This window comes from Capra hircus, chromosome 27 (genome assembly GCF_001704415.2).
Source record: "Capra hircus breed San Clemente chromosome 27, ASM170441v1, whole genome shotgun sequence".
Taxonomy (NCBI): domain Eukaryota; kingdom Metazoa; phylum Chordata; class Mammalia; order Artiodactyla; family Bovidae; genus Capra; species Capra hircus.
In genome coordinates, this window is record NC_030834.1 from 26,318,767 (window position 1) to 26,390,855 (window position 72,089).

Here is a 72,089-nt window from a genome sequence, read left to right on the forward strand (position 1 = left end):
TTTAGAATCCTACACAGAATTTTAAAATATGATGAAAACTGATACGGACACGGAAAGAAATTCATGCTGCTAAAGGAACAACAAAAATGAGCATAGGACATAGACATAGCAGTTTATGTGAGGGGTTACCTCCTGGGAGAGAAGCAGAATTGGAAAGAGTGAAATAAAGAGATTTTTGTTTTTTTTGTTTCACTGAAGAAATATTTTTACCAAAAGGAATAAATTACTATATTGTTTGTATATTTAGAAAACTAGTAAGATACGTAACCCAATGGCTTCTTGTATAGAAGCCATCAAGTAGTTCAGTGGTGTAACTGAAAAATAGGTCTGACAGAAACTTAATGTAGTATCTGCACACAGAAAACTCTGTTTATTTTACTATATCTGGGTTCAGTTCAGTTCAGTCGCTCAGTCGTATCTGTTTGCGACCCCATGAATCACAGCACGCTAGGCCTCCCTGTCCATCACCAACTTCCAGAGTTCACTCAAATTCACGTCCATCGAGTCAGTGATGCCATCCAGCCATCTCATCCTCTGTCGTCCCCTTCTCCTCCTGCCCCCAATCCCTCCCAGCATCAGGGTCTTTTCCAATGAGTCAACTCTTCACATGAGGTGGCCAAAGTATTGGAGTTTCAGCTTTAGCATCATTCCTTCCAATGAACACCCGGGACTGATCTTTAGAATGGACTGGTTGGATCTCCTTGCAGTCCAAGAGACTCTCAAGAGTCTTCTCCAACACCCCAGTTCAAAAGCATCAATTCTTCGGCGTTCAGCTTTCTTCACAGTCCAACTCTCACATCCATACATGACCACAGGAAAAACCATAGCCTTGACTAGACGGACCTTTGTTGGCAAAGTAACGTCTCTGCTTTTTAATATGCTGTCTAGGTTGGTCATAACTTTCCTTCCAAGGAGTAAGTGTCAATTTCATGGCTGCAATCACCATCTGCAGTGATTTTGGAGCCCTCCAAAATAAAGTCTGACACTTGTTTCCACTGTTTGCCCATCTATTTGCCATGAAGTGATGGGACCAGATGCTATGATCTTCGTTTTCTGAATGTTGAGATTTAAGCCAACTTTTTCACTCTCCTCTTTCACTTTCATCAAGAGGCTTTTTAGTTCCTCTTCACTTTCTGCCATAAGGGTGGTGTCATCTGCATATCTGAGGTTATTGATATTTCTCCCGGCAATCTTGATTCCTTCCTTTGTGTTGTTGGAAGAGGGTGTTTTCTGTGACCAGTGCGTTCTCTTGGCAAAACTCTTATTACTTATTAACCTTTGCCCTGCTTCATTCCGCACTCCAAGGCCAAATTTTCCTTTTACTCCAGGTGTTTCTTGACTTCCTACTTTGGCATTCCAGTCCTCTATAATGAAAAGGACATCTTTTGGGGGTGCTAGTTCTAAAAGGTCTTGTAGGTCTTCATAGAACCGTTCAACTTGAGCTTCTTCAGCGTTACTGGTTGGGACGTAGGCTTGGATTACCGTGATATTGAATGGGTTGCCTTGGAAATGAACAGAGATCATTCTGTCGTTTTTGAGATTGCATCCAAGTACTGCATTTCAGACTCTTTTGTTGACCATTATGGCTACTCTATTTCTTCTAAGAGATTCCTTCCCACGGTAGTAGATATAATGGTCATCTGAGTTACATTCACCCATTCCAGTCCATTTTAGTTCTCTGATTCTTAGAATGTCAATGTTCACTCTCCCCATCTCCTGTTCGACCACTTTCAATTTGCCTTGATTCATGGACCTGACATTCCAGGTTCCTATGCAGTATTGTTCTTTACAGCATCGGACCTTGCTTCTATCACCAGTCACATCCACAAGTGGGTATTGTTTTTGCTTTGGCTCCATCCCTTCATTCTTTCTGGAGTTATTTCTCCACTGATATCCAGTAGCATATTGGGCACCTACTGACCCGGGGAGTTCCTCTTTCAGTATCCTATCATTTTGCCTTTTCATACTGTTCATGGGGTTCTCAAGGCAGGAATACTGACGTGGTTTGCCATTCCCTTCTCCAGTGGACCAAATTCTCTTATTTTATTAATTTTGTCTTATTTTATTAAGGTTATATCTGGGTTATATAACCTTACTAATAAAATTTTAAAATTACTATTAAATCTTGTGGCCATATCTAAAGCAGAACATGAAAAGAGAAAACATTCTCCCTAAATAAATTTGTTGTTAATGTCAGGATAAAAAATTGCACCTAGTTTTTTAAGCTGAACTCTTAAAGTATTAACTCTTTAAAATCTGTTGTTCACAGTGCTACAAATTTTAAATGTGTTTAAGAGGGAAAAAGTAACTATAAATTAATGGAACTGTCAAAAATAAAATTATAAAAAATAGTTTAGTCAAATGTACACTTCTGTTTTCTGACTACCTTAGGAAAGCTGCAGTTGGTTTTAAATTTTATTTCATTGTATTTTACACAGAATAATACAACAAAGGATAATTTCTTTGGTTAAAATTATTATAAATCACCTGAAAATTTATTAGCGCTTCTGTTTTTAATGGCAAATTTATCACTAAGTAGCTGAGTTTTAAAAAAAAAAAGCACTTCAATTCAACTGTTGAAATCTAGGATCTAGCTGGATAGTCTATCAATTCTATTATTTAAAAAAAGAAAAGGAAATAGCTATAATCTCTTCTAAATAACCACCTACAATTAAAAAAATCCTGGCATATTGAGAGCTTTAAGGAGATGGTAGAAATATATTCCATATCAGACTGCTTTGGCCATGGCAGATTTTCTACATGGGAATGATTTGAAAAATAGAAATTTTTACTGGTTTCCAAGATGACAGTCTTGTTCAGTACTTACTGATTTGTTATAGATTCCCTTATTCTTTTGGTTATAAAACAGCCAAACCTCATTCCTTGGTCTGTGGTTGCCCTAAAAATGTGGCAAATATCAAAGATCTTCCATCGGGCCTTGATTTCTTCCTATTTTAAATACAGGGAAAGTAAGTGGCAGAGCGAAGACTAGAACCTGAGTCTCATAATGCCCAGGGGCACCCCTTCCCCTACATGACATCATCACTCACTGGCAATCAGAGTTATTGCCAACTCTCATAGGCAGTAGTTTCAATACTGAAACTATTACATATATAAGAAGAAGTCAGTATCCTTAAAGGCAAACAGCAGTGAAAATTTTACTCATTCCATGTAGCAACTGTAAATTAACAGGAAAAAATATATAATCTATTTTCTGTAGTTCAGACAATAAACTTAATTTTGTACTGATAATGTCAGGGCAAGGCAGTGACTAAGTGTTAGTTACACAATGAAATACTTATTCTCAGTAACTGAAATGAAGAGTGTTACTTACTCCATTTGGTGATATGGTCTGCTGTAGCTTGAGTACATGAAAAACAGAAACTGTTATAAGCATCAAGGTCATTGATCCTGCAAGTAATGAGGTTGCACTTAACCCACAAACACCTGGGCATACATGGTCTTGGACTTGACTTGTTAGAATTCCTCTCTCTCATCATTAATACTTTGAAATAATGCTGTCAACCCCATTTCATATCTTATCTATATGTGGGACCTGGAATTATTTAGCCCAGTGGGCTACTGTAGGGCGTAACTTGAATTAACTATGTTTTCCTGAGATTGATATAGTGTTGATATTGAACTTAGGAGTTACATGTTTTCAAAACATATTTACCGCCTGTGGGTAAGATATATATGTTATCCAGGTGTTATCTGTGTATAACTATTTGCAACTGACAGGCTGTTTGGAGGCATCTGAGCTACTGCCATAATTGCTTTTAACAATGCACGTTAAGTTGCTTCTTGCACATTGAGTGTCATCATTATTTTGAACTATTTATTAAGAAAATGTTTGATTAGATTCATCCACTTATGTGTGTGAATAAAGAAAACTACAACAGTTCTGACATCTCCAGCAGCACCTGGATATCAACTGCTCCCTAACTGCTTGCTAATGTGAGATGCAGTTTAAGTGTGGATTCATAAAGCTAGAAGAAACCTTGGGGGAAAACTGGGTTTAAACCCTCACCTGACAGGGCAGGCCAGAGGGGGCAGAAAGGCTTGGTGGCTTGCCCCAGGCCGCACCACTGGGTGATCCAGAGCCAGAGCCAGGCCTCCGGGTTTCCATCCAGAGCTCTGTGATGCTGCTTTCCCCTTTTCTCAGGTCGTGGCACACAGAGAAAATGACATTGTCTTAAGACACGCTGAGGTAAACTGCAGGGGACATGGGACTTCATGAAAAATTCATGAGTTTCTATTTAAAAAATTATGAAATGTGTAAATTACAGAGGATCTTTAAAAATCAAATCCTGTTTTTAACACACAACCTCCTGTAATTCTCCTTGCTTCATCACTGCAGTGTGGTGGAAGCACCTCCTGTATCGGGGGAAGCTGCCTTTGGACACCTACACGCTAAGTTGATAACCACTGAATTACACTGAGTCATGTAAGACTGTGATCACTTAGTCATAAGTTCAGTAACCCACTTACATAACCCTATAATGTTAAATATACTCAGCTTGGATTTCTCCATAGCTGCCACCCTCAAACCGACACGTACATAATACACTGAATCAGTGTACATGACTGCTGACTGATACTTCTTCCAGGGACTACTGAATGTCATGAAGACAGCTGATATTATACAGAAATGAAGTGGCTACAGTCTTGCCCAGCTGGCATACATTTCAAAGTTGATTATGAAAATATGAAAGGTTAACAAGTTCTATTAGCACTTATAGATAGATTGATTTCTGTAAAACATTTTTAGGAATTTACATTTAAAAATATACATACTGAGCACAAGGACAAACTAAAAAAATGTATTCAGTGATACTTACGAAGAGTTCAGTAACTGTTCATCTCCTATTTTCCATTTGTCTTTGACCTGCTTATTTACTGTTGATTCATAGGACCTGGGACTGTTTTTGAAATTTAATAACTTTCTGGGGTTAGCTGGAGGCTAATTATGAGAAAGGAAACACCTCAATTCTGAGTATAAAAGGCTGCCTTGCATACTGGTTACTTCAAGAACCCCAAAAGGTACTACTTGTGCATGCTAACTAAGTCTCTTCGGTTGTGTCTGACTCTTTGTGACCCTCTGGACCATAACCTGCCAGGCTCCTCTGTCCATGGGATTCTCCAGGCAGGAATACTGGAATGGGTTGCCATGCCCTCCTTCAGGGGACCTCCCCAACCCAGTGATTGAGCCCACATCTCAATGTCTCCTGCATTGGCAGGTGGGTTCTTTACTAGTGCCACCTTCTATTCAGAATCAAGGTGATGTCCATGAAGAGGAACGTACAGCTGAATGCCTGTCTCATGCCCATCCCATCAAAGCTAGTGAAATACACAGCTGTCACAGCAGAGACAATGGTATATTGACTTTAATAGTAGTTAGAGCCAAGAGGAAAAGACAAAAACATACCACAAATACGTAGATAAAAGTGAAAAACTAAGTAATAGGGGCTGTTTAACTGACTCACATAGAGGTACAGGGTTCAGTGCTCCTGAGAATCTTGGCTTTATTCCATGGAGGGTCCCACCACAGTTTTAGTTGCTTATCCCCGCCCCCAAATGTCAGACCAAAATGAATCACAGTAAACTCTGGATGACTGCTGTACTTCACTGAAAGAAGTTATCTGTTACATAGCAATCACCTACATTATGACAAAAACAGCCTGTGAACTATAAACATACTCAGCAGGACAAGCTCACACCTCAAAGAGAAACTGCCCTGAGTCTCTGGAAGGAGATCGGACGCCACTCCACTCAGCCCCACGTGAGCTCCCATCCCGATGTCATAGAGGGTGCATCCTATAGGCCAGGTGTGTGCTCACCATCCTATGCAGGGGTCTGGGCAGTCCCGCAGGTACGTCTCAAATTGACCTTTGGTAACATCTATCAAGACTGTGTATACCGTCAGCTGAAAGAAAAGTCAACTTTTACTTTAAGCATGTTTTCAGTTCTAAGATGACCCTACTTGTATTAGCATTTTTTATGGAACTGGTTATGAAATTTTTTAACATTAAATTTGTTGTTGCCCAATTGCTGAGTTGTGTCCGAAATGTTTGTGACCCCATGGACTGCAGCACGCCAGGCTTCCCATAGTAGATTGTGTGCGCGTGTGTGTGTGTGTGTGTGTGTGTGTGTGTGTGTGTGTAAAGACACAAAACAAAAGGTCCACATAATAAGTCAATAATAATGAAAACAACTGACTTCAGTAGAACCATTACCATGTCTTAAACAGGTGTGGCAGAGAATGTTCAGTTCTTTATAAGGTCTTAATTCTGTGCTGTATACTGCTTCACAAACAATGCTTTAAGGCTCATTTAATGCTCCTCAATGCATACTTTGCAAAGACCAGTGGTGTACTGTGGAGAATAAAGAGCGTAGCTTTGGCTTTCCTTATCCTGGAAGCATTTCTCAAGCAGTGAGGGAAACTATACAGACTTGCAGGTTAGAAGGTACACACCCAACTCACACAAGAATCTGTAAGTAACCCAACTGTGAACTCAAGCAAAGATGGCGTGGGCAAGATGAGACGTTGGGGTCAGTGGGCAGAGGGAAAGCTTCCCTTAGGAGCCAGGTTCTCACGGAGGCACACTGATCTTAGGGTTCAGCAAAAGAAGGCAAGGAACAAATGGGAAAAATTAGAGGAATCAGAAACATGCAAGAGGGGGGCTATTAGCAACTGGATGATCAGAAGACTTTTGCATATTTTAGCTAAAGAGTAGGGGAAAGGCTATAATAACGTTTAAGAAAAAAATCTAACCCACTAAGAAAGCTGTCTGAACACAGACTTCAGACTTCCTTTTGTCTAGCATTAGGTGTTGCAGCATACAGCATTCAACTCCTCATGGACGGAGAAGTCACTAATAACATGCTAAATTCAATCCAAATGCCATGTAAGTAAAGCTGGAAATAGTTCTCTGACCAAACTGAAGATCAAGCTGCAGTGACCAACTTCTTTGTCACACCCCAAGAGTTACAGTTTTGGTCACACAAAAACATTTTAAAAAGTAGCCTTAAACTGAACATGACTTGGAATTCTAGCTCTGACTGATCCAAGACAAAGGGGAAAGATAAAACATGGGATCAAATTCTTTTCCTAAAATCAAAAGAATATATATACACACACACACATATGTACATATATTAAAAAAAAGATACCTTGTTGAGGACAGGTTTTGTTGACAAGACATCATATATGGTTGCAAATGAGATATTCTAAAACACAAAAATAGTTACTTTTAGTACATTAAATGCAGATGTTGGCAGCTTTATCCACACAAATGGGTCATTAGACCAAGATATTCTTCAATCAGCCTCCCCTAACCCCCATAAAAGAATTTCCCTCGGGTCACTGTTCAGGTGATGATTCTAATATAGCATGCTTGCTTGCTTTCTCTCCCTCCCCTCTTGAATTCCTCACATTCAACTCCACAGAGTGGTGTCCACCATTAACAAGGGAAAAGTACGGCGAAATTTTGCTCTTTATGTTAAAAACTCAGTGGAAACTGTCCAGAGACAATGACTGTTAGGAGGTTTATAAATTTTTTAAAGGCCAATGAAAAATGTTAGAATGGAGATAATCTTTAGTAGTCATCGTTTCTCTCTCTATATGACACTGGGAATGTACCTCTTGGGTTGTCCGGTTCAGACACATCTTGGCAGGTGTTCTGCGATCATCAAGGAAGAAGGGATTTTTCCATCGGTCATAATTTGTTTGTACCACATACCATCTACCCTGCTTGGGGTCGAGTCTAGATACAAAGAGAGAGATTTCTCTTAGGCTTCACACCTTAAACCCACGCATGTGTCTGTCTCTGCCTTAGTTTCTGTTTTGCTTGAGCAAATGTACTTACTCATATACATCCAGAGACTGTTTTCTGTCTCGTGTAATCACACAACCCTCCCCAGACTGGTTGCCTCCCACGATAAAGTATGCTGGGGCCAATATCTTGGTGTTGGTCAATATATTCTTGGCTTCTTCATAACTATAAAGAAACATTTAGAACAAAGGAAACACTTTTAGTTAACCTGAAATGGAAACTTTTAGCTGTGGAAACTAAGGGAAGACATCTGAGGAACATGTTTTTCTAAAAAGAATAGTGAACAATGGCTCAGGGAGAAACAGTCCCTTGTTCCTCACAGTGAAGCTCCTCACAGTGAAACAGTGAGATCTAGTCCCTCGCTCCTCAGAGTGAAACAGATCTGAAATGTTCCCTCAAACGTGAAGGACAAAGGAAATGATCATCATCTACCCTTACAGTCTATATACCTTTCACTCAACAACAGAACTAGGGAAAATAATATAAATTATTTTATTACTTGAAAATCAGAGCTATCAAAAATGGAAATGGATTTTCAATGTATGGGTGGGGGATTGTTTGCATACCAAGAAAACTTCACAGATGCCCTTCACAGATACACCATCCCTAGCACATTTTAAATAAGTAATTTTCTTGCTGTAAACACACACACACACAAACATGCAGACTTCCATGTTAGTGTCAAAGGTTCACCTAAGAAATTCTGAAATAGTTTCTCAATGGAAGATACAGCTCAGTAGTATTTTAATATTAGTAATTTAAAAGAAACTACTTTAAAAGGTTCATGTACCATGATGCAAAGATGGTTTCAATATCCACAAACTAATCAATTTCATACACCCATTAAACAATGAAGGATAGATGAATGGATGAAGAAGTTGTGGTACATATATACAATGGAATATTATTCAGCCATAAAAAAGAATGAATTTGAGTCAGTTATAGTGAAGTGGATGAACCTAGAACCTGTTATACAGAGTGAAGTAGGTCAGAAAGAGAAAAACAAATACTGTATAGTAACACATATATGTGGAATCTAGAAAGATGGCACTGATGAACCCATCTGCAGGGAGGGAAGGGAGACACAGACACCGAGAATGAACCTGTGGACACAGTGAGGGAATGAGAAGGTGGGACAGATGCAGAACAGCATCAACATGTACACACTACCACCTGTAAAGTAGAAGCTGGTGAGAAGCTGCGGTATAACAGCAAGCCCAGTGTGGTGCTCTCTGATGACTTAGGTTGGGGGAGAAGAGGGAGGTTCAAGAGGGAGATGATAAATGTATAATTAAGGCTGAACTACATTGTCATATGGCAGAAAACAACACACTATAAAGCAATTCCAATTAAAGAATAAAAAAAATGAAAGATAAAATATGATCTTAACAAATGCATTTGACAAAATTCAACATCTCAAAAAAGTGTGTGCAGAGGGAACACACCTTAACATAATTAAAGGCCATATAAGAGAAGCCCACCGTTAACATACTCAATAGTGAAAAGTTAAAAAAGTTTTTCTTCTAAGATTAGGAACAAGACAAACTTGTCCACTCTCACCAATTTTATTCAATACAGTATTGGCAGTATTAGCCAGAATAATAAGGCAAGAAAAAGAAATAAAAGGTATCCAAATCAGAAAGGAAGAAGTGAAATTGTCACTATTTGCAGATGACATAATACTAAAATAAAGACTCCATGAAAAAAAAATTTAGGAATAATAAATTCAGTAAAGTTTCAGGACATGAAATCAGTATACAACTATCAGTTGTGGTTCCATACACTAGTAACATCAGAAAGAGAAATTAAGAAAATAGTCCCATTTACAATCACATCCAAAAGAATAAAATACATGGGAATAAATTTAACCAAAGGTGAAAGACCTGTACACTGAAAACTATAAGACACTGATGAAAGAAGAAGACACAAATAAACAAAGATATTCCATGGTCATGGATTGGAAGAATCAATGTTAAAATGTCCATACTACCCCAAAGAAATCTACACAGATTCACTGCAACCTCTATTAAATTCTAAAGGCATTTTTCACAGAAATAGAACAAACAATCCTAAAATCTGTACGGAATAACAAAGGCCATGAATAGCCAAAGCAATCTTGAAAAAGAAGAACATCTGTATTTCAAACCGTATTACAAAGCTACAGTAATCAAAACCATGCTGCTGGCATAAAAACACGTTGATCAGTGAAAGAGAATAAACAGCCCATAATTTATGAAAAAGGAACCAAGAATACACACTGGGGAAGAACAATCTCTTCAAAGGATGGTGTTTGGGAAACTGGACAGCTACATGCAAAAGGATGAAACCAAACCACTACCTCACACCATACATAAAAATCAAAACGCATTAGAGATTTAAACCTAAGACCTGAAATCGTAAAACGCTTAAAGAAAAACAGGTAATACGCTCCTTGGCACGACTTGGCCATAAGTTTTAGATCTGACACTGAGACAAAGGTAACAAAGACAAAAATAAACAAATAGGACAATGTCAAACTAAAAAACTTCTAAACAACAAATAAAACCTTCAACAAAATGAAAAGTCACCCTACTGAACTGGATAAAATATCTGTAAATCATAGATCTGATAAGGATTTAACATCCAAAATATATATAGAACTGATACAACTCAATAGCAAAATACAGACAATCTGATTAAATAGTGGACAGAGGGTCTGAACAGACATTTTTCCAAAGATGAGATACAGGTGGCTAACAGGTACATGAGAAGGTGGGAAATGCAAACCAGAGCAAGGATAAGGACCATCTCATACCTGTCAGACTGGCTATTATCCAAAAGACAAGAGATACGTATTGGCCAAGATGTGGAGAAAAGAGAACCCTGGGGCATTTGGTGGAATGTAAATTGGTGCGGTCACTACAGAACCACCAGTATGAAGGTTCCTCGAAAAACTAAAATTACCACACGACCCAGCAATCCCACTTCTAAGTAATGATCTGAGGACATGAAAACACTAACTCAAAAAGATATTCGCACCCCCACATTAACTGCAGCATCATTTACAATAGGCCAAGTTATGGAAACAACCTAAGGAAGGATGAATGGATAAAGAAAATGCAGTATATATACAATAGAATATTATTTAACCATAAAAAAGCATGAAATCTTGCCATTTGTGACAACATGGAGGGGCCTTGAGAGCATTTTGCTAAATTAAATTATTAAGACAAATACCATGTGATCACACTTAGAATCCACAAACAAAAAATAAAAAAATTCACAGGTACAGAGAACAAACTGGTGGCCGACAGAGGTGGGGGCAGGGTGGTGAGAGGTGGGGAAAATGGGTGAAGGGGGTCGAAAGGTACAAAATTCCAGTTATAAAATTAGTCTTGTGGATGTCATGTACAGCATAGTGACTATGGTTAATAATACTATACTGAATATTTGAAAGTTTCATAGAAAAGAAATCTTAAAATTTCTCATCACAAGGAAAAAAATCGTAACTGTGTGGTGACAGATGTTAACTAGACTTATTGTGATCATTATGCCACATATACAAATACCGAAACATTTTGTAGTACGCTTCTTATACTAATATGTCAATTATACCTCAAGGAAAAATTTAAAAAATAAAAAATCTGATAATAAAGCAACCAAATAGATTACCTTGTGCTATTTTCTAGAACTGATCTAAGGATAAACCCTATCCACTGGGCATCTTTCTTTCCCAAAATCCATTCCATGACACCTGGAAGAGATAAAACACACACAGTGTCACAGGACCTAGAAGAGATTAAACTATTAATCAGAAAGCACAGCCTAGCCTTCTTAAAACAGCTATGAAATTCTCGTTTCATTTAAGAGCTCTCTACTTACCCATAAAACCACCATCTATACTGAAGCGGTCATTGAGCGTAACACTAAACAGTCCCTGGAAAGAAAGCAAAGCAGTGAGGTCAGAAACCTCCACCAGCCTGTTTAAAGCCCTCTCACTGTGCTCTTTTGTATACTGTTATATCAGGGCCTAGATTGGGGACTTTGGGGTGTGGGGGGAGAGGAAACAAAATCAAGGCATGATACTACTTGTAGAAGTTCAAAGCGTTTTTCACATCCAGTGTGTGCGATAAGTAGATGGATGTTATTGGCCACACTTTTCCAACAAGGAAATTCAAGTGCAAGGACTTAATGACTAACGTGCCTGAGGGCCAGAGCCATGGCCAGATTCCAGGGTTTACACTCACAGCCCTAGAGACACACCATGGGCTTTATCTCCAGAAAAGGCTCAGAAATCTTCACTTCCTCCTACTCTTCTCTACCTTATGAGCTAAAGGTAACAAGAAGTACGATGGGACGAACTGGGGCTTCATATTCTTTTCAGGTTTTCATTTCCTTAGACTCCATCATTCACACAGAAGTGAAGTCGCTCAGTCGTGTCCGACTCTTTGGAACCCGTGGACTGTAGCCTACCAGGTTCCACCATCCATGGGGTTTTCCAGGCAAGGATACTGGAGTGGGTTGCCACTTCCTTCTCCAGGAGATCTTCCTGACCCAGGGACTGAACCCGGGTCTCCCACATGGTAGGCATTGTAGGCAGACGCTTTACCGTCTGAGCCACCTGAGAAGATCAGCATTCATACAGAGCTACCTGTAAAATCTGGTAACAACAGATTCCTTACTGGTTTGAATCCTGTTAACATGCCCACGTAGCCAGCAAAGGTTGTTGCCTTGAAGACAGTTTTATTGTTCCTTTGGAAGTCCAAATTCACTGTTAAAGGTTTTAGTTCCTCAGTTATGACCCAAGTATCATTATTTATATTCCACCTACAAAAGACAAATTTCAGTGACATTTAATAGCAGTGACAATAAGGATGAGTATGATGACGATGGTCAGCCATTACACTGTGCTGTGTGCTGTGCTTTGTCGCGTACTCGTATCCAACTCTTTGCGACCCCATGGACTGTAGCCCGCCAGGCTCCTCTGTCCAGGAGAATTCTCCAGGCAAGAATACTGGAGTGGGTTGCCATGCCCTCTTCCAGTGGATCTTCCCAATCCAGGGATTGAACCCAGGTCTCTCACACTGCAGGTGAATTCTTTACTATCTGAGCCACCAGGGAAGCCTGGTCAGATATTATAACAGGTGCCTTATTGACCTAATCCCCAATGATCAATATTCACAAGGATTTTCCAATATAGGTAAGTTTTATCTTCCATTTTCCATCAAAGAAGTTAAGTAACTCCCCCAACATGACACAGCCTATAAACAGCAAATCCCAGATAATATTTAGGTCTCCAATTACAAAGCACTGTCATATTTTTTTTTCAGGAAGGTAAAGAGGATGCATGAAATAGAATGCTATTCTTTTACTCTCAGCTGAATAGGAGCATGCTTAATCTGGTCTCAAAACTAAAGAATCTAGGGTCTTCCTTTCTGGTCATAGCCTGGGAACGACTTGGTACTTAACTTTTTCATCAATGTAATACTACCTACTCTTAGGGATTGAGACATATCACATTTTTTTTTTTTTTTACTTACCCAAGAAATAGTCCAAAATCCATGTTTCGCCCATGTAGTAGATGACCTAAATTGAAAGCAAGCAGAAGCGACATGTAACAGCAATTATGACGGGACGATTGATTCTAAACGAAAGCTGGACACTTAATTTTGGTTAAGTGATATTCCTAACTATTCAATTCAACAGTATGAATTAAGTAGCACCTAACATCACAAGCCTTAACAAGATGAAAAGGCTGTCCCTGTCATACTGGCCAGATTCCCCCTCAGTAACTGAGAGCCCAGGGCTCCAGGTAAGATTAGAAGATGGGGAAAAGATCAGTGGCCATGTTTTCTGGTTCACCGTGACACTGTCCTCCTCAGACGAAGCTATCTCAGTCTCACCTAATGTGACTTACCAACACGCTTCCCTTCAGGGATTGTCACCTACAGATATACCCAGAGTATAGGTCAAAAAATAACAGTGAATCGGGGTACATCACCCTGGGCCTTGTAATCTACGGACTTGTCAGGAAAAATGTGGAAAAGTGAAGCTGGTCTACACAGGGTTCCTTGGCTGGAAAATGATGGGAGAAACTCTGTTCTGCCCCTGTGAGCACTTAGATCAAATCACAAATACGGGTATAAGTAGCCTATGAGGGAAAGTAAGAATGTTTTCAGTCCTGAAACAATTTGTGCGAGAGGTCTGCATGCCAAACTTAAACTTTAATAGCCATCACAGTGATTTTAAAATAAGAACAGTTTTCAATTCACTTTCCAAAACTTAATCAAGGTCTATAATACCCTATGCAACATTCACATATATGCATAGCAAGTCTGTATTTTACAAGTTCTGATTTCATTTATTTCAAGATTTTTCTTCTATTTTGTGCTCTGCACCACCCACCCTGCCCCAGCGCACATTCATTTACCTTCTTTGTCTTCTGTTATTATTGAAGTACACACGGTAAAAAGTTCATAGAAAATATTGAATAAAATAATCTCTCCTATGAGAAAAAAAAAGGAAAATTTCTGGTCAATATGCAGAACCGTGACATTGTCAGGAAAATTCTTTTCTAAGAAAAAGTGTAACTATCGTCATCATTGAGTTTTTGCTTGGGCAAATGTTAAGTGTCTGCAGATAATCTGAGCCTGCATGGCTGGTGGGGTAGGGGTCTCTCCCTCTGTCAAAGGTACTTTTCACTGAGGAAAAGACAGCCTTTTTAGTAAACAGTATTGTCAACTGGAAAGAACTTGAACTTTGATCCCTAACCCATACCATATGCAAGTTAATTCAAGATACACCATGGGCCTGTATGTAAAAAGTAAACAAAAGTCACAGAGAAGAAAACACACAAGAATTATGTTTTGGGGGTAGGCAAAGATCACTTATGTTAGTCGCTCAGTCATGTCTGACTCTTTGTGACCCAATGGACTAGAGCCCGCCAAACTCCTCTGTCTATGGAATTCTCCAGGCAAAAATACTGGAGTGGGTAGCTTATCCCTTCTCCAGGGGATCTTCCCAACCCAGGGATCAAACTCAGGTCTCCTACATTGCAGGTAGATTCTTTACCAGCTGAGCCATAGTTTCAGTTGGTAAAGAATCTGCCTGCAATGCATGAGACCTGGGTTTGATCCCTGGGTTGGGAAGATCCCCTGGAGAAGGGAAAGGCTACCCACTCCAGTATTCTTGCCTAGAGAATTTCATGGACTGTATAGTCCATGGGATCTCAAAGAGTCGGAAACAACTAAGCGACTTTCACTTTCTTTACCAACTGAGCTATCAGGGAAGCCCCAATTAAACCATAAGAGTGAATATAACACACTCAACAAAATGCCCAAATAAAAGAGAGTGACACTATCACATGGAGAATCAGCAAGTGGAAAAAAGGCTTTATCAATACTACGCTGTCAATGGTTACAATCACTCTGAAAAACTGGTTGGCAGAAACTCCGAGACTAAATACTCAGCTAACCTATAACCCAGGTCATATCCCAGAGAAATGAGTGTACATGCCCATCAAAAAACATGAACAAGAATGTTCATAACTCAAATGTGGAAATGACAAATATCCTAGTCATACAATAGCCTACTACCTATAATGGTATGTGCAAAAAACCAGACAACAGTTCATATCGTTTGGCTCTATTTGTACAACGTTTAAGAGGCAAAACTAACCTAAGGTGAAGTCTAAATAGTGGTTACCAAGAGGTTCAGAATCGTGCAGAATGGAGCAGGCTGGATTGCTGTATTATCTTGTTCTGAGTTGTGATTAAATGCATATATGCATGGGGAGTCCCAGGTGGTGCAGTGGTAAAGAATCTACCTGCCAATGCAGGAGATATGGTTTGATCTCTGGGTTAGGAAGCTCCCCTGGAATAGGAAATGGCAACCCATTCCAGTATTCTTACCTGGAAAATGCCAGGGACAGAGGAGCCTGGCAGGCTACAGTTGGACATGACTGAGACACACACACTCCTAGATTTTAAAAATTCTATTGATCTGTATTCCTAAGATCTATGTACTTCACTGTATGCATTACCATACTCCAATAAAAAATTGGGGGTACTTTATTAAATTTCGTAAAACTGCAGTGAACTTTACCTAAAGGGACTTCAGTAACAGCTGCAATCCCCTTCATTTCCTCCTCGAAGGGGCCAGGGAAGTTGCCAAGCAGACCAGGCTGAAAAACAAACACATTAACAATCATTCAACCTGAACTGTGGCTTTGAGATTTGCTTCTTTTACATATTCTCTGTACTAGCCATTGTTGCCACAATAGGTGATCAAAGCTTATTTTTTTTGCCTAAGGGGTTAAAGCCCCTGTGTTTTTAAAAATTGATTAATTTATTTTTGGCTTTGCTGGGTCTTCCTTGCTGCACTTGGGCTTTTCTCTAGTGGCAAGCAGGGCTACTCTCTAGGTGCGGTGCGAGGGTTTCTCCTTGCAGTGGCTTCTCTTGTTGTGCAGCATGGACTCCAGGTGCGAGGGCTAGAGTAGTAGATGGAGCAGGAGGTGGAGCAGCAGCTGGAGTAGTTGCAGCCTGCAGGCTTAGTTGCCCCATGGCATATTCATCCACAAACCATGTCTTTTATAAATACGTTAAAGAGCAACTAACTGCCGAAATTTACCATGCTATTCTATGTCCTGTAATATTACCAAGGGCCAGAATTTTAAGTCCCTCTGAGGTTTTAACAGTAGTCTGAAATAAAAGCAAAGTTGTCCAAGTTCCTTAGAAGAGGCTGTCAAATTATGCCTTTAAATAAGTATAGAGCCTTGGCTGAAACATGTGTATATTTGGCCGTGTGTGTCTTTAACAATTATTGTAGGAAATAATATTTCTTACCAACTTTTGATCCACTAACTGTATAATTCTTCCACTTGGCACAAATGCATTTGTTATATTCTTCACGGAATTTATTATAACTTTCAGCTGAAAAATAAATTTAAAAATTGATTAGAGACATAAGGAAGTGTTGACATTTAACATTAATCTTGATATAGAAAAGTATTTGAAGACCATTTCAGAAAAGGGTTGTAATTAATGTATATCCATGTTTACTAAATGATTAGCCCTGTTTTGTAAATCATAGTAATCATAACTGTCATTATGTCACACTGATCTGTATACCTAAGACCTGTGCACTTTACTGTATGTATACCATACCCCAATAAAAATGTTCTGAAAGCCTATAATCTGTATTTTAATCAAGAATCACACAATGAATTATAGAAGGTTTTATTTCGACTATGTGTGCAATGAATATATATATTAATAAAAAAACTGCTTTTTAACTGTTAAAGATTAATTTTGGTGTAACAAAAAAGATATAGATTTTTTACTTATCTATATGTAGCTAAATAAAAGAGTACTACTTAAAAACATATGTAAACAAGATATATCTTTAACATGACACACGATTTACTTTAGATGATAATATATGATATGAGATAAAGGCAGAGGCTAGTAAAAATCAAGAAGCTACAGAGAAATGACATCCTCTTTTCTCTACCATTTATTATAAATGGCAGAGAACCATGGAAAGCAGATTCTTAAAATACGTGGTACACAGTATCATGATGTGTTCTTTTAAATACAGTTATATTCAATCAAGTCAGAGATAAAAGAATAAGAATAAGAATCACACCCTACCGCTGGTGCTTTGACCACCATCAATTCATGCCATCTTTTGTACGGTGGTAAATCGAGATTTATGGTGTACCATGGAACCGGACCCCTGTAACTGCAATGAGAGGTGTATCATCTTGAAATGTTTAAAAGCAGTTTCTTGATGATGGTTAGATAGTTACATCATTATAGGTATATTAGAGGCATATTCTTAGTAACAGAGAAATTGGTACTCAAACCAAAATTTGCAAAAAAGCTCATTTTCCACTCAGCACTTCTGTCCTGGATCATTTATACAATGCCATTTTAGAAATCCTAAAATGGAATTACAGCATTATAGGAAGGTTAACGCATAATGGTGATAGATAAAATAATCAATTTTGGCTCAATAGTTGTATGTAACCTAAGTATCACTGCTAGAAAATAAATGCCTTTTTTTCCCATCCTAAATCTCTACGAAGATTTTGTCTAGGCTCTGGGCACTTCTCCAATTGGTTTCCCAGTCTCAGAATTCCCTCTTAGACAGTCTGAACACTGTTGTCAAATCATTGACTCTAGAGCTGGCTTCAGTAAGGTCACTTTTAAGCCCCTAGAATGGCAATATAGTATATGAGCTTCCCAACACTGACTTCAAGAACCTTCACTATTGACTCAGCCATGCTACTCTTCCTACTATGCTGCTGCTAAGTCGCTTCTGTCATGTCCGACTCTGTGCTATCCCACAGACGGCAGCCCACCAGGCTCCCCTGTCCCTGGGATTCTCCAGGCAAGAACACTGGAGTAGGTTGCCATTTCCTTTTCCAATGCGTGAAAGTGAAAAGTGAAAGTGAAGTTGCTTAGTTGTGTCCAACTCTTAGCGACCCCAGGGACTACAGCCTACCAGGCCCCTCCGTCCATGGGATTTTCCAGGCTTCCTACTACACATCCTCTCTTCTCCATTTGTTTGTTTGTTTTTTTTTTTTTGCTATGCTGTGCGGCATATGGGATCTTAATTCCCCAACAAGGGATCAAACCCAGATCCCTGGCATGAAAGCACAGAGTCTTACCACTGGACCACCAGGGAAGCCCCCACATTCTCTCTCCTCATTCCTCTTAGTAAGTCCAAGCCATGTCACTGTTCAATCATATCCAATGCCCGAAGTCCTACTCTTCAATTTACACATAGCCATTTCCACTGTGAGGATAGTAGCAACATCCACTACTGATCAGTGGGGCCAGGGCTGAAATCCTGATGGATGAACTCTGCCACTATTCTCTGTCGCCACAGAAACATGATCTTCTGGTACTTGCTACTGAACTGAAAGAGCCTCTTAAGGGTGTGCCGTTCAGTGACTGATAAGCTTAAAGCTGCCTAAAAATAGCCAGCATTTGCTCCATTACTGCCCTGCTCCAGAGAAGCAAAAGGGGCACTCTGGTGGGCGCTACAATGTTACCAGGCTCTGCAATACACAGACATAAATCCAGACTGATTTCTACAGTGGGGGTGGGTTAAGAGGGGATGTGTTAGTTCTGACAAGTCACAGTATTGGGTCCTATTTATACTTCTGTAGCCACGAATGAGAATAATTCTTTGGTTAAAGCTGTATGTATTCTGTCTTCCTTTCTCTGCAGCAGGCTACTTTCAGTGTAAGGGGATAGCAGGGAGAAAACGGTGACCATTCCTGACAGCTCTTCCTTCTTTTTCACATTCTGTACCCTCTGGGGTGGTGAGCCATTCTTAGACCTTTCCCTATTTAGCCACATAGGATTTGAGAAGGCCAAAACCCTAAACTAAAAACATTAATGTTCAACACACTAAAACGTGATATTGGCCCTTCCTATGTTTTCCAATCCTGTTTTGGCCTCAATAGTTTTGATTATCATGGGCAGGGTTTATTTTTTTGAATGTTTCACGTGAGATCCTGCACTCTTTTGTTTCAGCATGATGGGGTGGTTTATATTCAGGCATCACAGAAAATCACAGGTGACCTCTGCATCTGTCAGCATGATAAAAATACTTAGGGGTAGATACAAGAATTTAGTGGAGAATGCTAATCCTTTTTTTCTCCCCCTGATTTTGATGGGCTCAAAATGGGACATTTTATCATGGGGTATTTTCACATTTGTTCAAAGTCTTAGCCAAATGCACACCACACAAACCTGAGGGAAACAAAATCATCTCAGGATAGAAGACATGACTTAAGGTTTTATTCAATGTCGTTACTTCTATGAGATCATACTTAACATGGAGAGAAATCTCCAGGAAGGTCAGAGTGAATCCTGCTCGTCTGACGTTTACTCACGTGGGCCCTGAAGGAGGATAAGTTGATTTTCTGCAGTCTTCAGTCCACTAAAAAAACAAAGACAAAAGTTTCAGAAAAACAGAGTAGGCAATCTGCAAAGACAGCTGGTGAAGACAAAATCAAGTATGATTTGTCATTTTAGACCATTTCAATGCCTCTTAAAAGTCTTTTTCTCCCATGAAAATTTCAAAATCTCAAACTTAAGTGCATTTTCAGTCTCTTCAATTTACTAATTTGGCTTTTCGACTGCAAATACAATGAGTTAAGAGGAAATACAAGAATATAGATTCAGACTTCCTTGGTGGTCCAGTATTTAAGACTCTGTGCTTCCAATGCCAGGGGTGTGGGTTCAGTCCCCAGTCGGGGAACTAAGATCCCACATAAATGGATGTAGAGCTGAGTCACTCTGCTACATCTGAAACTAACACAGCATTGTAAATCAACCATATTTCAGTTTTTAAAAAATTTAAAAAAAATGTAGATGGAGGGAGTTCCCTGGTGGCCTAGTGGTTAGGATTTTGGGCTTTAAGTGCTATGGTCCAGGTTCAATCCCTGGTGGGGGAACTGAGATCCCAAACGCCCCGTGGTGCAGCCAAAGGAAGAAGAAACTGTAGAAAAACGTTTATGACAACTAGGTTGATTTTTCACTTGCCAGGATCTGATATACTTATGAGGTAACTCTACTGCAAGAAATCTGCATCCTAAACCAGACTTTCAGGGCACAGGGCCGGGCCCCTTCATACTCTGGCCCTTCATCACCCCAGCCTCCATGTACAGCCACATGTAACCACACGCTGTGCTCTCTCACCGTTCATGCCTGTGCAAGCACCCGCCTTGCCTTCTGCCTATGAGGCCCGCTCTCCACCTTGTATGCTTTTGGCTCCAACTTCTAAGATCCAGCTCAGATGTCTTTTTGGTGATGTCTTCATCTACTTGCCCTGGGAGAACAGCCACCCTCTCCTCTCTACTCCCACAGCACACCCTCTCCTCTCTACTCCCACAGCACTCCTACACATCTCCCCTGCTACCCTTCTGATGTGCACTCTAATTCTCTGTGCGTCTCTTCATAACCAGACTGTGTTCTTGAGGCGTGTGCAGAGCCCCCACGGAGGCCACCACTGAGGTAATGAAGGAACAAGACTGTTTTTAGGGAACATGGTTTAGTCTTAGCAGCAAAACAGAAACGGTTCTCAGTATAAATTGCTTTTTAAAAATCTACACTGATTTATCATTCTTTTATTGCTAGTCTCAAAATGCCAAGATGCATTCATCTTCTTTTTGCTGGAGACCCAATATTGCAAGAAAAAAAAAATTGTTTTAAAGAAGCATAAATTCACAGTAAAAGGAAGGTGAAGTAGGAAAGGAAACTACTAGCACTGTAGTTTGACCTTAGAAAATATATCTGCAGCAAATTTGTCTGGGAATGGAGATCTTACATCTTGTTTTAACTTTTGATCGCCCGGGAAGTGTATAAGGTAGTCTGACGTTACTGGATATTCAAACATTAATTGTCAAAATACCACAGCACGTTTCTCATATAAGTACCGTTTTGTTTATCATTTTCGGTTGAACTCATGAAAAAACAGCATTAAGTGTAAACTTAAATTTTCAAAGGCTATCATTAGAACTTAAGTTCCATTTCGCATGATTGAAATATAAAATATTAGATATTAAACAGCATCGATTTGACAGTTCAGAATCAAACTAGCACAAGCTAATTTTCAAAGCCAATCAGTGTTCAATAAGACTGACTGAGGGTGGTTCTTCTTATTCAGAAAAATTGCAGTCTCAGTCCTGAGTTCAGAAGTTGTAGTAAAACTGCACTGCTGCCATCAGGGGCAGGGACAGTCAGGATACACAGCATCTATTATAAAATTCACACAAGTGAAAAATCTGTGAGAGCAAAAGAAGTTCATGGTTGAATAACAGCAACATGATAGATTTAAGTATGTTCCACAAAGTACCTGCCAATCAACAATAAAATTAATAACCACAAGCTTTAAACATCTGGCATTTTCAGAAATTTTGTACATTTGTCCAACCAAGCTTTTTTTCTGCTCCACCACTATTAATTGTTACATATCACAGCAGATTCCACTTCAGGTTTTAGGAACTACTAAATTCTCAGGTTCTCTGAAAACACCCTTGGCCTGCTGTTGCTTTATGCAGACTATTCATAAAGACTAATTCTTTAGTCTCAAACTTGGCATTGGATGCTCTAATAAATACTGATAAGTGATCAGTGTCAAGAGTCAAGAAGATAACTGGGAATCATTTGCGTTGTTCTCTAGTTGATCTTGGAGAAGGCAATGGCACTCCTCTCCAGTACTCTTGTCTGGGAAATCCCATGGATGGGGGAGCCTGGTAGGCTGCAGTCCATGGGGTCGTGAACATTTGGACACGGCTGAGCGACTTCACTTTCACTTTTCACTTTCATGCACTGGAGAAGGAAATGGCAACCCACTCCAGTGTTCTTGCCTGGAGAATCCCAGGGACGGGGAAGCCTGTGGGCTGCCGTCTCTGGGGTCGCACAGAGTCGGACACGACTGACGCGACTTAGCAGTAGCAGCTAGTTGATCTTGACGCTGCTGCTGAAGCCCCAGGCAGCAGCAGTCTTTGGCTGAAGGCTAAAAGAGTGTGAAACAAATTTTCTCAGGACGAATTTCTTGTAAAAACAGCTTTCCCTGCTTTGCTTATAAATAAGCTACCTGGAGATTTACTTTGAGTGTAGCCTCATTTTACTTTTTAAAATTTGTCAGTAAATTCTACGGTGATGAGATACTCTACCTGTTGTTTTCTGATCACTTTTTCCCCTAGGAACTGGGAGCACTGTGATGTCTGCGTGGTCTTGCAATGCCAACATACACTGTATTCTTTGGATACAACTCTAGCGTCACTGTGTAATAAACACAATGTTCTGCCAGCTAATTATCAAGAAAATCCCTACTCTGCTTGGCCTCAAGAGCACATCTGAAGTCCATTTTCCTTTTTATGATGTGATAGGCTTAGCCTCGTAGTTTTCTTAAGGATTAAAATAACGTGATGCATCAATTCATATGACACTTAAATGCAGCTGAGTTGTAACTGCATAAGCGCAATTCGAAACACAGGGAACAGCACTGAAAGCCAGAAGCCCAGCACACTCAGGCTCTTCAGGAACAAGCCAGCTGCTCCTGTGCTGAAGCAGCCACAGCCAAAACGCAAACAAGTGCACCTGTGGGCCTATACAGCTCAGTGTATGGACCCTGACGTGCGAGCTGCATGTAATTTTGACACGTCATGAAATATTAATCTTCTTTTGATTCCCTCACAACATTTTTTCCATTTGTACCCTCTTAAATTTTATTGTTTTTTAACTTGTTTTATATTGGAGTATAGCTGATGAACAACATTGTGATAGTTTCAGGTGGACAGCAAAGGGACTCATCCATACACATACACGTATCCATTCCCCCCTAGAGCTTCCCTGGTGGCTCAGATGGTGTAAAAACCTGCCGGCAATGTAGGAGACCTGGCTTCAATCCCTGAGTCAGGAAGATCCCCTGGAGAAAGGAACAGTTACCCACTCCAGTATTCTTGCCTGGAGAATCCCATGGACAGAGGAGCCTGGCGGACTACAGTCCACGGGATTGCAAAGAGTCAGACACAACTGAGTGACTAACACTTGGACTTTCACCCTCCCCCTAGCTTCTGAAGGACATAAAAACTATCCCCAGTTTGCAGACCTTACAAAAACAGGTGCCAGACCAGCACTCAGGGTACTGACATCCAAACAAGCTGCTCTTGCTAGATGATTTCTTCAGTTTCTGTCAAGGCAAACCCTCCAAGGTGGTATGAAAGTGTTAGTGACTCAGTTACGTCTGACTCTTTGCAATCCCATGGACTGTAGCTCTACAGGCTCCTCTGTCCATGGAATTCTCCAGACATGAGTACTGGAGTGGGTTGCCAGCCCTTCTCCAGGGGATCTTCCAGACCCAAGGATCAAACCTGGGTCTCCCCCATTGCAGGCTGATGCTTCACAGTCTGAGCCACCAGGGAAGGTGGCATGCATGTGTGAAAGAGAGATAGAAGGTGGAGAGACACTGTGCGGGTTTAGTGTTTTGCTCAGCTGCAGTGCCATATGCAAGCCTGGATGCAGAGGTTGGGATGGGGGTTGTCGTCTGTTTACTGGCCCCTCAACTGAACTCTCCTTTCATCTTCATTATTCTTATTCTCTAGAATAAATGCTACTCCAAGCCAGGAACCTCTCTGGGATCTCCTTTGTCCACTTTTTTCATCAGTCAAAACTCCTGCAAGGGTTTTCCTTGGTATATATATATAGAATGGAATACTTACTCAGCCATGAGAATAAACTAGTGGTTTCCAGTGGGGAGAGAAGGCGGGAGGGCAATATAGGGGTAGGAGATTAAGAGTTACAAACTATTAGGCATAAAATAAGCCACGATGATGTACTATACAATATGAGGCAAATAATATTTTATAATAACTATAAATGGAGTATAACCTTTCAAAATTGTAAGTCACGATATTACACACCTATAACTTAAATAATATTGTACATCAACTATACTTCAATAAAATTGTAACTACAGAAATAAAAAGGATAGGAAAATAAAGGTGAGAAACTTTCTCCCAGAATAGAGAGAAAAAATTATATAGAAAACACAGGAGGGGAAAAAAAAAAAAGAGAGATTTAGAGCATCAATGCATGGAGTCCAACATCTGATTAACCGGATTTCCAGAAAGAGAGCAGAGATAATAAAGAGGGGAAAGTAACGACAGAGATAATGTAAGAAACATTTCTACAGCTGAAAGGAGATGAGTCCCCAAAATGAGCAGGCCTACTGATTATTTGAAATAATGACTGAATACAAGCGCCTTCAGTGAGACACATCACTGAGTATTTCAAAAGGTAAAGGATATTGGGACTTCCTTGGTGGTCCAATGGTTAAGAATCTACCTTGCAATGCTGAGGACATGGGTTCCATCCCTGGTTGGGGAACTAAGACCCCACAGGCCACAACTACTGAGCCTGCAAGCTACAACTAAAGAGCCTGTGCACAGCACAGAAGTGTTTGCTTCTGAGACAGAAATTCTAATTCGAAAAGATACACGCACCTTAAGGTTGACAGCAGCACATTTACAACAGGCAAGACGTGGAAGCAACCTAAGTGTCCATTAACAGGAAAATGGGTAAAGAAGATAAGATATGGAATATTACTCAGCTATAAAAAAGAATGAACTTACTTCCATCTGCAGCAACACTGATGGACCCAGAAATAATCATACTACGTGAAGTAAGTCAGAAAGACAAAGACGAATATCATGGTATCACTTATATGTAAAACATAAAAAACAATACAAATGAATCTACTTACAAAACAGAAACAGACTCATAAACATAGAAAACAAATTACAGTTACAAAAGGAAAAAGGGAGGGGGTGTAGGGAAGGATAAGTTAGGAGTACAGGATTAACAGACACAAGCCGCTATATATAAAATAGATAAGCAAGAAGGATTTATTATATAATATAGAGAATTATATTCAATATCTTATAATAACCTATAATGGAAAATAACCTAAAAAAAATATGTATAACTGAATCACTTTGCTGTACACCTAAAAACACAATACTGTAAATCAATTACACTCCAAAAAAACAGAAAACACAACAACACAACAAAAAGAGTTTGCTTCCAGAGAAGAGGGATGGGGCAGAAGGAAAGAGCCAGAGATGGCTGCTTTTCATCATAAAGCTCTCTGTATTATTCAATTTTTTTAAACTATGTACACTCTGATACACATTTTAAAATATCAAATTAAAAACCTGCATAATTTCAGCTATATTATGTGGAGGATTTTCAGAGACTGATTCCCTGACATGATTTTAAGTATTTTTAACTGTCATTATCTAAAATTATTTTAAAACAGTGACGACTGCAATGGAGGGCAGGGTACTCTAAATCCTTGTTTAGAGAAATGTTAAGTGTCCTTGAAAATGGACACTGTAAAGCAGCACTCTACTTTAAGAACTCAAACTACAAATTTTCCACATATATCACTTAAAAAGAAGGGCAGGTATTAACTTTAGAAATGCAACTCTTAGCTCATCCTAACTTACTCATAAGATTCTTCTAAATATCAGACCTTCAGGTGAGTAAAAAATGTGATCTGATTCACAGAAATCAAATTTATGGCCCTTTTACTACATTTCAAGTTTTCAGGAACTTTAGGGTCATGTGCTTGGATGTAAGACCCAGCTCGGTCAGGGACTAACAGTCCCAGCGGCAGCCCCAGCCCAGGCTTCCCTGCTTACTCTCCTAGCTTCCCACAGAGCTAAGAATAAAGCCTCAATTTATTTCCTAATAGGGAACAATCTGTATTTCCTTCAGGGCTTTTTCAACTCAGTGAGTAAATGAAATGTAAGGAGGCTCATCTTTCCTAGTAATTATATCTGCATGACCTGGGTTCCAAAGCCAATAAACGAGAAGGCAATGGTTCTCTGTCAAATATTATGAAAGAGTTCAACCTACTCCAGGGGTAAGAGAGTAAGTAACCCAGTCATCACACATGCAGGAGGCTGATAAGCCACTGTACCATGATAACCCTGGTAGCGATAAACAGACACTGAAATATACAGACATGAAATCTGCACGGAATTTGGCTGTTAAGAGTAAGGGTAAATGTGATTGTAATTTTTAAAGGTAACAGCCACCAGATCAGGGTATTTCAGGTGGACATCAAGTGCTGTCACCAAAGTCATTTTTAAATTTTTAATTAATTTTTTTTATTGAAGTACAGTTGATTTTACATTATTATATTAGTTTCAGGTATACAGCATAATGATTCAAATTTTTATTGATTATATTCCATTTAAAGTTATTATAAAATATTCACTTTATTCCTTGAAGTGCACACTATGTCCTTGTAGCTTATTCAATTTACACATAGTAGTTTGTATCTTTTAATCTCCTACCTCCAATTTGCCCACCTCTTTCTTTCTCTCTACTGGCAAACACTAGTTTGCTCTCTGTATCTGTGAGCCTGTTTTTGTTTTGCTATATTCATTTATTTGTTTTTTAGATTCTTCATATAAACAATAACCTATGGTATTTCTCTCTCTGACTTATTTCACTAAGCATAATGCCCATGAACAGCAGTCATTTTAAACAAAAAAAAATTAGATTTGGGGTAGAATGAAGACAGTTACATTCTCACTGTCAAGGGAAACTTCTACAAAGAAAGACAGCTTCAAAATCTATGTGTAGACTTGAAATAAAATTACAGTGAGCCCATTTGTTATTTACAGATTCTTACTATCTCCAAATTTAACTATATAAGATTTTAATAACAGATAACTTTAATAAGGTAGGCAAAAACTTAAATGACAGGTAACGAATGTAACTAGATGATAGGGAGTGTTATTAGGTAGTCTGCGTGGTATACTGTGTTACTTTGTCAAAGGGTTAAAAAACACAACTAATTTAAAACCTCAGTCTCTCTCTGTGTGCTCTCTCTCTCTCATTTTTGCTTCCTAAAGCCAAAGAAAGTGGTGAAAATGTCTGTAAAATGTTTTGTAAATACTTCCTGGGTCAGCAAATTCTCTTATTATTCTGGTTATTTGATAAGAACTTAAGACTTTTTGAAATTCCTCAGTTGTAATGTCCTCCCCACTCACTTAAAAAAAAAAAACCTAACTATAGAGCTACTTACATAACTATATTTAGGAAAATCACATATAAACTGAAAATTCTTCCATTAGTAACCCGATTGCCCCATGCCTAAAAGAAATGACACCTTGTCCAGCTCCCTAAAATACGAGCCCTTCCAGATGAGAACCTCAATGAAACGAGTGCTTCTAAGATTGTACTAAAGAATCCAGAAAGCCCTCAAGTGCTTGTCTTATTCACATAATCAGAAAAAGGCAATGAAAGAAATTATATAGCGCACACCAGAGTTCTTACCTTAGGAAAAGAAGCTGAACAATTCCAGCAAGGCAATTTCAATTCAATTCTTTAATTCACCAACAACTAGTTTCTAAATAAGAACTGTGTCTTAAGATGTTCTCTATGTATGACAGTGCAGACACATTCAACACATTCTTGAACAAGAAAAGGCCTGTTTCTTGCATAAATAACAAACTCAAATGAGCATGCAAAAATTTTCACTTGTTTTCTGACCTTTGATGGGATGGTACCTTATTAAACTGTGGATATTTAGAATGGGAACAAACTCTTCCTAAGGGCAGAGACCTCCAGCGTCTGGAACACAATCTGGCACAGAGCAGGTGAGTAGTGTCTGTAGACTAAGCAAACAGATGGCACCTGTGTATGTTTTCCTTTAAAGTACTGGGGTAAAGCTGAATGCAGTACAATAAAGCTGGCCAGACCAGAGAGGGTTTATGTGATTTGTGGAGACTCTGCGAATCAATGCTAAGAGCTGATTCAGTGGCTAACATTCACAATATGTGTTACTCACTTCAGAAGATGATGCATAAAAGCAAGCTCGATTCAGCAATTCACTATGGAGCCAGAGTGGATAGTTTTCACACAGTTTTAGGAATCTGCTTAGATTTATTACTGAGAACCCATCTGCCAACACAGGAGACATGAGACAAGGGGTTCAATCCCTGGGTCGGGAAGATCCCCTGGAGGAGGGCATGGCAACCCACACTCCAGTATCCCTGCCTGGGGAATCCCATGGAGAGGAACCTGGCGGGCTACAGTCCATGGGGCCGCAGAGTTGGACCCACTGAGGTGACTTAGCACACAGGCACAGTCTGATTCCTTTCCTTCTGATTCCTCCATAGGCTACCACAATCTATTTTCGGCTCCCAACACTGCTCCGGCCAAGGTGATCAACGACTTCTCAGCGCCCAAGCACAACAGACGTTAGACATCCTCCTGGCCTTCAACACAGGTGGTCTGTCCTGCTCTCTCCCCGAGCTCCCCTAACACTTGCGCTTCAGTTCTGGCCACTGCTCTCACCCTGCCTGTTCTTCTCTGCCTGACATATACATGTCCCTGGGCCTCTTTTCTTCTCTCCTATCTACTCAATGTTCACCTGCTTCAGTGGGTTTCAAATAATATGCCTACGACTCCCAATACCTCTCCTGAGCTCCAGTCCCAAATGCCTGCTGGGAAGTTCAGTATCATCTGAAATTTGATGTAACCAGGGTGAAAATGATCTTCATTCTTCCCTTCCCCTGTTCCCACCTAATGATGCCATCATTCACCCAGCTGAGCACCAGAAAGGTGCCTGGCCCTCACCCCATCTGACTCTTCCTTCTGCTCATTCTACCTCCGAATCTTCTCTGGAACCATCCACTTCTTTCTTTTTCCACTGGCACAACCCTCCTGCAAGTCACTCAGTTTTCTCCCTTAGTCTCCTCATAGCTACCTTACTTACGCCCTTCCAATCCAAACTGATCTTTCGAAAGTGAGAAATTTATCACATCTTGTTTAAAACCAGTCAACAGCTTCCTGTGCTTTTTAGGATAAATTGCAAAATCCTTAGTAAGGTCTACAAAGCACTGATGATGTCATCTCCATCTCCCCCTCTAGACTTTTCTTGCACCATTTCTGTCACCAGTATCTTTTAAACTATGTTATAAAATTTTTTATTGAGATAATATTGGTCCATAAAATTATGTAAGTTACCAGTGTATAACATTATATATCTACTTCTGAATCTTGCTGTTGTTGAGTCATTAAGTCGTCTCTGACTCTTTGTGACCTTGTGGACTGTAGCCCATCAGGCTCCTCTGTCCATGGAATTTCCCAGGCAAGAATCCTGGAGTGGGTTGCCATTTCCTTTTCTAGGAGATCTTCCTGACCCAGGGATCGAACCCACGTCTCTGGCACTGGCAGGCAGATTCTTTACCACTGAGCCACCAGGGAAGCCCCTACTTCTGTATATATCACAAAACTTTGTTTCCACCCATCACCATTGGGTTGATCCTCTTTATCCAGTTCTCCTTCCCTCTGCCCTTTTTCCCCTCTGGTAACCACTACTCTGTTCTCTGCATCTACATGCTTTTGTTTGGTTTGTTCATTTATTTTGTTTTTATATTCCATATGTGAATTAATCATATGGTGTCTGTCCTCTGATTTATTTCATTCAGCATAATACCTTCAAGATTTATACACATTATCATGTGTGGCAAGATTTCATCTTTTTATGGCTAAGTAGTATTCTACTGCATGTGTGTGTGCGTGCACAAGTGTGTGTGCGTGTGTGTGTGTGTGTGTGAGAGAGAGAGAGAGAGGGCGAGAGATTTTTATCCATTCATCCATTAATGGGCACTTAGGTTGTTCCTGTATCTTGGCTATTGTAAATAATGCTTCAACGAACATGGGAATGCAGATATCTTTTTGAATTTGTGTTTTCATTTTCTTTGGATAAATACCCATAGATGGGATAGCTTGTCTCCATCATCTTTTTTTTAACTTTTTTGCGACTGTCTTCCTTTTTTTCTTTATTTTTAATTGAAGGATAATTGCAATATTCTGGTTTCTGCCATATATCAACATGGATCAGCCATAGGCATACATACGCCTCCTCCTTCTTGAGCCTCCCTCCCATCTTCCACCCCGTCCCACCCCTCTGGGTTGTCACAGAGCCCAGGTTTGAGTTCCCTGGGTCATACAGCAAATTCTCACCGGCTGTTTCATGTATGTTAGTGTGTATGTTTCCATGCTACTCTCTGCATTCGGCCCACCCTCTCCTTTCCACTCACACCTGCCATGTCTGTAAGTCTGTGCTCTACGTCAGCATCTCCACTGCTGCCCTGCAAATAGGCTCATAGTACCGTCTTTCCAGATTCCTTATACATGTATTAACATATGATACATGTTTTTCTCTGACTTCCTTCACTCTGTATAGTAGGTTCTAGGTTAACCCACCTCATTAGCACTAACTCAAGTCTGTTTCTTTTTATGGCTGAGTAGTATTTCATTGTATATATGCGTTGCAGCTTCTTTATCCATTCATCTGTCAATGGACATCTAGGTTGCTTCCATGTCCTAGCTATTGTAAATAGTGCTGCAATGAACACTGGGGTACATGCGTCTTTTTCTATTATGGTTTTCTCAGGCAATAAGCCTGGTACTGGGATTGTTGCATCATATGGTAGTTTTATTTCTAGTTTTTAAAGGAATCTCCATCCTGTCTTCCATGGTGGCTGTATCAATTTCCATTCCCACCAACAGTGTAAGATAGTTCCCTCTTCTCCACACCCTCTCCAGCATTAATCATTTGCAGAACTTTTTCTGATGGCAATTCTGACTGTTGTGAAGTGATATTTCACTGTAGTTTTGATTTGTATTTCTCTAATAATGAGTGAATTTTGATTTGCATTTCTCTAATAATGGTTTTTCTAGTAGTCATGTACGGATGTGAAAGTTGGACCACAATTAATTAGTGATGCTGAGCATCTTTTCATGTGTTTATTAGACATCTGTATGTCTTCTTTGGAGACATGTCTCCACCTTTTGCCCACCTTTGGATTGGGTTGTTTGTTTTTCTGTTATTGAGATGCATAAGCTGCTTGTATATTATGGAAGTTAATCCTCAGTTGTTTCATTTGCTACTATTTTCTCCATTCTGAGGGTTGTCTTTTCACCTTGTTTATAGTTTCCTTTGCTGTGCAAAAGCTTTTAAGTTTAATTAGGTCCCACTTCTTTATTTTTGTTTTTATTTCCATTATTCTAGGAAGTGGGTCATAGACGATCTCGCTGTGATTTATGTCATACGGTGTTTTGCTTATGTTTTCCTCTACTGTTATCTCTTAATAGAATCAAAGAATAACTCAAGAAGACCTTAAAATACACCATACTCTGAAAAGCCTCAAAAAACAGAACAAAATCCACAGATGTTCCAAATCCAATGATTTCTGTTTTGGCTTCTAGTTCCCACTATCATATTTATCAAAAGCAGTTCTGAGATATGTTTTGTAACTCTGTGGCAACAGTTTATCATAGAGTGATTCAAAATGAAAACCTGCTTATTCCTGTCAAAAGACGAGTCACTGAACTTTTGCGAAGTTCCCCAAATCCTCTCAGCCAGTGGCTCCCAGATTTTCCAGATCAGTTAAGAAACTGAGAGGGGCCCAGCACAGAGGAGTCCCAATTTTTTCTCGAAAGTGAAAATATTAAAACAAACCAAAAAAATTCACACACATAAAAGAAAGAACATTTTAACAACAAAAACTGAACACCTGCAATCAGAATAAAAGCTAACATTCTAAGTTAATAATTTTATGGCCTATTTTTTCTCATTTCATTAAAGATTTGTGAAAGCAGTTTCCCAAATTGACACCAGAGGCTGGATTGGACTTTGATAACCCCTGTTTGGTGGTAGTGGTTTGAGATAAAAAATTACTAAGTTCATGGAGCATGTGTGCATGCTCAAACATGTCTGACTCTTCGTAACACTCCACCGACTGTAGCCCGCCAGGCTCCTCTGTCCATGGATTTTCCAGGCAAGAATACTGGAGTGGGTTACCATTTCCTTCTCCAGGGGATCTTCCCGACCCAGGGATCAAACCCACATCTCCTGCATTGGCAGGTGAATTCTTCACTAGTGAGCCACCTGGGAAGCCCAGATTCATGGAGGGGCTACTTATTTTCTTGTTCTAAAAATACCTTTTAAAGTAATTTTGCTTAAGTACTGAGAAAGAAAATAAAAAGCATTCTCTGACATTTGAAACTGTTCTGAGGTTCACACCTAGACCTCTCAGTATTAGCACTTGCTGATCTGACACTCAAAAGCCAGGCCATTTTTGTTCTCCTGTTAGACATAATCGACCTCACAATACCTACCTCAACGAAGGTTAATCTGAGGCATGATAAAATCATACAAAGAAAGCCCACTTCGTGACTCTGTCTAAGCTCAGACAAAAAAGACAAGGGTACCTTGCAACTCACAAAACACGAAAGACCCTCTTCTATTGCTAAACAAATGATGTCCTTCACTCAATCATAGTGTTGCCTCACTTTCTAAAAGCATCTGATCTAGAGCAAATCCCTGATTCCTTAGACCTGACCCTGAAACACACTAAATTCAAATTATAAAACAGGTTTCTCCTAACGCCCTTTTTCTGAGAGACCCCAGAGTTGCCCATGGTGAGCATTTTCATTCACCGTGGAATAATAAAACCAAGGTTTTTCAACTATAGGCGTGTTTCCGGGGGTCTTTGGCTGAAAGCATTGACAGTATCAAAGTATAAAATTCTTCAAAAATTCTCATAATCCCCACCATTTTACAGCAAATTAATCCCCTACCTACATTAAAGCAGACTAATTTTATTTTTCCTTATATCCTTCTAACCCATGCCCACTGTGTATTTTTCTTACTTAAATCACTGTGCATACCTTTTTGTTTCCTGCTTTTACTTGCTTTACCTTGTGTCACTTTTGAATGGCTGAATACTACGTCACTATGATTTTATTCTTAAAGCACTTCTCCGTAGAGAAATAAAAGAATAAAGGAGGCGAATGCACACCTTCCTTGCAATATCAATATCCTACTTGAGCCGTCAAGAGCAGCCTTTTCTAGTCAGTCTTAAGTCACATGCACCCAAGTTCCTATTTATCTGATCTGTCGCAAAGAAAAATGCAGTCTTACGGTGTTTTGAGAAAAGAACTATGCAAAAGCACCAGACTGGGTGTCCAGAGGCTTGAGCTGTCACGCACCCGAAAACAACAGAGTGACCTCTGGCTAGTCACTGACTCACTCGGCAACTACTTCCTCCCTTGCTAAGAATGAAACTGGTCCCACATTTGCTCTTGCAATTATCAAGTCTGTGTTCCTGCTACTTCCCTGAAGGGGAAAGAGCCACAAGTCTGGTGGTCACTTGACTCGGGTTGGCCTGGACTACTCCCATCGCCCTAACCGGGGTTGCCTCGTCCTTTCCGAGGGCCCTTCAGATCCTCAGTTACTACCTCTCCTGCAGCACCTCGTCACAAGGCAGAGAAAGCCGAAGTCCTCAAGCAGATCGTAACTTAATTATGTACACAGATCAGCTGGAACTCTTCCTCCAGTAGTTCCGTAGGCGCGTGGAAAAAGTGCACTCAGTCAAATGTGAGGATGTGCAAACACAACCGCCAGTCTGTAGAGATGACGATTTCCCCTTAAAGTTTCTTTGTTCCAGCTTGTACCGAACCGACCAGGGGTGAGGCTCGCCAGCCTCACCTGCACCCACGCCTCTGCTCAGAGAAACACGGATGCCTGTAAAGATGCTGCCAGGGGTCGATCAAGCCCCGCCTGCCCCGCACCTGTGCGTCCCCCCTCCCCCGACGCTCCGGCGCGCCCCTCTCCGTCTCCTCGGCTCCAGCTCACCCACCGGCGGCACCTGCTGCGCCACCAAGCAGGTGACGATCCCGCTCAGCAAGATGAAGGTTAGACGACTCCAGCCTAGCATCCTTCCAGCCACCATCGCGCTGCAAAGGACTCCTGAGGAGGCCCCTCGAGGCACCACCTGAGCGCCGAGCAGGCCACGCCCCCGCTGCCACGTGACCTGCGAGCCGGACCGCGCCACTCGAGGTGTGGGCGGGGGGAGATGGGCACCGGGGTGAGGGCAGCAAGGAGAGGACCTGGCTTTTCAGTGACGCGGCGGGACTAGGGAGTCTTCCGAGATGAAGAACAAACCCCCAGGATGGAGGGTGAGCGCTCGAGTTAGGACCGTGGTGTTCGTCGCACCCCCCGCCCCGCGGGCAGTGGTTGCGCCCAGCCCAAGCTCCAGCCCTAAGCCCCGCCCGGGCGGGTGCGGCTGTGGAACTCTCCTCCGCTCGCTGTCCCTCACAGAGGGCCGCGCCCTCCTCAGAGCCTGCGGGTGGGGACCACCTCCTCTCTTCCCGCCGGTGCAGCGGCGCACTGTTCCCGTATGGCCCAGGGCGAGGTCTGCACTCGGGCCGCTCAGTACCAAATGTCCATGAGATGGGCACGAGTCACGAGAGTCTCAAAACGCGGCGTAGCCGGCGACAGCGACCGGTCTTTGCCTTCTGAGGAGAGCAGGGCCCGAAGTGAGTGAGGTTATTGGTCCTGACCGTGGGGTCACCCGACGGCTGTCAGGGGCCAGGAGCGGGGCATAGTGAACTCTCACGGATGCTCCAGGCTGTGAATTTACCCACTTAGGCTTTCGCCTCCGAGCTGACAAACCACAGAATTTAGGCTTCAGTTTACTCGCACTGAGACAGCAGGTGGAATGCCCACGTAGGACCGAAAACCTTCCTTCCGTGAAGTGAAGCACCTGTGTACCTTCACCTGCTGCAGTGAGAGGACGCAGGTTGGCACAGCCCAGGTGGACCTGGGAGGATGGTAGCGGGCAGTCTGTTTTAGCCTGCACCTAGAAAACAGCTTTACAGATGTATTTGCTTGGCATGCGTGCGGTGTTTGGACACTGTTGTCCTAGTCGGATAAAGTGTTAAGTGTTAGTCGCTCAGCCGTGTCCAACTCTTTGCGACCCGGTGGACTGTAGTCTGCGAGGCTCCTCTGTCCGTGGGATTTTCCAGGCAAAAATACTGGAGTGGGTTGTCATGCCCTCCAGGGGATCTTCTCGACCCAGGAAGGGAACCCAGGTCTCCCCCATTGCGGGCAGATTCTTTACCATCTTAGCCATATAAGTTCAATAGGAAATCCTGAGCTCTTGGTTCCACTTTCTGACTGAACCTTTTTGACTTCCAACTGGCATTTTTTTTTAATGCTTCAGCAAAATCAGAATACTGTCACTAAAATCTTCATGTATATATTTTTTCTTACGTAAGTTTGAAATTGCAGTTTTACTCATTTGTATTACTTTGTTAGAAAAATCAATGGTTTTGTTGGAGATTGAGAAATGAGAATTTGATATATGGGAACATTTATTCCAGTTTTTCCTTTTCTTTTTTTTTTTGGTGGTAGATGACAGGATCCCTCTCTCTGATGAGGGAAGTTTGACTTTTGAAACATATCACATGATTAAAATAGTTCCTGATTCAACAGTGAGCAAGAAGATCATCAGTTCAGTTCAGTTCAGTTCAGTCGCTCAGTCGTGTCCGACTCTTTGCGACCCCATGAATCGCAGCTCGCCAGGCCTCCCTGTCCATCACCAACTCCCGGAGTTCACTCAGACTCACGTCCGTGGAGTCCCTGATACCATCCAGCCATCTCATCCTCTGTCGTCCCCTTCTCCTCCTGCCCCCAATCCCTCCCAGCATCAAAGTCTTTTCCAATGAGTCAACTCTTTGCAACAGGTGGCCAAAGTATTGGAGTTTCAGCTTCAGCATCATTCCTTCCAAAGAACACCCAGGACTGATCTCCTTTAGAATGGACTGGTTGGATCTCCTTGCAGTCCAAGGGACTCTCAAGAGTCTTCTCCAACACCCCAGTTCAAAAGCATCAATTCTTCGGCACTCAGCTTTTTTCACAGTCCAGCCTTCACATCCATACATGACCACTGGAAAAACCATAGCCTTGACTAGATGGACCTTTGTTGGCAAAGTAATGTCTCTGCTTTTGAATATGCTATCTAGGTTGCTCATAACTTTTCTTCCAAGGAGTAAGCGTCTTTTAATTTCATGGCTGCAGTCACCATCTGTGGTGATTTTGGAGCCCCCCAAAAATAAAGTCTGACAGTGTTCCTGCTGTTTGCCCATGTATTTCCCATGAAGTGATGGGACCAGATGCCATGATCTTCGTTTTCTGAATGTTGAGCTTTAAGCCAACTTTTTCGCTCTCTTTCACTTTCTTCAAGAGGCTTTTTAGTTCCTCTTCACTTTCTGCCCTAAGGGTGGTGTCATCTGCATATCTGAGATTATTGATATTTCTCCCGGCAATCTTGATTCCAGCTTGTGTTTCTTCCAGCCCAGCATTTCTCATGATGTACTCTGCATATAAGTTAAATAACCAGGGTGACAGTATACAGCCTTGACATACTTCTTTTCCTATTTGGAACCAGTCTTGTGTTCCATGTCTAGTTCTAACAGTGATAGAAGCAAGGTCTGATGCTGTAAAGAGCAATATTGCATAGGAACCTGGAATGTTAGGTCCATGAATCAAGGCAAATTGGAAGTGGTCAAACAGGAGATGGCAAGAGTGAATGTCAGCATTCTAGGAAAGAAGATCATAGAAATGTTCATTAATGCAAACAATATTTACTGTCCACCTGCAGTGTGCCAATCATTTCTCCAGACACGGGATAAGCTGAGAACAAAAAAGACATAAGGCTCCTCCCTCATAAGGCTTACATTCTAGATGAGAAATGGACAATAAACATCAAACCCAAGGAAATGTACATAGGATGTTGTTTTTGTTCAGTTGCCAAATCATGTCCGACTCTTTGTGACCCTATGGATTATAGCCCATCTGGCTCCTCTGTCCATGGAATTCTCCAGGCAAGAATATTGGAGTGGGTTGCCATTTCCTTCTTCAGGGGATCTACCTGACCCAGGGATTGAACCCACCTCTCCTGCATTGGCAGGTGGATTTTTTTTTACCACTGAGTCACCTGGGAAGTCCCTACATAGGATGTTAGAGGGTAATAAACATTACAGAGAAAAAGCAGAGTGGTGGGGATGGAGTGGGTTGAGAGTAGGAAGAGTCACAATTTAAGTAGAATGGACAGGACAGGGGCTTCCCAGGTGGTGCTAGTGGTAAAGAATCCACCTGCCAATGCAGGAGACCTTAAGAGACACAGGTTTGATCCCTGGGTTAGGAAGCTCTCTAGGAGTAGGAAATGGCAACTGACTACAGTATTCAGACCTGGAAAATTCCCTGGACATAGGAGCCTGGTGGTCTACAGTCCATAGGGTTGCACAGAGTCTGACAGGACTGAAGTGAGTTAGCATACAGGGACAAGAAAAGCATTATTGAGAAAATGATATTTGAGCAGAGATTTGAAGGAGGTGAGGAGTTAGTTTTGAGATACAAAGGGAACATTTCATGCAAAGATGGGCTCGATAAAGGACAGAAATGGTATGGACCTAACAGAAGCAGAAGATATTAAAAAGAGGTGGCAAGAATACACAGAAGAACTGTACAAAAAAGACCTTCACGACCCAGATAATCATGATGATGTGATCACTCATCTAGAGCCAGACATCCTGGAATGTGAAGTCAAGTGGGCCTTAGAAAGCATCACTATGAACAAAGCTAGTGGAGGTGATGGAATTCCAGTTGAGCTATTTCAAATCCTGAAAGATGATGCTGTGAAAGTGCTGCACTCAGTATGCCAACAAATTGGGAAAAGTCAGCAGTGGCCACAGGACTGGAAAAGGTCAGTTTTCATTCCAATCCCAAAGAAAGGCAACGCTAAAGAATGCTCAAACTCCCGCACAATTGCACTCATCTCACATGCTAGTAAAGTAATGCTCAAAATTCTCCAAGCCAGGCTTCAGCAATACGTGAACCGTGAACTCCCTGATGTTCAAGCTGGTTTTAGAAAAGGCAGAGGAACCAGAGATCAAATTGCCAACATCCGCTGGATCATCAAAAAAGCAAGAGAGTTCCAGAAAAACATCTACTTCTGCTTTATTGATTATGCCAAAGCCTTTGACTGTGTGGATCACAATCAACTGTGGAAAATTCTGAAAGAGATGGGAATACCAGAGCACCTGACCTGCCTCTTGAGAAATCTGTATGCAGGTCAGGAAGCAACAGTTAGAACTGGACCTGGAACAACAGACTGGTTCCAAATAGGAAAAGGTGTATGTCAAGGTTGTATATTGTCACCCTGCTTATTTAACTTATATGCAGAGTACATCATGAGAAATGCTGGACTGGAAGAAACACAAGCTGGAATCAAGATTGCCGGGAGAAATATCAATAATCTCAGATATGCAGATGACACCACCCTTAGGGCAGAAAGTGAAGAGGAGCTAAAAAGCCTCTTGATGAAAGGGAAAGAGGAGAGTGAAAAAGTTGGCTTAAAGCTCAACATTCAGAAAACGAAGATCATAGCATCTGGTCCCATCACTTCATGGGCAATAGACGGGGAAACAGTGGAAATAGTGTCAGACTTTATTTTTTTGGGCTCCAAAATCATCGCAGATGGTGACTGCAGCCATGAAATTAAAAGATGCTTACTCCTTGGAAGAAAAGTTATGAGCAACCTAGATAGCATATTCAAAAGCAGAGACATTACTTTGCCAACAAAGGTCCGTCTAGTCAAGGCTATGGTTTTTCCAGTGGTCGTGTATGGATGTGAGAGTTGAACTATAAAGAAAGCTGAGCGCCGAAGAATTGATGCTTTTGAACTGTGGTGTTGGAGAAGACTCTTGAGAGTCCCTTGGACTGCAAGGAGATCCAACCAGTCCATTCTGAAGGAGATCAACCCTGGGATTTCTTTGGAGGGAATGATGCTGAAGCTGAAACTCCAGTACTTTGGCCACCTCATGCGAAGAGTTGACTCATTGGAAAAGACTCTGATGCTGGGAGGGATTGGGCCAGTAGGAGAAGGGGACGACCGATGATGGGATGGCTGGATGGCATCACGGACTCGATGGACATGAGTCTGAGTGAACTCCAGGAGATGGTGATGGACAGGGAGGCCTGGCGTGCTGTGATTCATGAGGTCACAAAGAGTCAGACACGACTGAGCGACTGAACTGAGGGAAGAGTATTTCAGGCAGAGGGAGCAGCCGGAGCAAAGGGTTAACAGAATGTGCCTGGTATGTTTGGCTATAGCAAGGAAGTCAGTGTGGGTGGAGCAGAAGGAAGAGGGGTTAAAAAAGTGGGTGAAGTCTGAGAGGTCTGTGGGGTAGGGCAGATTATATAGGTCATAAGGAGCTATTATGAAGACCTGGGCTTCACTCTGTGCAAATGTGTAAATAGGTTGATTTATCTTGGACCTTAGAATAAGTCTATAAAAAAAGAGAAAAAAAGTAGAGGAGTCCCATCTTTATATAAGTGGCTATTTGATTTGAAATCATCTTTTTTTGCATTTTACGCAAAAATTCAGGTTTTATTTTTACTTATTCTTGGTGGGAGCTGATGTCAGGAACTCAAAGGCAAGCAGTAGTAACTTTTTTTTCTACCTTCTAGCCGAATAATAATACACATAATGTGGCATTTTCAGTAGGCAAGACTTTTTACATTTCACATTAGAATACATTACTCTTTTCTTGAATAAAATGACCCAGTTACTAAGGAAACCATCTTTGGAGGAAGTGCTTAACAATCGTATTTTATTTAAATCAGGGGCTTACCTTATAGCTCAGTTGGTAAAGAATCTGCCTGTATTGCAGGAGACCTGGGTTCGATTCCTGGGTCAGGAAGATCCTCTGGAGAAGGAAATGGCAACCCACAGGTGTATTCTCACCTGGAGAATCCCATGGACAGAGGAGCCTGGCAGCCTATAGTCCATGGGGTCGCAAGAGTCAGACACAACTTGTTGACTAAACCACTATTTAAATAAATCCTCCAGTAGGAAATAGAGAATTCATTGCCTTTACTTAGAAGAAGGCTGTGTAAGTAGTTACATGTCACGTTTATTTGTGCCGCTCACTGCTCACTGCATTTCCTTATTGGAAACATTTTATTTCCACATCACAGTTTGCAAAAAGACTTTCAGGTTTCAAAATTCTGTATCTCCTTTGGCTTACTTCTCTCTTGATTCCACTGAGGCTTTATTAATGGTTCGCTTCATATCATCTCCATCTTTGTAAATTTTCTTTAGAATGTTCATTCATTCCTCACTGGGATCTGTTTCAGTGTCATAGGAAGTCTAATCTTTCTCTTTGCGTTTTTTTCAACCTGAGTCAGGTAGTTCCACTGTGTGTTTTCTGCTTTCTTTATGTAGATAAGAATTGTATCTGTCTTGACCTTTTTTGAACTGCCTTCCACAGAGATGGGTTTCAAGAGATTGTTCATAATCATGGAGTAACTCTTCCCATTTAAATTCTTTACCAAAAGATCAAATGACCTCTCTGTGAAATGTACCTGCACGTTCTCAGTGGGCACTTAATGAACTCCAGTGAAGTTAATGTAGATTTTCATACACTTGTCTGACTGATTCCATCCGTAATTACTGAATTTCATTGTATATGTTGTTTTAATAAGAGCAACCACAGCAGCTAGCTTTTCGTTTTCTAAAAGTTTTGCTTACTTCTGTGATTTCTGCTGCATCTTGTTTTTTAGTTCTGTCTCAATCTTGGGTTTTTCAGCTGTGAGGGGATCAGATACTCCTTTTCTGGTGGCTTTTTCCAGCAGCACTTTCAGCTCTTCTAGATCTTTCTGTAGCTCTTCCTAATTGAAGCCATGGTTGGGCTGTGGCAGGCAAGACCCCGGCTGCAGTGGCACAGGGACAAGAACAGGAAATGCCACCCTGAACATGCTCACCCCGAGCACAGACTGCACTGGCCTTGATCATTCATCTTTTTAAAATTTTTTTTATCAAATAAAAGATTCTTTAAATTCTGTGGTGCTTTATAATTTTCAAAAATTACACATACATTGTTTCATATAATTGCATTATTGCCCCTCCCCTTTCACCTCTCCCCAACTGGTAAGCACTAGTTTGTTTTCAATATCTTTGAGTCTACTTCTTTTTTGTTTGTTAACTAGTTTGTTTTATTTTTCAGATTCCACAATATGAGTGATAGTGTACAGTATTTTGTATTTCTCTATATTATTTCACTAAGAATCATGCTTTCCAAGTCCATCCATTTTACTACAAATGGCAAAATTTCCTTCTTTTATATGGCTGAGTAGTAGTCCATTGTATATATTTATATACCACGACTTCTTTATCTATTCATCCTGATAGAAGGAAATGGCAATCCACTCCAGTACTATTGCCTGGAAAATCCCATGGACAGAGGAGCCTGGTAGGCATCAGTCCATGGGGTCGCCAAGAGTCGGACATGACTGAGTGACTTCACTTCACTTCTTTATCTATTCATCCTGATAGACACTTAGGTTTCTTCCATACCTTGGTAAATGATGATGCTATAAAGATGGGAGTGCATGTATCTTTTCCATTTCTGTTTTTTGGATATATAGCCAGAAGTGGAATTTCTAGGTCATATCAGTTCAGTTCAGTCACTCATTTGTGTCTGAATCTTTGCGATCCCATGGACTGTAGCATGCCAGGCCTCCCTGTCCATCGCCAATTCCTGGAGTTTACTCAGACTCATGTCCATTGAGTTGGTGATGCCACCCAACCATTTCATCCTCTGTCATCCCCTTCTCCTGCCTTCAGTCTTTCCCAGCATCAGGGTCTTTTCAAATGAGTCAGTTCTTCCCATCAGGTGGCCAAAGTATTGGAGTTTCAGCTTCAACATCAGTCCTTCCAATGAATATTGAGGACTAATTTCCTTTAGGATGGACTGGTTGGATCTCCTTGCAGTTCAAGGGACTCTCAAGAGTCTTCTCCAACACCACAGTTCAAAAGCATCGATTCTTAGCCACACAGCTTTCTTTATAGTCCAGCTCTCACATCCATCCATGACCACTGGAAAAACCATAGCTTTGATTAGACGGACCTTTGTTGGCAAAATAATGTCTGCTTTTTAATATGCTGTCTAGGTTGGTTGCAGCTTTTTTTCCAAGGAGCAAGCGTCTTTTAATTTCATGGCTACAGTCACCATCTGCAGTGATTTTGGAGCCTGAGAAAATAAAGTCTGTCACTGTTTCTCCATCTATCTGCCATGAAGTGATGGAACCAGATGCCATGATCTTAGTTTTCGGAATGTTGACTATTAAACCAACTTTTTCCCTCTTGTCTTTCACTTTCATCAAGAGGCTCTTTAAAACTAGGTCATATAGTAATGACCTAAAAATAGAACTACTCTAGTTTTAGTTTTTGGAGAAACTGCCATATTGTTTGCCACAGTGGCTTCAACAATTTACATCCCCATGAACAGTGTACGAGGGTTTCCTTTTCTCCACATCCTTCAAGATCATTTGTCTTAAATACTACCGAGAGCACTTTAAACATGTTACCAGGGACTTCCCTGGAGGTCCAGTAGTTAAGAATCTGCCCTGTAATGTGGGGAACTAAGATCCCACATGCCATGAAGCAACTAAGACTGTGTGACAATGAAAGATCTCACATGATGCGACTAAGACCCAGCACAGCCAAATAAATAAATCCTTAAAAAACACATCACCAAGCACATTTCTTTTTTCCTTTCAAGAGGATGTTAACTGCTCATTAGACGGTCTGGCAAAATCAGAATCTTTATGCAGAAAATTTATGTCAATTGGCATAAATTGGCATAATATTCTTAGACACGATTTTCATATAACTTTGTGTTAAACTCTCAATGCTCTATTATATACCTTTGCTTCTGTTTTCAGACAAAATTTAAATCAAGTTCCCTAAAATTATGCCGTTATATGCATTTTTAAAATTATACCTACATCTTTTTTCTTAGCCTACTCGATTTTTCAGTACTAGATACAGAAGGAAGACGAAGGCAAATTGTGCAGCCATATGAAACTTCACTGTGCTTTATGGCACACTGACATATTCATAGAAATGGTATTTAAGTGTACCAATGATTATGTTGGAAAGGGTGGTTCAAATACTATCTACACAGCAAGCATCAAGAATAAGACTTGGATAACCTGTTTAGTATGAAGAGTCAGCATCAGTAATCGAATTGTTTATCAGAATAGCTGAAGTTCTTGGCAAGCTGCGGACTTTTTCTAATCTCCTACCTAACATTCCTGGGTTCCTGAGGTGGAGACTTGATTTAAAATCATTGCAGCTTAACCACCCAATCCTGAATGAAATCTATCACACATATTATGCAGAACAGGTATGACTTGATTTAATAAAGCTGAATATTCAAAGGTTTGCACTAAAAAAGCAAGAAATATGGAAATAATGTTCCATTAAAAAAAAAGCAGAAACATTTTCCAGAAGTATTTACCAATGAGTTGCTTAATTAATTTTAAAAAAGACAGTATATCTAAAATGTAATCTGAGTTTCAAAGCTTTGATTTTTGTTCATATTTTCAGGAAGAAATCTAAAGAAAGATGAAACAGATGGAAATGAGAAGTTGTGCAAAACTGTTACATGATTCCTTCCCTCCAGCAGTTTTCTTTATCACACTAAATAAGATTACATGCTTTATATGTTTTGCTTTTATATAGAAAACGTCAAATTATTACCTTTGACTCAAAGGTATAATGATATTTTATTCTATTACAAAACTATAAGTGCTCCCATTTAATCTAATTGTCCCCACATATAATGTCAAAGTCAAATAGTTATCTTAATTATCTCTCACTTTGCACTTACCTTTCTGTTTCTCTGTGAAATGTTTTTGGTGTCTTGTTGAGCCCCTGACACCACAGGCATGTGAGAATCTGAAGAGTCACTTTACAAAAAAGTCCTTCTGTCTCTGCTTTCTTTGATAAGGCATATGGTTCTGACCTGAGAATTATTTTTATAATTTTTAGTTATATATTTGGCTGTGTTGCGTCTTAGATGTGGCACGTGGGATCCTCTAGTTGCAACTTGCATGCTCCAGACCCCACTGGCTCAGTATTTGTGGCTCGTGGGTGTAGTTGCCCCGAGGCATGCAGGATCTTTGCTCCCAGACCAGGGATCCAACCTGCATCCCCTGCACTGGAAGGTGGATTCTTACACCGGGAAAGTCCTTCTGACCTGAAAATTGTCAATTCCGTTCAAATCACTAATCCTTAAATACATCTTTTGTTGTTGTTCTGACTTCGTATTCCTGCATAGTTCCATTTTACATCAGTTCAGTTCAGTTCAGTCGCTCAGTTGTGTCTGACTCTTTGCCACCCCATGGACTGCAGCACGCCAGGCCTCCCTGTCCATCACCAACTCCCGAGTTCACTCAAACTCATGTCCGTTGAGTCAGTGATGCCATCCAGCCATCTCATCCTCTGTTGTACCCTTCTCCTCCTGTCTTCAATCTTTCCCAGCATCAGGGATTTTTCAAATGAGTCAGTTCTTCGCATCAGGTGGCCAAAGTAAACCATTCTAATTTCCTATTCAATGCTTCCAACCAGTTGTTTCTCAAATTTGTGGTAAATTCATTAATCTCTCAATAAACACTAAGCACTTACTCTACATGCTGGGTGACTAGCAAAAAAATAATTCCTGCCCTGTCTTATGGGAGAGGAATTTAGTCTTATGGGAGAGAAAAAATGAAGATGGAAGGGAAAAGTTAAACAAAGTGACTGTCTTATAAAACAACAATAGATTTTGCTTATTCCATGCTCAACTCTCTGGTTGAATATTGTGGCTGTTTCACCAACCTCAGTTCCACTCCTCCATTATGCAGCAGCCGTGTGGCTTGGATGAGCCATAGCCTCATCCTTGGTCCCATCTCGAGGTAGTCCCTTGTTGGCCTGATATTTTAAGGTTATCGTAGTCCTCTTGCCCCCGTGCTTGGTTTTGGCCTGAGTCACTCGGACTCCTGAATTCAATAGGCCATGGTTTGAATCTCAGAGCTTTTGCTCTATGATTGAGGCAATTGTCTTTTTTCTTCTAACAGGAAAGAGTAAGCTGTTAGTCTCCACTGTTAGTGGCATTCATGCTCTAAACTTGAAGTGAGCCGTTTACGGATGAATAGATACTGTGGACATCAGAGGAGAGATGGAAAGAAACTGGGTCATTATGGCATTGTTAAGCAACTAGATCAACCAACCACAGAGCCTGTCCAACAACTGGACTCTTTGTTACTATGAGCCACTAACTCTTGTTTATCATTTAAGCCAGTTCAGGTTGGTTTGCTTGCAAGTTGAGTTGTACCTGATAGCACCTTAACTGCTATACATAGAAATAGGTTTGTCTACCTTCTCAAGAGCAGAGGAGAATTTATGAAGCTATATATTTACAAAACTATAACACTTAGGTTTCAAGGTCTCCACTTGCTCAGGCATCTTCCAAACTTTCTACCTAATTTTACACTTGTAATTTTGGATATGTTTCCTTAAAGCGGACCATCCAAACTGTATAAGCTTTAGGCCTTACAAAACCATTAGATGTTTTAGAAGAGAAAATTTTCACCTTTCTCCCCCGTCCCTTTAACATGTTTCCCTAGAGGAAGGGTAACTTATCTAACTGGTAGATAGCTGGATGGGTCACTGCATGTGTGTGGCCTGGCTTCTCTAGCTCTCTCATTCAGATCTGTCTGCCCATAGTGGTCAGCCCTACTGACAGGAGCAGACGGGAAAGTAGTTGCTGCCTTTGACTATGTCTTCCAAAATTGGCACCTATCCAACAAATTTTTAAAAGTATAGTGTTGACACAATGGCTGTGAAGACTCTGAAGAAAGCATCATGAAAGCCTGGCTCTGGGAGACACTAAGAGAAAGTAATTTAAAAATGGAGGCTTTTGTACATACTTGCATCTTCCACCTCCCAACCTAGCCTACCCTGCCATTGGTTTACTCCCTGTCATGTTAGAAATTGTGCCCCTGGGAAGCAGTTTGCATTTGTCAAATGACTGAGTGCATAAATTCATTCCAGAGGAGGAGGTGGTGCCCCATCTTGGCCTCAGGTCCCAGCAGTTTTCTCTTTTCCAGCTTAATTAGTAGTAAAGCTGATGTTGATTCTCACCTGATGCCTGTGTGTATTTCTCAATCATTTCCCAACCAGGAAAGGTGAAAAGGATGATTCCTACCCTGAAATGACAACATAAGTCAGCAGTAGCAATTATAGTAACATATGTATAAGAAGTACTAACTGACCTACTAAAAGTACAGAGCAGATCAGTATGAGTCATTAAAGCTATTCATGCATGCAGGGCAGAAATAGAGGCATAGATGTAGAGAATGGACTTGTGCACAGAGGTGGGGGGAAGGAGAGGGTGGGATGAATTGAGAGAGTAGTATCGAAATATATCCATTACCATGTGTAAAATAGATACCTAGAGGGAAGCTGCTGTATAACACAGGGAGCTCAGCCCAGTGCTCTGTGATGACCTAGAGGGATGGGATGGGGGTTGGGGGTGGGAGAGAGGCTCAAGGGGGAAGCGGATATATGTATATTTATGGCTGATTCACGTTGTTGTATGGCAGAAACCAACACAACATTGTAAAGGAATTATCCTCCAATTAAAAGAAAAAGATACACATGCAGTAAAATAGGAATTTCTAATCAAAGGTAGTTCACAACTGAAAAAGAAAATACTGCTAACGTAAATAGCTACCATCTTATGAGGTCAACCACAATTCACGTATGTATTCTACCATGTATATTATATATATTCAGTTATATTGGATTGAATCATGAAATTGCAGAATTGGCAATTTTATATGGGCTTCCCTGGTGGCTCAGTTGATAAAGAATCTGCCTGCAGTGTTTGTAGGTTAATGAGTAGTTGACTGTCAACACTTTTATATGGTCAGCCTCTTATTACTGACACCCCAAATACTCACAATTATTTGACTTGACTTGGAAGCTGGGGCCATCACTCAAGATCATCTGTAGACCCTGATGGCTCCTGCTTTTCCTCACCCTTTGAAGATTTTCCACATCTGGCTCACTATCACTCTTTCAAACATGATTCCTGTCAATATTCTTACTGATTGCAATGTCCACAGAAACAATTTTTCCAATATCCTGGTTTTTCATGGTTTTTTTGACCTCTTCTCTTTTTTCACCTCAAACGCCCAGTTCCATTGTCATGTCTTCATCATTGGAGCACTTCACTTTGTTTCTGGAATACCAGTCATTTTTGGTTCTTATATTCCTCACTGGACAAGTGTATTCAGTGTCCTCTGTTGGTTTCTGTTTCTCAACTGACCTCTATCTGTGGGGTGCCCCAGAACCTGGTCTGCAGATTTCTTTTTTTCTTTACCTATGCTCTCGCTTCCCTGCTGAGTATCTTTTCAGTGATTTCCCATTATTCCTACAGTCAAGTCCAGAATGCTCAACCGTTGCTCAGAAGACTCTGCTTAGAAACCAGATTGCTTCTGATTTTCTCTCTGGAAGGCATTATTGCTTATCACACCCCCTCAATCATTCCCTTTAAAGCAGTTCCTCCACAATGCCCCACTTTTTTTGCCTCAGTGTTCCTACTCACTGGCTTCCTATACATGGGATGTTCTTTCTCATGCTTGTCCTTGCATATGTAACTCCTGAGAGTTCAGCTTAACTTATGTCCTCTTTAGAGAAGCCTTCTCTGACTTACAACTGTATAAACCAAGTTTGGTCCCTGTTATTCAGTTCTCAGCTATCCTATACTTCTCCTTGTCAGTTGTTTGTACATATAATTATTCAGTTATTTATTATTTGTTTGAAGTTTGCCTTCTTTAATCTATAAGTCCTCTCAAGACAGGGGTCATGTCTATGTTGTAATTATTGTATCTGCAATAGCTGGTGCAATGCCTGACATAATGATGGTGTATAATAAATGTATGATGATTAAGTGACTGATTATTTACAGAGCTCAGGATCCCAACTTCTGTAAGTAATGAAACTTTGTGGGGAGCACACTTCAAATTCTAACTGGAGTTCTACAAGCCTGTCCTTTTCTCCTGTTCCCTCAACCAGACTTCTTTCACTCTTTCTGTCTGTGGTATTCGTGGTCTCCAACCTTCTTGTAGAAAGTCTGCAGTTGGTGATGGGCATTGGAAGAAGTGTGAATTCTTGAAGCAAGACTGGATCAAGGACCTGGGGAGATACACCTCGGGTATTGGGCTTTTTCCTCAGAATATCTCTGAAATAAGCTTGCTTTCTGTTCTCCAGACTCTAAAATAAAATTTTAGAGATCATCTCATTGTCATTGTTCTATTAAACATACAAGACACACAACCAACCACAATTCTATACTTCATTTTATTAGGATCACATAGGAAAAGATGGGATCTATTCCTGGATGTTAATATTGCACCTGTATCTCAAATCTGAAGGAGTGGTATCTGTGAATTGTAGGATATGCATCTATTCAGTCAAAGTGATTAAAACATATAAAGAGACGTGGATTCAATCCCTGGGTAGGGAATGTTCCCTGGAGGAGGAAATGGCAACCTACTCAGTATTCTTGCCTGGAAAATTCCATAGACAGAAAAGCCTGGCGGGCTACACCATCAGTGGAGTTGCAGAGAGTTGGACGTGACTGAGTACACATGGACGCACACACAAGAAACAAAACGCTACTGAAATCTAATAAACAGAGAGGGCTTGGAATTGAGAAGGTATATTTCAAAATGTTTAAAAATGAGAAGTGTTCTTGTTAAAAGAATGAGTGGTAATGCTCCTGAAGGGTCATTCAATGTTAGAGATAAGGATTTCCAGTCTAGGAAGAAGGTAGCGAAAGCACAATGCTTAACCTCACTGGCCTGTAGTTAATTTAAGGTGGAGCAAAAGATCAGCTGAGTTTTAAGGCAGCTTTAACTTGGTTAAGCTAAGCTTTAACTGCTTTAAGGGAGTTCATTGAATGGTCAGGATACTATCAGTACTGAAGTTGATGAAACGGAGGATGGGAGGCTCCGTGAAGAGAAATACTGAGAGCTAGGTTCCTGGAGGGTTGAGAATGCCAATGAAGAGCAGTATGGTACTGCAGAGGTAATGGGTATGGATGGTGTGTGCTTCAAGGCCTGAGCTGATGGGTGGGGATAATGAGAATCTTCAAAACTGGTACTTGGGCTGTGGTGCAGGATTCTCTGACTCTGGGTGCACAGGCATGCGAGCTGAATTCAGCTTGAGAAGAGTCAGGAGGGGCATTTTCATGGGAGAGTCAAGAGGAAATTTGTCTATTAGAAATTTTTATTTACACCTCTGCTAAATGCTTAGGTCTTTGTCCGTTTTTCTGTATTATGGAAAGAGCACACCAGTGAGGAATGAAAAAGGCAGTAAAAGGAACATGGAAAAAGAAAAATTGGTAACCATAGGTTGGCAGGTGGGAGAGGCTGAAGAGTCTGTGATGGACATATAGAAGGTCTCCCGGAGAGCAGTTTTGGGCTAAAAATGAAAAACACAGGGGCATACAAGAAGCTTTCTGTAGGAACTGGGGAATAAATTATTTTCCCAAACAATAGAAAGAAGTGATACACATGCATAATTCCTGCTGCTTTGCTTTAAAGATGACCTATACTAGGAAATGGCAGCTTTCTCCAGTATTCTTGCCTGGGAAATTCCATGGACAGAGGAGCCTGGTGGGCTACAGTCCATGGGGTCATAAAGAGTCAGACACGACTGAAGCAACTGAGCATGCGCATGTACAACTTAAATTTCCAGGTGGTGCAGTTAGTTAGGGAACTAAGGTTAGAAACCATGACTTGATTCCTTACCTTGGAGTCTACTTTTCTCTAAGTTTCCACCTTTTTAAAGGAGTAAAGAGACATGCTTTATTTCCTGTATTCTCTCCCTTACAATTCCACTTAGTATCTGAGGACCAGGATTAAGAAATAGCATGATGGAAGAATAAACACTGGTTAGTAGTGCTACACTCTTTTTATCTCTGCAGCACTCAGGACAGGATTGCAAAACCTCATCAGATTTGCAGAACACTGTGAGGACGCCTACAGGTTTTAATTTACAAGTCCTCACTGTACACTCTGAAAAGAAAATCTAGGGATTTTTTTTTTTATGCAATACAAAGGCAGGGTTGAAACATGAGTTCAAATGGAAAGAATGCTTATTGTTTTTCCATCATGGAAAATAAGCCTCTGTAATGGATTAAGAGAAGTAGCCCAGTGGCAAAATATTAAACAGAAATAGATCAAATAGTGCCAGAGATTTTCCTAGGGGTGAGGTATTAATACATAGGAAATGTCATAAGATAAAACTTGCCTTAACACCATTTTCCTTAATGAAATATGCATAAAAACCACCTGTATCAGATGTTAATATTAGGGGATGTGTAGTGAAGATTATAAAGGAAATCGGTATTATTTTGGGAACTTTTCTGTAAATCTAAAATTATTCAGAGATTTTCTCCACCTCTCTCTCCGGTGTGAGGACACAGCAAGAAGATGACCAGCAAACCATGAAGAGACTCTCACCAGGAACTGAATCAGCCAGTACCTTGTTCTCGGACTTACCAGTCTCTGGAATTGTGATAAATAAATGTCTCTTGTTGAAGTAAAAAAATAAAATCAAAACAAAATAAAAACCAAAACAACATCCACACTAATAGGTGGATGAGGAAAAAGAGAAAGTAAAGGCATGAAATTATTCTTTTTCTCATTTTCTTACTAATCTTTTAATTAAATGAAATGGATTTCAAGATGAGTGAGTCTGAAAAAATTATCACAGAGGTTACCTGCATTATACCCCTTAGGCTAATATTGATAATAATAATGCCATAGACAAACAATAACTTGAAAAGTCATTTTGATGTTTTTCACCTGTTACGAAAGCTATCATGCCATAATTTAGTTAATAAAATATGTTAAGCTAGCATATATTTTAATAATTCTTCTGTGTCATAAGAATTTGGAGCAATTGAGTAAATATAATTCCTGCAAAAAAGAGTTGAAGCTATACACTAGAGTTGACCCAGGAACTCCACAGCATTTGGGTGGGTATTGGGCCATCTGGTACGCTGAGTCCATTTTAGGACTTCAGTCCTATTTTAAGATATTTGAATATTTTAACTATTCTTTCTGTAAGATGTTGAGTTTTGTATCTGTATCTAGGAAAGTCCAGGCAGGTCCTTAATTTGGGGAAGAGTGGGCAGAGAGTAAGAGTTTGAGTAAGTCATGGTGGAGCAGCTGGATTAGACTAACTCTCTCACACGACAGAAATTAAACTTTGGATAAGAGTAACCAAAAGTATGTAGAAACTCGAGAGGAGTTAATTCTAGTAAGAAGGAAATCACATTCTTAATATTTTTTCAACTTAGGGCAGGCCCCGGGCAGTGCCACTAAGAGTCAATACTCAAACAGAAACCTTGCTAAAACTTAAATCTTACTTGAGGAATCTGAGGACAGAGTTCAGAGCAATAGTCTACACACAAGGCGAAAATCCTGAGAAAAGGGGAAAGTTACAGAGGGTAGCCACACAGCCCAAATCTCCCACTAATCTCAGAACTCCACATCCTTGAGGCAGACTTCAAGCAGCCCAGCTAAAACTGAAAGAATGGAAGGGAGATTTCAGTTGTGGCCCACTGTGGGGAGACAGAATTTGGAGCTTGAGATCAACCAAATTAAACAATGTCAACAATCAACTACTAAATAATATCAACAAAAATTCTTCAGAGGGACAAAACAGAATCCACAGTTTCTACAATGTATTATTCACAACATCCAGGATACAGTCTAATTAAATCAGATATATGAAGAGCATAAAAAGGAAAGGCAAGCAGTGGTGACTGACCCAGATATTGGAATTAGTAGACAAGGATTTTTAAGGGAGCTATTATAACTCTGCCTAAAAACAAAAACACCAAAAAAGACTTTTAATGAATGGAGAGGAAATTTCAGCAGAGAAAAAGAAATTTTAACAACAAAGCAAAAACCACAGGAGGATTGGTTTCTAGAAGTGAAGAATAGTGTCTGAGACGAAAGAGTGATGGGTTTAACAGCAGCTTGGAGATGATAAAAGAGTGAGTCTGTGAACATGAAGATAGAAAAATCTTCAAGATGATCTAATGTGAAAATGTGAGCAGTCAAAATCGGGTGTGGGGAGCTTTTTATTTGTACTTTTATTGTATATAGCATAACTTTTCGTAAGTTTACTAGACTAGTAAGTCAGGGGAATGTTTCATCAGAATGCATCTTTAAAATTTCTATTTGTTTTTGTCTGCACTGGGTCTTCGTTGCTGCGTGCTTTCCTCTAGTTGCAGCAAGCAGGGGCTATTCTAGTTGCTGTGCACTGGCTTCTCATTGTGGTGGCTTCTCTTGTCACAGAGAGCAGGCTCTAGGGCGCGTGGACTCAGCAGTTGCGGCTCCCAGGCTCTAGAGCACAGGCTCAACAGTTGTAGTGCAGTTGCTCTGCCGCATGTGGGATCTTCCTAGGTCAGAGACTTAACCCATGTCTCCTGCATTGGCAGGTGGATTCTTTACCACTGAGCTACCAGGGAAGCCCAGAATGTATCTTGATTTTGACAGTGCTTTAAACAAAATTTCTCCTGATAAGCTTATGTACACGATGGAAAAATGTGGACCACATGGCTCTCTGTACATTCACTCTTGATCTCTGCCACTCTCCGAGACTGACTTCAGTGCTATAATGGGGGTTGTATAAAATGCAATGCTCAAAACCGGGAAGGAACACTCACCTGTTACCTGCGATTTTTTACTTGTTATCCTCCTTCACTAGTATATAAACTCCGTGAAGGCAGGAAATGCCTCTCTGTATCCTCCTAGTTGCTGAGACCTGAAATTAGTCCTGTTCTCTTGAACAGGGGCAGACACTGGGTTAACGTGAAGATGAGCATGGTGACAAGAAATCCAGGGATGTATTACATTCAGACATTCCGGTTAACAGGATGTTTGCTCCAGGGAAATCAGTCAGCTGGCAGCGGGGCCCTGGTGCCAAGCTGGTCTTGGAAAGAAGACTTAAGTCTCTTGTGTGCTTAGTTGCTCAGTCATGCCCAACTCTTTGCGACCCCACGGACTGAAGCCTGATAGGCTCCTCTGTCCATGGGGATTCTCCACGCAAGAACACTGGAGTGGGTTGCCATGCCCTCCTCCAGGGCATTTTCCCAACCCAGGGATCGAACCTAGATCTTCCCACATTGCAGGTGGATTCTTTACCAGCTGAGCCACCAGGGAATCTCAGTCTCTTGAGGGTAGTGTTTCTCCAAGTGTGGTTCAGAGGCCTGCTTCAGAATTACCTGGAGTGCTTGTTAAAAATTGGGGGACTAATCTTAGATTTGTTAAGCCATCATCTCTAAGGATGGGTCTTGGAGAACTACAGGTATCCTAGACAATTCTTATGTATATACATTTATTTTTAGGGGTTGAGGAGCTGACAAAAGCAAGGAATGGACTAAGTCCAAGGGCAAGTTTCACAATCTTGGCACCACTGGCAATTTGACTGGATAATTCTTTGTTAAATTAATTGGGGGGGGGGTGCTGTCCTGTGCATTGGAGGATGTTTAGCAGTATCCCTAATTTCTAATCCTCTAAATCTCAGATTATCCCCTCCTCTCCCAGTTGTGACAACCAAAAATGTTTCCAGACATTCCAAAATGTCCCCTGTGGGCAAAATTGGCCCTGCTTGAGAACCACTCCTTTGGGGGATCAGAAGGAGAAGGCAACATTGGAGAATGTTCAGCTGTTGGAACTAGGATGCCACGTTAGGGTGAGAGCTACAATAAGAGTTCCTCTACAAGGCTAGTCGTGTTGGTGGCTTAGCAACCTTTTTATAGAGGGGCCATACGAGTCTAGAGTTGGTGACAGATGGAATATAGAGGCTGAGAACTAGACAGGGTGTCACATCAGGTCTTGGTCATGGCTGAGCACTGGAATCAACATGGAATTGTAAAAACGTAAAAATGCATCAGCCAGCCTTAGCTCTACTGAAGCAGAATTTCCAGGTACTTGGTACACAAACTGGATTCAGGAACAGTCACAGGGTTAGATGACATCCTGAGTACTGTGTTCAGGAACTCAGAAGGAGACAGTTCAGTTCAGTCGCTCAATCGTGTCTGATCTTTGCGACCCCATCGACTGCAGCATGCAGGCCTCCCTGTCTATCACCAACTCTCGGAGTTTACCCAAACTCATGTCCACTGAGTCAGTGATGCCATCCAACCATCTCATTCTCTGTTGTCCCCTTCTCCTCCTGCCTTCAATCTTTCCCAGCATCAGGGTCTTTTCCAATGAGTCAGTTCTTTGCATCAGGTGGCCAAATTACTGGAATTTCAGCTTCAACATCAGTCCTTCCAATTAATATTCAGGACTGATTTCCTTTAGGATGGACTGGTTGGATCTCCTTGCAGTCCAAGGCACTCTCAAGAGTCTTCTCCAACACCACAGTTCAAAGCATCAATTCTTCGGCGCTCAGCTTTCTTCATAGTCCAACTCTCACATCCATACATGACTACTGGAAAAACCATAGCTTTGACCTTTGTTGGCAAAGTAGTCTCTGCTTTTTAATATGCTGTCTAGGTTGGTCATAACTTTTCTCCCAAGGAGTAATTCATAGCTGCAACCACCATCTGCAGAAATTTTGGAGCCCAAAAAACGTCTGTCACTGTTTCCACTGTTTCCCCATCTATTTGTCATGAAGTGAAGGGACCAGATACCATGATCTTAGTTTTCTGAATGTTGAGCTTTAAGCCAACTTTTTCACTCTGCTCTTTCATTTCATCAAGAGACTCTTTAGTTCTTCTTTGCTTTCTGCCATTAAGGGTGGTGTCATCTGCGTATCTGTTACTGATATTTCTCCTGGCAATTTTGATTCCAGCTTGTGCTTCATCTAGCCCATCGTTTCAGTCCAGAAGGAGACAGACTGGGCATAAAACTGCCTGGGCAAAGCAGACCTCAGCAATGCTTAGTGTCTGAACCTCTTTAATAGCTCCCTTTCCATCCCACAAGTGAGAATGAAAGCATTACATACATATCTGTTATGGCTAGACGATTCTAAGTATGGAATTTCCCCAATTTTACTCTTAGCCTCTGTTCTGAACCTACTCTCTCTTTTGTGATGTTTCCTGTTTTCATCCCACTGCTTAATGCAATTTCTTTCTCTCTGTCCAGCCCCCTTGTCCTGTTATTTGCTTGGCTTGTGTATGATCTGGGCAGTTTCAGAGGTAGAATCAAAGCCTTGCTGATAGACTGGGAGTTTCTAACTTCCTTTTAAAGGCACTGCTCAGACACCTATTGTATTAAGAAATGGAAAGTAAGACTGTAAAGCAGTAAGACAGCTTCCACAAACTGCACAAGAAATATTAGTTTCATACAGTAGACCTTCATCCTTTTGACAGGAAATCCAGAAAAAAAAAAAAAAAATTCTGTGCCACTTTCCAAGTACCTCCATGGAGAAGCTCAATTAAACTTGATTTCAGTTCAGTTCAGTTCAGTTGCTCAGCCGTGTCCGACTCTTTGTGACCCCATGAATCGCAGCTCGCCAGGCCGCCCTGTCCATCACCAACTCCCAGAGTTCATTCAGACTCGTGTCCATCGAGTCAGTGATGCTATCCAGCCATCTCATCCTCTGTCATCCCCTTCTTCTCCTGCCCCCAATCCCTCCCAGCATCAAAGTCTTTTCCAATGAGTCAACTCTTTGCATGAGGTGGCCAAAGTACTGGAGTTTCAGCTTCAGCATCATTCCTTCCAAAGAAATCCCAGGGCTGATCTCCTTCAGAATGGACTGGTTGGATCTCCTTGCAGTCCAAGGGACTCTCAAGAGTCTTCTCCAACACCACAGTTCAAAAGCATCAATTTTTTGGTGCTCAGCCTTCTTCACAGTCCAACTCTCGCATCCATACATGACTACTGGAAAAACCACAGCCTTGACGAGATGGACCTTAGTTGGCAAAGTAATGTCTCTGCTTTTGAATATACTATCTAGGTTGCTCATAACTTTTCTTCCAAGGAGTGAGCGTCTTTTAATTTCATGGCTGCAGTCACCATCTGCAGTGATTTTGGAGCCCCCCAAAATAAAGTCTGACACTGTTTCCACTGTTTCCCCATCTATTTCCCATGAAGTGATGGGACTGGATCTTCGTTTTCTGAATGTTGAGCTTTAAGCCAACTTTTTCACTCTCCTCTTTCAAGAGGCTTTTTAGCTCCTCTTCACTCTCTGCCATAAGGGTGGTGTCATCTGCATATATCTGAGGCTATTGATATTTCTCCCGGCAATCTTGATTCCAGCTTGTGTTTCTTCCAGTCCAGCGTTTCTCATGATATACTCTGCATATAAGTTAAATAAGCAGGGTGACAATATACAGCCTTGATGTACACATTTTCCTATTTGGAACCAGTCTGTTGTTCCATGTCCAGTTCTAACTGTTGCTTCCTGGCCTGCATACAGATTTCTCAAGAGGCAGGTCAGGTGATCTGGTATTCCCATCTCTTTCAGAATTTTCCACAGTTTATTGTGATCCACACAGTCAAAGGCTTTGGCATAGTCAATAAAGTGGAAATAGATGTTTTTCTGGAACTCTCTTGCTTTTTTGAGGATCTAGCAGATGTTGACAATTTGATCTCTGGTTCCTCTGCCTTTTCTAAAACCAGCTTGAATATCAGGAAGTTCACGGTTCACGTATTGCTGAAGCCTGGCTTGGAGAATTTTGAGCATTACTTTACTAGCGTGTGAGATGACTGCAATTGTGCGGTAGTTTGAGCATTCTTTGGCATTGCCTTTCTGTGGGATTGGAATGAAAACTGACCTTTTCCAGTCCTGTGGCCACTGCTGAGTTTTCCAAAGTTGCTGGCATATTGAGTGCAGCACTTTCACAGCATCATCTTTCAGGATTTGAAACAGCTCAACTGGAATTCCATCACCTCCACTAGCTTTGTTCATAGTGATGCTTTCTAAGGCCCACTTGACTTCACATTCCAGGATGTCTAATCTTAGTTAAATCTAGCTACTGGTTCAGCAATAATTATAAAACAGCCCAATAATTCTGTAAAAGCATTAGTTTTATTATTCAAAAAAAAAAAAAAGAAAAAAAAGAAGACAGAAACAAAAATCCTGGTTATTTGCAGTATCTATCAGCTTTCAATTTGGCTCTCCTGTTTAAACAAAAAACAAATAATAAAAAAATTAATCTATTGAAAACATGTCATATAGTGGTCACCTGCTACTAAAATCATTAACTGTGTTCGGCAATTGTGCCCTCAGTTTCAGGTATTATCTTACCACACTGCTTATGGCAAAATATTTTAATTAAAATGTTTACTTCTCAATTTTATGTTTCATAATACATGGGATTTTATTCTTACCAAAAACACTTTTCCTAATCTTTAACTCATGTTGCCTAAGGACTTTTAAAATCCACAACAGCAATTTTAATTGCCTCTGAATTTAAGTATTGGCCTAAACTTCTATTTAATAAGGTGGGAATGTTGTATTTTCATAAGTGATAGAGGTTATAGGACACAAACCTTATTCTGTTTCTTTCAGTTCCATAGCCTGATTACTTTTATTGCCTATTGTTGATTTCCTAGAAATAGGTACGTTAATATGCTCAGCTGGAAACAATCATTACATCATTTCTTGTCTTCAGGTAGTCACTTGATCAACTAGTTAACAGGAAACACCTGATAAAGCACTGTTATTATCAAGTAATCTAAAGAAATATCTTAAAGCTAACTTTGCAACATAAGACTTGAAAAGTGGCAGATTACCAAATTCTCTTCTGATCTGGTGCTTACTTGATTTGTATTTGTAAGCTCACAACTAAGCCTCTCCAACCATTTTACTAATGTTGGAAATCCAGGACACTACTTACTTAAATAGGAACTAACAAACAAATGTTAATAATGTGCTATGTTGAATATCCTGCACATGTATGAATTCAACTTAACAAAGTGCTTCAATTTCATCAATTTTATACTTAGAAATTTTAAAACTGATTTTTGTCTCATTTTTGGAAACCTATAGTACTTTTGACAGAATTTTAAAATTACTACTTCTCTCTAGCCCTGGTTTTAACAGTTACAAAAAAGTCGATGGTAAATGAATTTATGAAGTAGTTTCAGTCAAACCTGAATTGCTTGTAACAAAATATATAAGCCCTTGGAATCTGGCTATTTCCAAATATTTTTTCTTGGTGATCTTTTCCCAGACTTACAATGTCCCTTTTAAGGTAATACCACCACATTCAAAATTTAGAAATAAAGACAAATTTTTAAAATTACAGTAACTAAGAAAAGAACATGTGTTTATACAGCACTTCTATTGGACACTGAAAATAGTTGGAAATGAATAAAAGTTTACTTACCTGTCCAGAAGTGTTTCATGCAAGAATCCATCTTTCCGGGCCTTTTTCAGAATTTTACTGTCTTCTTTACTTATTTTAAGCTTGTGGTCTTGGAAGCTCTGGAATTTTTTTCTGTTAAGAAAATGCCTTTCTTGAAACATGTCTCAAACTTTGATTATGCATGTTTACTAACAAGCTTACTAATATTTTAAGTTTTTCATTTACTAAAGAAAAACTGTTCTACTCAAATAATTTACAACTTTTCAACCACAAAAATGACTTTTCTACCTCACCATCAAGAAGGCAGTTGTCTGGGTAGCTCTACAAACTTAATTAACACTTGGGAGTGTTGGCTGGAGTCTCCGTGTCCAGGCAACGTTTGACAGGCTTTATGTACTGACAGCGACAGCCACTCTACAGAGCAGGACTGTTGTTTAGTTGCTAAGTCGCATCTGACTCTTTGCGACCCCATGGATGGTAGCCCACCAGGCTCCTCTGTCCATGGGATTCTCCAGGCAAGAATACTGGAGTGGGTTGTCGTGCCCTCCTCCAGGGGATCTTCCCGACCCAGGGGATGAACCTGCATCTCCTGCTTGGCAGGCGGATTCTTTACCACTGAGCCACTGGGAAGCCTTGAGCAGGGAGAACAGACCAATCCAGGTGACGGGGATGTTGAAACCTGAACCCTTACGAGAGGCGCTCAGCTCAGTGCCCTATCCTAGAGTCTACATTATGTTGTCTGTTCTTGTCTTTCAGGTCTTTTATTTTAGGTATCTTGAGAAGCATGTCACTGCCAAACCTTTGGTTCTAAAAGAAAAAAAAAATACCTACACGTAATTGATTTCACACTGTTTGACATTTCCTTTGTCTTCTTCTGGAATATCATCTTTTTTCTTAGTTTCTCTTTCGGCGCAGGATCTGATCTATGTATTGGAGATGAGAACACAGAGGTTACACATTTATCTTCCCCTGCCCCACCTTACTTATTACAAAAGAACGTTCTAGATGATTTCTTATACAAAAGAAGAAAACAACTTGGCAGTTAGATTCAGAATAAAACAAGTTCTAGATATGTTTATATATACATGTAACTTACATAAATAATTGCTATTATTTGTTTCCTTAGATCCCTTACATGAGAAAAACTAAAGAGAAAATTACTTGAAAAGCATTTTACAGATCAGATATCACTATGCCAATCAGGCAATAATTTAACTAGTTTAATTTTGGCTCCAAAATAAAATTATCCTGCTATTTAGTGTACACTTTATAACACTGAAAGTTTAAGACAGCAGCTGTTTTACTATGCACAGGCTTTTACCAAATGCTTCAAAGCTTTTAACATAACACAATTTGTTTCTACCTAATTGGAATTTATCCCTTTTAAATCCTTTTACCTTCATAAGTTTTGACAGATACTATCACCTGCAATAGATTAACTGACAGAGATGTAACAATTAAGATCAACTGAGTAGGGCAAAGGGCTTCCCTGGTGGCTTAGATGGAAAAGGCTGCCTGCAATGCAGGAGCCTGGGGTTTGACCCCTGGGTGGGGAAGATCCCCTGGAGAAGGGAGTGGCTACCCACTCCAGTATTCTTGCCTGGAGAATGGAGTAGGGCAGGAAGGGGATAGAATTCAGGGCCAAGGAACTGGCAATCTGCAACCCAAAGGACCAACATCTTGAAAGTGATCTCTGTGGCTTAGAGCACATTTCAAGATTGCTTTGAAAGTTGTAGGCAATAATAAGGCATGAGCAATTAATATGTGTGCAACCACTCTGGCTGGAGGAGTCCTCAAAAAACTGTGGAAATTCTATACTGTGACACTATACTGCCCTTGGCAGGAAGGGATGTGTTCTGGTAGATAAGGCCAGTCTATGAAGGTGGATGCTGACACAGACAAGCAGAGTCTGCAATGTGGAAGGGAGGGTGGACCCAGTCCTGGATTATCGCTGCTCAGAGGTTCCAGGTACCTACCCAACCAAACAGACCCAGGGAAACCTGACAGGTACTTCATATAAAAATAGCTGCAACTGTTGATAAATACCGCATACTTTTTTTTTTTCTTCTGTAGTTGTGCCAAGTACTGCTCATAGAGTTGCACTGTTTGTCTTCAATAATCATACTTTTATAATGCAATCCAAGTAAACAATTTAAAAATGATACAAAAAATTAAATATAATTAAAAATGAAATAAACAGGTGAGTGGGATCTTAGTTCCCTGACCAGGGTAGAACCTGTGTCCCTGCAGTGGAAGCTTGGAGTCTTAACCACCAGACCACCAGAGAATGCCCCGCCAGCATTTTTCTAGTGACTTGCTTTTGGAGAAGCAATGTGCTGTGGAATGTAACTTCTAGGGCCAGTTGGGCCTGGGTATGCATTCTGTCTCTACTTTAGCTGTGTGACTTCGTGCAGTGACTGATCACAACAGTGAGGATTTAAGGATGGTTAGAGGCTGTTCCTTCCGTGGACAGTTAAAAGATAATAGTAACTATCTTATGGGAACACTAAAGACAATCATGCATGTGCCTGGAGCTATTTGCTTTAGTTTTATGTACTGAATAGCTGAAAAATATTATGACTAACACTTTTAAAAATTACAACAAAAGAAAATCTAGGTTTTAGATTTAATTTTTTTAGAATATTTTTAGCAGTGAAAATGGCTTTTGAGAAAACTATGGAAGATATACTAAAACTTCTAACTCCTGAGCTATCTAGAATGGTATTTCTTTCTCCATCAATCAACTCCAAATGATGAAATGAACAGTTACTGGTATTAACATTCTTGTTTCAAAGGATTAATGATATTTTTGAGGTTAAAAAGAATACTGTAAGACTGTAAAACTAAAGATTATGAAAACTGAGAATATTTAAAAAGCAAAATCAAACACATGACACAAATTTAAAACATAATGTATACACATACTTGACAGATGCATTTAAGTTATGCTGATAGTAGAGAAAGTGTAACATGGATTTTTATGCTTTATTGATAAGGATTAGGCCACTTTAAAAAAGGCTTTTTTTCCTCATTTCTTTCTGCCTTCCACCATGGCCCTCACTAATGCATTACACACAGTGAGTGTGGATCAGATCGCAACATTTTAAACAGACGTAGTCACATCATGTATGTGATGTGCATTAGTCTATAGAAAATTCTCATGATTACCTTTATCATTTCTTCTTCTCCTGCCGTTTTACTTTTTGCTTCTATATCACCTGCTTCATTGCATCTAATAAAACAGCTATTGGAGGCCAGTAAAGCCATTTTCCCCTAAATGAAACAAAATAATAAGAAGTAAGTTATAAGAATATCTGCAAAAAGATTCTTAAGTCTTGAGATTGAACTGATTCCTTCCCAAATCTAAAAGGAATCAGGAACAAGAATGTAAAGAAAACCTAGAAAATAAAAAAAACATAGAAAAGCAAATCAGAATCATTTATAATCTTACTACTCAAAGATAATCACATTAAATACTTTTAATATTAGATTAAATACATTTAATCTACTATTAGTAGATTTAGTAGGACTAAATTCTAACTATATGGAACAGAATTATTTCCTTTGGTCTCCAAGATTTACTGGGATATAACTGATTTAGTAAGTTTTTTTTAAATTAGCTTTAAAGAAAAAAAGATATAATGTATTTTACTCAAATAGTAATATTTTAAGATTTTACTCCATAATTAGAAAATATAAAAATATAATAGTTGAAGTATAATCAACTATACTTCAATAACATTAAAAAAAAGAAATGCAGAAAAAAGTAGAAAAGCTAGCCTTTGATGCCTTTGAATTTATTGCTCAGAACTTTAAAGAATCAATGTGTGAGGGACTTTTGGGTGTAGGAAGAATTTAATCATCTGTCATAACCAGTGACCAAATTGCTAATAACATGAATTTGATTTAATTTCTTATTTGAGGGAGTGAGGGCTGAGTTTTCTGTCATCTGCAGGACTCTTCGTGAGCTGGGATGTGGCTGTAATTTAGTCCAAGGTGATTTAAATCTGTGCTGCTGATTTTTCTGCTGAGTCCCTTTTCTGTATTAAAGTTTTACTTGTTACACCAGGGACTTTTAAGTCTTTCTTTAAAATTTTAAAACTTAAGTGTCTTCCCCCAAAATAAAGTGAAACGAAAATCCCTAAAGTTCTGTATGACTGGTAGTATCTGACTCATCATATTGCCTTATGATATGCTGGCCTCTTCTGTTGATATAATGAGAAATAGCTATTCAGTTTCTTTGCCAATTAAAAAAAATTTTTTTTTGTTTTTGCTACTGAATGTTTTTCTAAAAATTCTGAGCTCAGATCAAGTGTAGAAACCTTCACAGTTATAAAGGTCCATAGTAATAAAACCTTTCATCATTGCTCAGAACTGATCAGCCTTTCATACACACACACACTCACCCATCAATAAAGTCCTGAGTTATCTACTGTCACCTTTACACACACACACACACACAAACACATACACACACACACTTTATTTTAAATTAGCTTCTCAGAACTACAGAGATCATGTATCAGGTAGACTAAAGGTCTTCTGATGCTCAGATTTGGCTATTTTCATCACTGATCCACTTCAGTAAGAGCAGATCTCAGAGAATTGAATGAGTATTATCCTATATATTTTGGACATTAACCCTTTAACAGATATCTAGCTTGTAAGTACTTTTCCCCAATCCACAGCATGTCTTTTCACTCTGTTGATTGTTGTGTTTTTTTTTTTCCTGTGTTGCACTATTTTTTGAGATCTTTTGAAAGTTATGAATTCATGTTAGTTTATAAAAATTTAATGCATATTATTGCACTCTACTTTTTTGTTTTTCCTGAATATATGCTCTCACTGACTGTTAGAGACTTTCTTCTACACTGAGAAGGAGCTAGTGAAAAAAAAAAACAATAGTACTTACATCTTGAAAGACGGGTTCCCACTGCTCTCTAGGTCCAATTGCATCTGAACGGCCAACAACAAGTCCGTCTGAATTTATACCAAGGTATTTTCCATAGCCAGACTTCAGGGCAATTCTTCAGATTAATAAAATAGTTAAATGTTAAAAACTGAGAGAAAATTAAATGTGGAACATAAAAACGTGTATGTAAAATTCAGATTAACCACAGTTCCAATGTTCAAAAGCCATGTATGGCAAGTGGCTACCATACTGGACAATGTGGTTCTGTGTATACAGTTTAATATTCTACTTTTTAAGTACAAGTACTACATAATGCCTTATATTATGCAGCAAACATTTTCCCAAATTCATTATTCTTCAAAAACACCACTTTTAATGGATATATCCTATTATATCATGTTGTATTACAATGTATTAATTATAGTTCAACTCAAGCTTACCTGGAATCAGACAATTTGACAGCGGTAAACTGCTCTGGAGGACTAGGGCCCTCATCAACTGCAAGAGAAAAACATTTTGAAGTAAATATGACATTTCTTATAAATATACATGTAAAAATACTCTTTAGCTTAAAAAAAGGTAGCTCTTTCTCTTTTGAAACCAAATGTAAGAATATTATATTATGTAATTATAATACAGTATATGGCCTTCCTTGGTGGTTCAGACAGTGAAGAACCCACCTGCCAACACAGCAGATGTGGATTCAATCCCTGGGTTGGGAAGATCCCTTGGAGTAGGAAAAGGCTACCCACTCTGCATTCTTGCCTGCAGAATCCCATAGACAGAGGAGCCTGACGGGCTACAGTCCACAGGGTCACAAAGAGTCGGACATGACATAGTATTCATAGTATCAAGAGTTACTTTATCTTCAAATGCAGCTCTGTTAACATCTCGATTCTAGATCATCAAGACTCACTTTGGACTGTGACCTCTACAGTTGTGTGATAATAATAAATTTGTGTTATTTTAAGCCAAAAAAAAAAAGAGACAGAGAGAACTTTATCTTCTATATGTAAAACCAAACTTTAGTTTTGTTAGAAAGTCTCTAACAGTCAATGAGAACATATGTTAAAAAAAACAAAAAAACTAAAGTTTAGTTTTACATATCTAATGAGATAGGTCAGCATGATGCTTATTTAGTTAGTTACTTCCAAGATACTATCTCTTTGTGTTTTAAAATGCAGTCAGAACATAGACAAATAAACACTTAATGTTTAAAAAACTAAAATGCTTTAATTTATTCAAGGGATGACCATTTGGACAAAAAGCTCTTAGTAATTTTCTAATTACTTCATGTCTCATTAGTGCTTCTTCCCATGGGCTAAATGGAAAGGGAAAACTTCAGATAAATAGTGCCCCGGGTTAGTTGTGGCAAAAGGTCTAAAGAGTGAAGGAATTCAAACTTATGACTCATCTAGGTTTTCTTTTTCTTTCCTTTTATTATTTCAATTATTCACATTAGTTTTGATTGCCATGGATACCCTTTTGGAACTGCACAGAATGTTTTCAAATGCTTATACTGGAAAGAGGGAGTTGCCAACAACGTAAATAGTGAGGAAGGAAGAAAGTGGAAGAGTCAAATCAATGGATTCACCCCTCTGGCATATATTTGCTATTAGAATTTAAGTGAATGAATGCCATAAAATATTAACTTCAAGTGGCCTTTTCCATCCCATTGCCACTACCAGACACAAACCTTCTTTATGTGGAGCTCCCAGTGTAAAAAGCCCATTGTCAAGTGCATGTATGTAGGTTCCTTTATCCATTTCAATTGCTATGGTTCCTGAAATCTCACCAAAGTTCATTACTGTCCACCAGATTCCTAAAAGATAAAATCAGTCATTTAAATTTACATTTTGTATTTGTGATGGAAGGTTCTTACTTGCTGCTGTTGTCATTGTAACTTATTAACTTAAAAAAAATTTTTTTTGCAGTTCTGGAGTAGTTGAATTCAGAGAGATAAAAAACAGGATGGTGGTTGCTTGGGACTAGGGGAGAGTGAGGTATGGGCATTTATAATTTAATGGGTGAACAGTTTCAGCTTTGCAAGAGGAAAAATATTCATCTTGAATTGAAGATGGATGGTGGTGACGGCTGCACAGCAGTGGCGATGCACTTAATGACACTGAACTGTACACTGAAAAATGGCTAAAGTGATGGACTTTATGTTAGGTATATTTCACTACAGTTCAGATAATTTAGTGAGAGGTTTGCACAATAATTTGAGCTATTTCTGACTTATAATTTTTCAGTACAAAAAAAATGCTTTACTCAGAACCATCATTAACATCCTATGATCATTAATTCTTTCTTAAAAATGTAGTAGTGATATAAAATTATTTGTATATGTTCTGTGCTATACTGAACAAGTACACTTCATGTTGATTCTCCGCACATGACTTAGATTCTAGATTCAATACAGTCAATTCCACAGTCAATCCAATAGGATTTATTACAGAAAGTAATACATTGATTGTAAAATTTATATGGAAATACAAAGGCTCTACCAGATTATAAAGAAGTACAGAAGTTAAAGCTGGGAGATTCACACCACCTGATTTTAAGATTTTATGAAATGGCGCAGTAATCAAGACACATACATCAGCAGAACAACACACAAACCGCTGGAACAGAGTCCAGAAATAGACTAACACATATAAAGTCAACTGATTTTCGACAAAGACACCAAAGCACTTTAATGAGAAACAAAGTCTATTCATCAATAGTGCTAGGACAACTGGATATCAATATGGTAAAAAGAGAGAAAATAATTTGTAAAATATGGTTAAATGATATTTATATGTTTCAGGCCTTTAAAATGATCTATCAGAATCTCTGGGCTACTAAGTAGTCTAACAATGGCACCTATTAAGTCAGAGCCCTAAGTTTCCTCTCTCCTGTGCTTTGTTCTGATGATGAAGAAGAGGCATCAGACATCGACTGTGCTAGAACATAAAAGCAACCTATAACTCTAATATTTGAGCACGTTAAGACAAATGTGACTTGGCCATAAATTCCTTCTACTTTCTTTTACTACTTATCCCTACTAGGAAAATATTTTTAAGGGAATCTCAACCAATGCTAACTTCACTCAGAATGAAGTAATAGAAAATTGACTCACCAACAATATCAAGCTGAGTTTCTTCATCTTCTTCTCTCTTTCTCTTCTTCTCTTTGCTCTTTTTCTTCTTACTACAGGAGATAATTTATATAGATGAGTTTAGATATATTGATTTGCATACTAAATGTAAGATAGAATCTTAGAAGACTCTTCTAAGATATACACTAATATATGAATTACTGATCGACAACAACATCCCTTGATATACCCTCTTACTTCTGATACAGAGAAGTCACTTCTGATCCTCTTCATATTGTGTTACAGTTAAAGAGAACAGACTCTGGAGCCAGACTGCCTTTTAGAATCGTGATTCTGTCATTTCTTAGCTCTGTGATTTTTTGGGAAAATTTACTTAATCTGTCAATTTCCCCACCTATACAAATGAGGATAACAATTTAACCCAACTCTTACTGTGAGGATTAGGAGTTAAGGCATAATCTTCATACATTACTTGTGAAAATGTAAAATGGTGCAACCAGAAGAGTTTGAAGTTCTTGAAAAGTTAAACATGGAATTAGGTTTATGGAAACCACAGGAGCTCTGGTGGTAGTTTAGGCACTCAGGCGTGTCTGACTATGTGCAACCCCATGGACTGTGGCCAACCAAGCTACTCTGTCCATGGGATTTCCCAGGCAATAATACTGGAGTGGGCTGCCATTTCCTTCTCCAGGGGATCTTCCTCACCCAGGGATCAAATCTGCATCTCCTTCATTGGCAGGCGGATTCTTTACCACTGAGCCACCTTCAGTTCAGTTCAGTTCAGTTCAGTTCAGTCACTCAGTCGTGTCCGACTCTGTGTGACCCCATGAATCACAGCACGCCAGGCCTCCCTGTCCCTTACCAACTCCTGGAGTTTACCCAAACTCATGTCCATTGATATGGTGATGCCATCCAATCATCTCATCCTCTGTCGTCCCCTTCTCCTCCTGCCCCCAATCCCTCCCAGCATCAAAGTCTTTTCCAATGAGTCAGCTCTTCCCATCAGGTGGCCAAAGTATTGGAGTTTCAGCTTTAGCATCAGTCCTTCCAATGAACACCCAGGACTGATCTCCTTTAGGATGGACTGGCTGGATCTCCTAGCAGTCCAAGGGACCCTCAAGAGTCTTCTCCAACACCACAGTTCAAAAGCATCAATTCTTCAGTGCTCAGCTTTCTTTATAGTTCAACTCTCACATCCATACATGACCACTGGAAAAACCATAGCCTTGACTGGATGGACCTTGGTTGACAAAGCAATGTCTCTGCTTTTGAATATGCTATCTAGGTTGGTCATAACTTTCCTTCTAAGGAGTAAAAGTCTTTTAATATCATGGCTGCAATCACCATCTGCAGTGATTCTGGAGCCCCCAAAAACAAAGTCAGACACTGTCTCCACTGTTTCCCCATCTATTTGCCATGAAGTGATGGGACTGGATGCCATGATCTTCGTTTTCTGAATGTTGAGCTTTAAGCCAACTTTTTCACTCTCCTCTTTCACTTTCATCAAGAGGCTTTTTAGTTCCTCTTCACTTTCTGCCCTAAGGGTGGTGTCATCTGCATATCTGAGGTTATTGATATTTCTCCTGGCAATCTTGATTCCAGCTTGTGCTTCATCCAGCCCAGCGTTTCTCATGATGTAGTCTGCATTTAAATTAAATAAGCAGGGTGACAATATATAGCCTTGACGTACTCCTTTTCCTATTTGGAACCAGTCTGTTGTTCCATGTCCAGTTCTAACTGTTGCTTCCTGACCTGCATATAGATTTCTCAGGAGGCAGGTCAGGTGGTCTGGTATTCCCATCTCTTTCAGAATTTTCCAGTTTATTGTGATCCACACAGTCAAAGGTTTTGGCATAGTCAAGAAAGCAGAAATAGATGTTTTTCTGGAACTCTCTTGCTTTTTCCATGATCCAGCAGATGTTGGCAATTTGATCTCTGGTTCCTCTGCCTTTTCTAAAACCAGCTTGAACATTGGAAGTTCACAGTTCACGTATTGCTGAAGCCTGGCTTGGAGAATTTTGAGCATTACTTTACTAGCGTGTGAGATGAGTGCAATTGTGTGGTAGTATGAGCATTCTTTGGCTTTGCCTTTCTGTGGGATTGGAATGAAAACTGACCTTTTCCAGTCTTGTGGCCACTGCTGACTTTTCCAAATTTGCTGACATACTGAGTGCAGCACTTTCACAGCATCATCTTTTAGGATTTGAAACAGCTCAACTGCAATTCTATCATTTCCACTAACTTTGTTCGTAGTGATGCTTCTTAAGGCGCACTAGACTTCACATTCCAGGATGTCTGGTTTTAGGTGAGTGATCACACCATGATGATTATCTGGGTCGTGAAGATCTTTTTTGTATAGTTCTTCTGTGTATTCTTGCCACCTCTTCTTTTTTTTTTTTTTTTTTTTTTTTTTAAGGGGTTTGTAAAAAATAATCACTTTATTCAATATTATAGCTATAGAAATGAAGTACATTCTAAGAAATGAAAAAAAAAAAGAAAACGTCACTTAGTATCATTGGTACGTCAGTGAAGGCCAGCAGGAAAAAATACTGATAAGCTTGTCTCTGACACCAAGACATTCTAGTCCATGCTTTAATATGCTTCCTATGTTTTCACTAGATGTTTCTTTTCTGCTGCTTTTCATCCTTCTCTGCATTTCATATCTGAGGACTGGTACAGCCTTTAAAATTTCATTAACAGGAGCAAATTCAGTACCTGCTGATTTCTTCTCAAAAGGCACTCTAACCCATCAGATAGCCCGGTAGCTTCATTCTCATGAATACTCTAGCCATGAAAAAACTCAATAGGACACACACGAATCCAATGAATAAAAGAAGAAACCTATTGAGTTTGGGAATGTTTGGTGCATTGGATCGGTCCAGGATTATGAAACCTAAACCTCCCATTGTAAACAGGAAGCTGGATGCAAGTCCTTCCATAATATACTGTCCATTTACTCTGTAGGCCAAGAAAGCAACTGGTCTCTGATGCCCGTGTTCATCAGTCACCGAGCCGACACTGGGAGGTTCAACAATAACATCATAAATGATTCCTCCGGTGATGAGGAAGTAAGACACCACCACCAGAGCGTACACCGTCATGGCCGACGGCATGTGCACCCAGGGCGGCTTCTTCAGCTTCAGGTTCGGGCATTCGAGCACTAAGAACGGGACTCGGTACAAACTCTCCATGTTGGCGGTAGCAAGGGACGCTCTCGGCCTCCAGTCCCACGCGCCACCCGGAAACCGCCACCTCTTCTTAATATCTTCTGCTTCTGTTAGGTCCATACCATTTCTGTCCTTTATTGAGCCCATCTTCGCATGAAATGCTCCCTTGGTATCTCTAATTTTCTTGAAGAGATCTCTTGTCTTTCCCGACCTGGGAAGCCCTTAATGGAATATTATTCCGCCATAAAAGGAATGAGTACTGATACAACATAGATGAACCTTGAAAATGTTATCCTAAGTAAAAGAAGCCAGACACAAAAGGCTGCATATTGTATCGTTCAGTTGTGTCCAATCCTGCATATTGTATGATTCCATTCATATGGAATGTTTATGAGGCAAACTGATACAGACAAAAGGTGGATTAGTGGTTGCCAGGGATTAGGGGATGAGCAGAACATGGAGTGACTGCTAATGATGGTGGGGCTTCCTTCTAAGAGGATGAAAATGTTCAGCAACTCAACAGTGCTGAGCTTTGTGAATATACTAAAACCCACTGAATTCTAATTTAAAAGGGTGAATTTTATAGTATAATTTTGTAGTATATCTCAACAATAAAAAGCCCAAGAGTGACTTTTAAAAAAGTTAACAGGTATTGCTTAGAACAGTTCTTGGCACATATGAAATGCTACATGTGTGTTAACTATATTGGCAGTTATAATGACTATAAGACACACTTATTTGTATTTTCATCACAAAATAAGCTTTCAGAAGCTAACTCTCTCCTCCCAGGAGGAGGAGATGAATAGGAATGAATTCAGGCAGTAACAGTTTCACATGTATTCAGGATAAATTCTTAATCCCAGACTCCTAGGCAGAGTTCTTAAGAGTCATGGCTTCAGTTTGCTTCTTAACACCTTCTTTCCATCTCATCTAAAAGTACCTAAAACTCTTATCACTGAGACCAGGATGAAATGCTCAGCATTTGCATAAATGATCAGCCCTGAGCAAATCGACTAGTTGGGTAACTTCTTCTTGCATTTGGCTCTACTTATTTACTGTACACGCCACCTCGTTTAATCCTCAAAACAACCCTTTTGGAGTATCACTAATCCCCTCCCAAGAGGAAGCTCAAAGATACTAACGAACCTGTCACAAGATTAGTAATTGGCGGAGTCCAGATTCGAACCCATAGCCTTTTCAAAATCCGTATCTGCATATTGCATTAAAATTAATTTTTTTAAAGGTGGCAGGGAGGCAATGTTGAAAACAGTTATCCCTAATAAAGGAAGTTACTGTTAAAACCCACACGATCAGACTAACACAGCCCTACCAAGCATAGGTCTGGAGGTGGGGGTTCATCAAGGGAAATCCGACCTTGTGGCTCCTGGTCCCCCAGGTGGGCGCTGACGCCCCAGGACACTCGCCCCAGGGAGGGGAAGGCTGAGCGGCGTCGAGAAAGAGGGCGAGAATCTCCCACGCAAACCCGCGTCCTTACCTCTTGGCCTTGGTTCCCTTGAGCACGAGTTTGGTGGACTTCACGTAGGAGTATTCGGCCATGGTCGTGGCAAAACACGTGAACCGGCGCAGGAGCGGGCGACGGAGTCACAAAGGTGGAGACGGGGCCCGAGCTCCCCGAAAACGTACGCTCCACTGGAGTGGCCGCGTCTCCCCTCGGTCCCTGGCTTTTTTTCACCCCAACGTCAAGTCCCAAGTAGAGTTCCACTTCCTGTTTACAGCCTGGGTACGGCATCCGCAGAGGGCCGAAATAGACCCGCGTTGTGTGTTTTTTTTTTTTTGCCTGCGCCCTGAGAACGGGCTTTTCCGAATGCCGAAGCCGGGGAGCCGCGCCCTCTGGTGGACGCGGTGGGTCTCGCAGCCGAGCTGGGCGACTGGAGCCGCTTTGGAGTGAGTCCGCCTGCGAGGTCTTGGGAGGAGGCGGTAATTAGCTGAGGGATGCGATGACTCACATCAACCCTCCCGAAGCCGCCTCGTGGACTGGTCCTGACTGCGCGCCGCAGCCAAGGGCTGGGCTCGCGTGTGCGGCGGGGGCGTTGAGTAACACAGGGCGCATTGTTTGGCCTTGGGCGACTTCACAAGCCGTCTCAATTCCGTAAACGTTTATTGTACTGTTCGTACTTACGGAGACTCGAGTAATGCAGAGGAAACAAGGAATAAAATAAAAGACAATTAAGTGCCAGCGTTCGGGCGGAAGATTTCACTAGCGCTGCAGGATTTTGGGTGGAGATGGGCAGGCGGGGGACAGGGAAAGCTAATGCTTTCAGAGAGGTCTTTCTCCGTATAGGGTGGGTCTTAACAGGCTTCCACAGCTTCAGTCCCTGCTCCCATCTCTTCAACAGTTTTATAATCTACTTCCCTGATTCCATCGACTCTCCCTTCCAAACCATCTACTGTAGTGCCAAGTGATCTCTCTAAAGAAACAGCTGATCATTATCCCCC

At 40.4% G+C, this 72,089-nt stretch overlaps 3 protein-coding genes and 1 pseudogene across 3 annotated transcripts; all 4 read right to left on the reverse strand.

Annotated features, from left to right (window-relative positions):
* Positions 5,370-34,248, reverse strand: ASAH1 (N-acylsphingosine amidohydrolase 1). The gene is made up of 14 exons (XM_018042035.1): positions 34,069-34,248; positions 19,723-19,769; positions 17,465-17,555; positions 16,658-16,744; positions 15,918-15,996; positions 14,245-14,319; positions 13,355-13,400; positions 12,497-12,641; positions 11,697-11,751; positions 11,487-11,568; positions 7,869-8,000; positions 7,643-7,766; positions 7,174-7,230; positions 5,370-5,926 (listed from the first exon to the last, which is right to left on the reverse strand). The coding sequence occupies exons 1-14, from the start codon at positions 34,159-34,161 to the stop codon at positions 5,837-5,839; spliced, it is 1,203 nt and encodes a 400-aa protein (XP_017897524.1). The 5' UTR covers positions 34,162-34,248; the 3' UTR covers positions 5,370-5,836.
* On the reverse strand, positions 40,089-41,107 carry LOC102191400 (annotated as a pseudogene).
* Positions 57,153-71,438, reverse strand: FRG1 (FSHD region gene 1). Its single transcript, XM_005698764.3, has 9 exons — positions 71,128-71,438; positions 66,487-66,557; positions 65,062-65,187; positions 63,806-63,863; positions 63,366-63,480; positions 61,622-61,726; positions 59,285-59,376; positions 58,475-58,585; positions 57,153-57,263 (listed from the first exon to the last, which is right to left on the reverse strand). Exons 1-9 carry the CDS (start codon positions 71,187-71,189, stop codon positions 57,227-57,229), a joined length of 777 nt encoding a protein of 258 aa, XP_005698821.1. The 5' UTR covers positions 71,190-71,438; the 3' UTR covers positions 57,153-57,226.
* LOC108634094 (oligosaccharyltransferase complex subunit OSTC) lies at positions 68,885-69,712 on the reverse strand. The gene has a single exon (XM_018042119.1). The coding sequence runs from the start codon at positions 69,654-69,656 to the stop codon at positions 69,207-69,209; it is 450 nt and encodes a 149-aa protein (XP_017897608.1). The 5' UTR covers positions 69,657-69,712; the 3' UTR covers positions 68,885-69,206.

What these genes read in the sequence shown, in the direction of transcription:
- ASAH1 (XM_018042035.1), bottom strand. Translation starts at nt 34,161, where the DNA reads ATGGTGGCTGGAAGGATGCTAGGCTGGAGTCGTCTAACCTTCATCTTG. An exon ending in TGGCGCAGCAGGTGCCGCCG is followed by an intron (nt 19,770 to 34,068) that starts GTGGGTGAGCTG and finishes TTGTTTTTTTAG; the next exon opens with TGGACTGAAGACTGCAGAAA. An exon ending in TATAGATGGTGGTTTTATGG is followed by an intron (nt 11,569 to 11,696) that starts GTAAGTAGAGAG and finishes TATCTCTTCCAG; the next exon opens with GTGTCATGGAATGGATTTTG.
- LOC108634094 (XM_018042119.1), bottom strand. Translation starts at nt 69,656, where the DNA reads ATGGAGAGTTTGTACCGAGTCCCGTTCTTAGTGCTCGAATGCCCGAAC.
- FRG1 (XM_005698764.3), bottom strand. Translation starts at nt 71,189, where the DNA reads ATGGCCGAATACTCCTACGTGAAGTCCACCAAACTCGTGCTCAAGGGA. An exon ending in GGGAGCTCCACATAAAGAAG is followed by an intron (nt 63,864 to 65,061) that starts GTTTGTGTCTGG and finishes TTTCTCTTGCAG; the next exon opens with TTGATGAGGGCCCTAGTCCT. An exon ending in GAGAAGAAGAAATGATAAAG is followed by an intron (nt 59,377 to 61,621) that starts GTAATCATGAGA and finishes TCCAATACATAG; the next exon opens with ATCAGATCCTGCGCCGAAAG.